The sequence below is a fragment of the Bos taurus genome, chromosome 6, assembly GCF_002263795.3.
Source record: "Bos taurus isolate L1 Dominette 01449 registration number 42190680 breed Hereford chromosome 6, ARS-UCD2.0, whole genome shotgun sequence".
Lineage (NCBI taxonomy): Eukaryota > Metazoa > Chordata > Mammalia > Artiodactyla > Bovidae > Bos > Bos taurus.
The window spans coordinates 25,318,122-25,390,210 of NC_037333.1; the positions used below are offsets into that span (position 1 = coordinate 25,318,122).

Here is a 72,089-nt window from a genome sequence, read left to right on the forward strand (position 1 = left end):
GAGACGGGGGGAAAATATATCACTAGTTTGTTTCCTCCTGCTGCTTAAGAGAGAGATAAAATATGTCTCACACTTGCAGCCTATTTTCTCCATTTGGAAACCCCTGGCCTTCCTGCCTGTTACCCTCTCATTAGTCATGTGGATAGAGAGAGAAACAAGGATGAAGTACAAATGGTGACTTCCCTAGTGGTCCAATAGTTAAGAATCCTCCTGCCAATGCATGGAACACGGGTTCAATTCCTGGTACTGGAAGATTCCACATGGTGAGGAGCAACTAAGTTTGTGAGCCACAAGTACTGAAGCCCACACACTCTAGAGTCCATGCTCTGAAATAAGAGAAGCCACCACAATGAGAAGCCTGAGCACTGCAACCAGAGAGTAGTTCCCGCTCATCACAACTAGAGAAATTGCAGAAGAAATGTAATTGTGGATGAAACACAATAAAGCCACTAAAAGTTAAGCTTTAGAAGAATACTTAAAAACATGGGAAGTAGTCATACCGTAATTTTAGATTTTTAAGATGCAGAACACAAATATATATATAAGCTTCCCTGATGATTCAGACAGTAAAAAGTCCACCTGCAATGCAGGAGACCTGGGTTTGATCACTGGGTCAGGAAGATCCCCTGGAGAAAGGAAAGGCAACCACTCCACTATTCTTGCCTGGAGAATTTCATGGACAGAGGAGCCTGGAGGGCTACAATATATGGGGCCACCCAGAGTTGGACACGACTGAGCGACTAGCACTTTCACTTTCATGTATGTGTATATATATATATATACATACACACACATACATATACATATGGAGAGAGAGTCAACTATAGGACTCCCCTGGTTGTACAAGATGTAAAGAACCTGCCTGCCAATGCAGGAGAGGTAGGAGACTCAGGTTCTATCCCTGGATTGGGAAGATCCCCTGGAGGAGGGCATGGCAACCCACTCCAATGTTCTTGCCTGGAGAATATCATGGACAGAGGAGACTGGTGGGCTACAATCCGTGGGGTTGCAGAGTCAAACATGACTGAAGCAATGTACCACACAGTCAACTATATATATAAGACAGTCAACTTTGAAAAAATAAAATTTATATATGTGTAGAAAAAGTTCTAAAATATTTATAGTGATTAATAATTGATGAGATTATAAGAATGTTATTTTTTCCTTTATGCTTTCTATACTTTATAAATATTCTAAAGTACACATATATCACTTATAATAAGAAAAAGTATTACTTTAATAAAGAAAAATAATAAACATCTTTTTTTAAGTTATTTACATACACAAAAGATAATGGTTTAGAAAGAGAAAGTATGAAAGAACAATCCCAAGGGAAACATTTCATTTCTAATCTCCTTAAGTTGAAGGGCAGACCATAGCTGAGATTCAGGTCTAAGACTTAGGAACAGAGGTACTGGAGCTCCAGAGAAGGATGAATTCTCCACCTTAGCAAGGCTGCTCTGCCAAGTCAGAAAACTCGATGATAACACTTAATGGCTAAGAAGAGAAGGATGAAACATTAAAAAAAAAAAAAATCAGAAAAGAGACAGCCAAATACGATAGAAAAAAATTAGGAGAGTGTTGAGGCAAGAATTCAAAGGAAGAGTTCCAAGGAGTGATCAGTCATACTGAACTGTCAGGATGACTGCTGCAAATGTTCATTGGCTTTATTAAAATGGGCAGCACTATTAAGATTAAATAATGGCTCTTTCAGGGGAGTGTTAGGGGTATAAAACACAAAGGCATGTTTGAAGGACTGAGAGGAAGGTGAGGAAAAAGAGACAATGAATGCAGAGGGTCTTTTTCTTAAACTGTGTCTTTTCTTAGACAATGTGACCCTGGTAGATTGCTGGCTGTAAAATATCTGCCTGACACCACTATAGAAATGCTCCAAAGCTTCAAAGTCCAAATTACAAAGTCAAATTATACATGGACATCGGCATCCTTTTATAAGTCAAATTCAAGTTATTCAAATTTAAAAGTCAATCCACTATTTAATCAGATTGAGAAGTTCCAATTACTTGACTACAATTGTTCTTTCTCATGGCCAGTCAACAGAAGCCCAGATTAGTAGTGCTTGGCATGGAATTCTTCACCCTCGCTTCAGACAGCCACATACACATCCATCTTGATTCCCAGTGGCATCTGGGAAGAGATTCTGGGCAATGAAGGTTTGTTTCTGCTTTCCTTTTCAGTGGTAGAGTGTGTTAAAAAGCTGACAAACCACATTGAGAGAAGACATCGATAACATCGCGCTTCGTAAGTGGAGACAGGCAACGAGGAAGGAGAATAGGATGAGTGCAGATGCAGACACATGACTAGCAACTGGCCTAAAGGGGGGTCCCCTCTGGTAACATCCACTTTAATTCACTTAATCAATACTAATGTATCAGGCTATGGGACAGCCCGGCGGCGTGGGCAGCGGGGTGGCTCTGCCTCCTGATGGTAAATGTCTTCATTTATTTGATCATGGAAGTCTCCAAAAGCAGTAGCCAAGAAACAAATGGAAAGGGGGAAGTAATAATACCTAAAGAAAGGTTCTGAAAGATAGCTGACCTTCCTCGGGCATATTGGAACAAGGAACAAGAAAAGCTGAACTGGAGGTTCAATCCCATTTTGAACACATTAGCCAACCAGACAGGAGAAGCATATGGATTCTCCAATATAAGCTATCTAAATTACTGTGAACCTGACCTGAGGGTCATGTCAGCAGTTTCAGGTTTCGACAGTTTACCAGACAGATTTAAAGACTTTCTGCTATATTTGAGATGTCGAAATTATTCACTGCTTATAGACCAACCAGATAAGTGTGCAAAGAAGCCCTTCTTATTGCTGGCGATTAAGTCCCTAACTTCACATTTCGATAGAAGGCAAGCGATTCGGGAATCTTGGGGCAAGGAAACCAATGTGGGGAACCAAACGGTGGTGCGAGTCTTCTTAATGGGCCAGACCCCCGCAGAGGACAACCATCCTGACCTTTCAGATATGCTGAAATTTGACAGTGAGAGGCACCAAGACATTCTTTTGTGGAACTACAGAGATACATTCTTCAACTTGTCTCTGAAAGAAGTACTCTTTCTCAGGTGGGTGAACACCTCCTGCCCAAAAGCCGAGTTCGTGTTCAAGGGCGATGATGATGTTTTTGTGAACACCCATCATCTCCTGAATTACTTGAATGGCTTATCTGGGAACAAAGCCAAAGATTTGTTTATTGGTGACGTAATTCATAATGCTGGACCTCATCGGGATAAGAAACTCAAGTACTACATCCCGGAAGTTGTTTACACTGGCATCTTATTCAGGAGGAGGCGGATTCCTCTAGTCTGGCCACCTGGCCCTGAGACTGTACAATGGGACTGACTTGAGTCCTTCTCTACCCCATCGATGATGTTTATACTGAAATGTGCCTTCAGAAACTTGGCCTCGCTCCAGAGAGACACAAAGGCTTCAGGACATTTGATATAGAAGAGAAAAGCAGGAGTAACATTTGTTCCTATGTAGATTTGATGTTGGTACATAGTAGAAAACTTTAAGAGATGATTGATATTTAGTCTCGGTTGCAGAGTGCTTATTTAAAATGCTGAATTATGTGAAAACTACATTTTACATAGAAATGTATCTCAAATAGTTCCCATGTGTGTTCTCTTCCATTAGAGGTCATTTCTATGTAAAACCATCAAAATTGCCTTTATAGGTCATGTCCATTTGATGGCCTCTGACCCTTCAGTTCAGATGGTAAAGTGTCTGCCTGCAATATGGAGACCTGGGTTCAATCCCTGGGTCGGGAAGATCCCCTGGAGAAGGAAATAGCAACCCACTTCAGTATTCTTGCTGGAGAATCCCATGGATGGAGGAGCCTGGGGGGCTACAGTCCATGAGGTCACAAAGAGTTGGACACAACTGAGCAACTTCAACACTCACTCAATGAATCAGGCACCATTCCAGATACTTGGAGTAGAGAAAAATAGCAAGAGATTCAAAGCCTCTGTTCTTCTAGGAACTGTAGGGATATAGACATTAAACACTAACAAATTAGAGAAATACATCAGAGACAGAGCTGGCAGAGCTTTTAGTAGATTGGGTATAAAGAGGGACAGGTTTTTGCTGGAAGCAACTGGGTGACTTTTCAGGATATTGTAAACTTTCTCACGAGCGAAATGGGGATGGAGGAAAATGGGCAGGGATGGGGGCGGTGACGGTCAGATGTTTGGTATGAGTATTGCAAGTGGGACAGTTATCTCAGGAAATTGGACAACAAGTTGGTTAGGGAAAAGCTGGATTGCCAAGCAATGCTGACATCTCATTTGTCTTGGTGATCATACTTCACAGTGGAACCAATCTGCCCTGTGATTTTCCCTGTTGATCCTCCCTGTTCACCCTCAGCTGCTCAGGAATGTCAGCAGGGCTGTGATCATAGCTACAGAATTCTTTTCCAACCTGCAACTCTGGCCAGTTTTCCTTGGTCTAGGAGTGAACACCCAACCCAAGCTAAGCAAAAAGAACCTTTCTTTCATTTTTGGACTTAAGAGAGAAATCTGAACTCTCTCATTGCAGTTGTTAGATTTCATAATCATGTGTGGCTTTTTTGTGGCGTATTCCCCAAAAGCAAGGCCGTGCTGAGAAAATGAAAAAATATCCTGGGAGACACTGTAATAATAATGGATAACACTTACAGGAAGGCAGTGCTATGTGCCCACCACAGTTCTAAACATTTGTCGCATGTTGACTCTCTCAATGTTTAAAGCAAACCTATGAAGTAGGAACTGCTATGATCATTTTCATTTTATTTATGGGGAAACTGAAGGACAGGGAAGTTGGATTTCTTACCGACATAAGGATGTAAGACATGGAACTAAGATTGGACTGCAAGTCTGTTAGTGTTAGTCCCCATGCTTTTAACCACCGCACTGTACTGCCTCACGGAACAGAGAGGGAAATCCTACTGAAGTTGAATTGATCCGAGTTTCTGCTCCCATTTGCAATCCTACCCTTGACCTTGTTTGGCTGTTTGCTTAGGGCTCAGAATATACACCCAATAAAGGTCTAGATTTAGGCAACAGGGTAGGAAACAAATGACTATTGTTTTGGTCTTTAGCAAGATCCTATAGGAGAGACAAGCCAAGCTGGACCTGCTGATCCATGCCAGACTTCATTTCAAGTCAGTCAGCCCAAGCACTGCTGAATAGGAATAATGTATACATTCTAAGAGTAGATGCATGGGTGCAGAAAGCTTAGAGATCAGGGTATTATTTAAAAAGAGAGAAATGAACAAGACTGAGTCCCTTCAATCCCATTCAGAGGCCTCCACTCTCATACCTTCTTGCCTATATGAGCGATAGCTCCCTAAATAAAGCATAGGCACTTGCAATGCCTCCTGAGAGCATTCTCCTGAGCTTGGAAGCCAGCCCTCTCTGCCCAGCCCAGTTTCTCACCCAAGTCTTGAAATTCGAGCTTCAATAATTACTAGGGAGAACAAGAGAGAAGCAGTATTAGGTCAAGGCCCTGAGAAAATTAGATAGCAGTTATGAAACCCTTACGAAAGAAAACAGAGAGTTATGAACACGTGATTAGGGGGTTAAGAGAGTTCTTTTGCTAGAAACGCTCCAAGCCTAGAGACATGTAATTATTGAATCTACTTTCAAACTATTCTCTCACACCTACTGACAGCTAAATTACTCACACCTCATGGCGTCTGCGAACTATAAAGGTTTTCATCAAAGAAGCTGTTTCACTGACTTCCTCGAGGGAAGCTTTGAATGACAGTGAATAAATCATGTCTAAGGGATGTGAATCAAGGGCTGCCAGAGTGACCAGCAAAGAACTCACATTCTTACTCTGCAAGTTAATAAACAGTGCCCTTGATGTTTTCTGATCTAATATTTGCCTTAGTATCTATCTCTGCTGCTGCTGCTGCTAAGTTGCTTCAGTCGTGTCCGACTCTGTGCGACCCCAGAGATGGCAGCCCACCAGGCTCCCCCGTCCCTGGGATTCTCCAGGCAAGAACACTGGAGTGGGTTGCCATTTCCTTCTCCAATGCATGAAAGTGAAAAGTGAAAGTGAAGTCGCTCAGTCGTGTCCGACTCTTCGGGACCCCATGGACTGTAGCCTACCAGGCTCCTCCGTCCATGGGATTTTCCAGGCAAGAGTACTGGAGTGGGGTGCCATTGCCTTCTCTGATCTATCTCTTGCAGAAGCCAACTATCAAGCCAAATATCATCCTTATTAACAGGAGCAGCGGCTTCGCCATCATCAGCAGCATTACTCCAAGCCCACATTACACAGTTTCACTTTACCTTGGTTGAGCTTAACCCCCTATTTGGAATATGTTACCTACTCTTTTATTTTACATAAATTCCTTCTTCAAAATGCAGCTAAAGTGAAAAAGTATTAGTGGCTCAGTCGAGTCCAACTCTGTGCAACCCCAGCAGGTTCCTCTGTCCATGGAATTCTCTAGACAAGAATACTGGAGTAGGGTACCATGCCCTTCTCCAGGGGATCTTCCCAACCCAGGTATCGAACCCAGGTCTCCTGCATTGCATGTGGACTGTTCACCATCTGAGCCACCAGGGAAGCCCCAAAGAGCCTGTTGCCTCCCCTCCAGAGAACCTCAGTCTCCCAGGTGACAGGCAGGATACTCACCACGATAGTAACAAGGACGGCAAGTCTCATCTGAATCTCATCTCTCATCATTCATAATGACCTCACATTGTCTTTGTCATCGTTTTTGTCATCTATTTGTCTTTGTCATGTCTTTGTCATCACTTATTTCTCAGCTTTTTAACAGTATTTTGTATTATTACTTGCGCTTTTCCATCTCTTCGACTCTTGGAGACCCAGTGTTATACTGGTATCACCTGCATCTGGCAATTCCTGGCATTACTTGATATTCCAGAAATTCTTATTAACTAATTATGAGCTGATCTTTCTCTTAGTTCATTCACCTTTTTTTATAATCACTTCATTGCCTTTTCACCTATTGCTTCTCTTCAAACTGCTTCTCCCCAATAGAGCATCCTTGTTGACACACTCCTGAATCATTCTCTCATATTCCTTGCTATCCTTCACTTTCACATATTTGCCAACCGTTCACCTCTCTGGTTTCCTGATGTTGTCGTGTCATTATGTAATTATTTTTAATTACTCTCAGCACATAAATAGTCCAGTTTCCCCAGGAGCAGATTCAAAGAAGTGATATTCTTTGGGACATTATAAGACATAGAGAAAAACAAGAGACTCCTCATGGACAGCTTGGGAAAGGTAAATGCTACTTTTCAAATAGGTCTATATCATCTTTATTAGTTATCCAAAAAGTGCACTTTGAAACAAAACTAAGATACTTTCTCCAGACAGCTTATCAAAGATTTCTGTGGATAATACTCAATGTTTTCCTCCCTATGGAAATTCATGCACCACTGTTAGGAAAGTAAACTGATAGAAACTTACTGGTTGATAGTTTGACAGTGTTGTACTAAATGCCTTAAATATGTGCCTATCATTTAACAAAGAAATTCATTCCAAGGAAATGATTGTGCTGTTTTTATTTATTTACTTATTCAGTTTCCTAGTACTAGACGTTATGTTCCTTCCAGAGTCATACTCTTAAAAACAATGCTTCATTTTGTCCACATCCTCAACAGCATTTATTGTTTGTAGATTTCTTAATGATGGCCATTCTGACCGGTGTGAGACGGGGTGGGAAATGTGAGGGAGGTTCAAGAGGGAAGGGACATATGTATACTTGTGGCTAATTCATGCTGATGTTTGACAGAAACCAGCACAATATTGTAAACCAATTATGCTCCAATAAAAATTTTTTAAAAATGTTTTAATTAATCTGTTTATAAAATCTTAAAAATGCTGATTGCTGGGTACTAGACTTGAAGTTTTCCCTCCTTTTCCCTTATCTGAGTTTTCCAAGTTTCTACCTTGAGTGTGTATCATTTCTGAAATAGAAGACATTTTCCATAAAGTATATAATTTTATTTTTTTATTTGAACTTCTTTTGTGGCATTTTCCCCTTTTCTTTGTGTTATAAGACATGTATTATCTCCTTGATTGATTTCTAAGTTTTTTGAAGACATAGTTTACTCAGCTCATAATGTCTTACAGTTACTAATGCAGTAAACTTGCAAATGAAACACCAGTAAAGTTATGAAGGGCTCTAGTACCACCAGGTATTAAAAAATATCAAAAAGTTATTTACTGAGGTGTCAGTGCAAGAATAGACAGTAAGACAAATTTATGTTTCCAAAAAGAAACTTGTAAATTGAAGAACTTCTATAGTAAAGGTGCTAATTTAAGAATAAATGAAAGAAAAATTCATCAAGAGTTCATGCTGAGACAATTCATTTAGATTCTATAAATTTATATTACACAAAATAATTTGAGGTAGATTTAAGAGTTAAATATTTTAAAATCAAACTATAAAAATCTAGAAAGAGGGTTCAGTTCAGTTACTCAGTCATGTCCGCCTCTTCACGACCCCATGAACTGCAGCACGCCAGGCCTCCCTATCCATCACCAACTCCTGGAGTTCACTCAAACTCACGTCCATCGAGTCGGTGATGCCATCCAGCCATCTCATCCTCTGTTGTCCCCTTCTCCTCCTGCCCCCAATCCCTCCCAGCATCAGAGTCTTTTCCAATGAGTCAACTCTTCGCATGAGGTGGCCAAAGTACTGGAGTTTCAGCTTTAGCATCATTCCTTCCAAAGAAATCCCAGGGCTGACCTCCTTCAGAATGGACTGGTTGGATCTCCTTGCAGTCCAAGGGACTCTCAAGAGTCTTCTCCAACACCACAGTTCAAAAGCATCAATTCTTCAGCACTCAGCCTTCTTCACAGTCCAACTCTCACATCCATACATGACCACAGGAAAAACCATAGCCTTGACTAGCAGGACCTTTGTTGGCAAAGTAATGTCTCTGCTTTTGAATATGCTATCCAGGTTGGACATAACTTTCCTTCCAAGGAGTAAGTGTCTTTTAGTTTCATGGCTGCAGTCACCATCTGCAGTGATTTTGGAGCCCACAAAAATAAAGTCTGACACTGTTTCCCCATCGATTTCCCATGAAGTGATGGGACCAGATGCCATGATCTTCCTTTTCTGAATATTGAGCTTTAAGCCAACTTTTTCACTCTCCACTTTCACTTTCATCAAGAGGCTTTTGAGTTCCTCTTCACTTTCTGCCATAAGGGTGGTGTCATCTGCACATCTGAGGTTATTGATATTTCTCCTGGCAATCTTGACTGCAGCTTGTGTTTCTTCAAGTCCAACGTTTCTCATGATGTACTCTGCATATGTTACATAAGCAGGGTGATAATATACAGCCTTTACGAACTCCTTTTCCTATTTAGAACCAGTGTTGTTCCATGTCCAGTTCTAACTGTTGCTTCCTGCCTGCATATAATTTTCTCAAGAGGCAGGTCAGGTGGTCTGGTATTCTCATCTCTTTCAGAATTTTCCACAGTTTATTGTGATCCATACAGTCAAAGTTTTTGGCATAGTCAATAAAGCAGAAATAGATGTTTTTCTGGAACTCTCTTGCTTTTTCCATGATCCAGAGGATGTTGGCAATTTGATCTCTGGTTCCTCTGCCTTTTCTAAAACCAGCTTGAACATCTGGAAGTTCACGGTTCACATATTGCTGAAGCCTGGCTTGGAGAATTTTGACCATTACTTTACTAGCTTGTGAGATGACTGCAATTGTGTGGTAGTTTGAGCATTCTTGGCATTGCCTTTCTTTGGGATTGGAATGAAAACTGACCTTTTCCAGTCCTGTGGCCACTGCTGAGTTTTCCAAATTTGCTGGCATATTGAGTGCAGCACTTTCATAGCATCATCTTTCAAGATTTGGAATAGCTCAACTGGAATTCCATCACCTCCACTAGCTTTGTTCCTTGTGATGCTTTCTAAGGCCCACTTGACTTCACATTCCAGGATGTCTGGCTCTAGGTCAGTGATCACACCATCGTGATTATCTGGGTCGTGAAGATCTTTTTTGTACAGTTCTTCTGTGTATTCTTGCCATCTCTTCTTAATATCTTCTGCTTTTGTTAGGTCCATACCATTTCTGTCCTTTATCGAGCTCATCTTTGCATGAAATGTTCCTTTGGTATCTCTGATTTTCTTGAAGAGATCCCTAGTCTTTCCCATTCTGTTGTTTTCCTCTATTTCTTTGCATTGATCGCTGAAGAAGGCTTTCTTATCTCTTCTTGCTATTCTTTGGAACTCTGCATTCAGATGCTTATATCATTCCTTTTCTCCTTTGCTTTTCACGTCTCTTCTTTTCACAGCTATTTGTAGGGCCTCCCCAGACAGCCATTTTGCTTTTTTGCATTTCTTTTCCATGGGGATGGTCTTGATGCCTGTCTCCTGTACAATGTCACGAACCTCATTCCATAGTTCATCAGGCACTCTATCTATCAGATCTCGGCCCTTAAATCTATTTCTCACTTCCACTGTATAATCATAAGGGATTTGATTTAGGTCAGAAAGAGGGTAACAAATATTTATTTGGTCTTTATATGGAGAGAAAGTGAAGGACAGGGAAGCCTGGTGCACTGTCGTTCAAATGGTCGCAAAGAGCCAGACACGACTGAGTGACTGAACAACATCAACAATGGAGAGAATTCTCAAACCATGGAAATGGACTAAATAATAAAGGAAAACATACTTTTATGAATCAAAATGTTAATGTGTGTTCAGTTCAGTTCAGTTGCTCAGTCGTGTATATGCACATATAGCTTCATAAAAAATTAAAGGTCGAAAATCAAGAAGGAAAAATCATGTATGACAAGATAGTGGACAACCAGTCACTCATTTAATGCACAAATAGGTCAAATGATAGTAAAAAAATACCAAGATGCCAGTGGATACTTACATAAAATATAGGACCAAACATTCCACAAAAAGAAGAAAATATGTATAACTCACATAAACATAAAAAGTTTCAACATTCTTAAAATTAAAAAATACTAATAAAAAGAAATAGCTTTTTCTGACAGTCACTTTGTTTTTAATGAGTACAGTCAATGCTAATGAGTGGGAAAAATGATGACAGATACTGTTTTACAGTTCTAGGAGTTGTGCAAAATCATTCAAATCTTCTGTAGAATTACTTAGAAATCAGTTTCACTCTAACCATGTCTCTATCCTTCCCCTAGTAATTCTTGCTTAAGGGAACCAGGCAAGTCAAAATTATAAACAATATATATTATAATAGTCAAAACAATGGAAATGATTTAGTTGCTGATTAAGAATATTTGGATATATTCAAATGATGAAATATAAAACAGCTATTTAAAATTATAAAGCATTTTGAAATCACAAGAAAACATTTTAGAACAAGCAAACAGTAAATGTTCAATATATGGTGGCTTTCACTGGCTAAAACAAAACAAACAAAAAACCCTAAAACACAAAACTGCTTATATGACATGATCTCTACTGTATAAAAATATTTTAAGAGACTCAAAAGAAATATGCTAAAATTTTACCAGCTTATGTCTGAAATTGCAATGATCTCTTTTCTTTTTGTGTGTGATTTTCTTATTGTTACAAATTATAGCAAGTAAGTGTCATTTGTATGATCAGAAGTTAAATGTTATCGCTAAATGATGTCATCTTATTGTCCTTGTATCAACAGACAATCACATGCCTGGCAGCCATTGCCTGGAAAACAAACTCTTCTCTTTCACTTGAGGAAGTGCAGGTTGAGCCACCAAAGGCTGGGGAAGTTCGTATTAAGGTAAATTTAAATCTTTGAACTTGTGAAGGCAAGTGTAAGGAAATCTTATTTCATGTATCAAAGCTGTTCCCAGTGTTCCCGCACTCCCACTACTGATACTGAAACAACTAGTCAGTATCCCTGCCTGTATGCTTTCTGGATGAATTCCTGGCAGAGGAGTAATACAGAGGCTATGGTACAGGAAATGTTTCACTTCTATGATCAATATAAGTGGATTGAGTCTATCCACAGACAAGAAAACTTAGGCTATTAACTGAGAAGGTTTAAAACTTCTCAATGCCAATTAAATTTTGCAACAGTTAAACACATTTTATATTATTAACTTAATGTTTTCAATATGCTAGTTTAAAATCTATTTTCCCAGAGGACTGGGAAAACATTCCACAATACAGGGTTTAAAATTTTGGGTTTCTCAATGGTGGTGCTATGGATACGTGGTCAAAAATCCTTCATTGGATAGAACAGACTCTCGTATTGCAAAACTAGTTGATGACATAAGGTGTACAGAGTAGATTTCAAAAAGCCTAGTTTATTTCCAGATCTGAACATGCACCATGAGAGTGGGTGAGTCATTTTAAGTCTTTGAGTCTTCCTTTCCACATCTTTAAATTAGGGGTAATTAGAAGGCAATGGCAACCCACTCCAGTACTCTTGCCTGGCAAATCCAATGGACAGAGGAGCCTGGTGGGCTGCAGTCTATGGGGTCGCACAGAGTCAGACACAACTGGGCGACTTCACTTCCACTTTTCACTTTCATGCATTGGAGAAGGAAACGGCAACCCACTCCAGTGTTCTTGCCTGGAGAATCCCAGGGACGGGGGAACCTGGTGGGCTGCCGTCTCTGGGGTCGCACAGAGTCGGACACGACTGAAGCGACTTAGCAGCAGACCTGCCCTGTGTTTCTCTGAATATTATTATAGGGATCAAATGAGGTCATTCATGTAAAAAAAATTATTCATAATAAGTCTCAGACAGAAGAAAAATTCCAAACTAATTTATCCTTGCCCCTTAATTCTTACCCAGATGATATCTACAGGGATCTGTGGTTCTGACGATCATGCTATAAAAGGAATAATCCCACTGAAGTATCCCTTCATCCCAGGCCATGAAGGAGCTGGACTTGTGGAGAGTATTGGCGAAGGAGTGAGCTCAGTGAAACCAGGTAGGAAATGGGCCACAAAAACCTCTGCACAAACAACCCACCACCAAAATGTATTGACATATTTACAGGAGAAATAAGTTGATTTGCCTCTAAATTGTTTTACCTAATCACATATTGTGGTAATAAATATATCCAGTGATTACAAGAGTCACACAGTTTTTCTGCTGCCAGTGCTAGCAATCCAGAGTAGCAGTGGCTGAGCTAAGCCACAGCCATAGGACCAGTGTACTTTTAAGTAGATTAAAATCTCCTTAGGAGCAGGGGCTGCTTCTTTATTTTTCAAATAGATAATAAAACTATATTATAAACATTAAACTTTCTAAGTAACTAGATTTTAATTGTTACTGAAACTAAAAGAAATTATAATTACATGACACAATAGAAGTGTTAGCTAATATGAAAATGGCAATCATATTGCAATATAAATGTATCAAATCAATATAAACTTACGATTTTGTTTGTCAAATATATGTCAGCGAAAACTTTTTTCTAATGAATTATTTGTCAGCAGAAAGGGAAATTTTATAATCTGGCAAGTTAATTTATTCTGACATAACTGCAGAAGAATTCACCGTTTCCTTTTTTATTGAAATACAGTTGACACACACACACAATACTATGCTAAAAGAATTCCTTAGCAGTCCAGTGGTTAGGACTCCATGCTGTCCTGCCAACAGCCTGGGTTCAATGCCTGATTGGGGAATTAAGATCCTATCAGTTCAGTTCAGTCGCTCAGTCGTGTCTAATATTTTGGGACTCCATGGCCTACAGCACTCCAGGCTTCCCTGTCCATCTCCAACTCCCAGAGCTTGCTCAAATTCATGTCCATCGAATTCATGCCATCCAACCATTTCATCCTCTGCCATCCAACCATGTCATCTTCTGATGTCCCCTTCTCCTCTTTCCTTCAATCTTTCCCATCATCAGGGGCTTATCCAATGAGTCAGTTCTTTGCATTAGGTGGCCAAAGTATTGGCCACAGCTTCAGCATCAGTTTTCCAATGAATATTTGGGACTGATTTCCTTTAGGATTGATTGGTTTGATCTCCTTGCAGTCCAAGGAACTCTCAAGAGTCTTCTCCAACACCACAGTTCAAAAGCATCAATTCTTTGGCACTCAACTTTCCTTATAGCCCAACTATCACATCCATATGTGACTACTGGAAAAACCATAGCCTTGACTAGATGGACCTTTGTTGACAAAGTAATGTCTCTGCTTTTTAATATGCTGTCGAGATGGGTCAGAGCGTTTCTTCCAAGGAGCAAGCATCTTTTAATTTCATGGCTGCAGTCACCATTTGCAGTGATTTTGGAGCCCAAGAAAATAAAGTCTGTCACTATTTCCATTGTTTCTCCACCTATTTGTCAAGAAATGATGGGACCAGATGCCATGATCTGAGTTTTGGAATTCTGAGCTTTAAGTCCGCTTTTTTCATTTTTCTCTTTCTCTGTCATTAAGAGGCTCTTTAGTTCCTCTTCACTTTCTGCCATAAGGGTGGAATCATCTGTGTATCTGAGGTTATTTATATTTCTCCCGGCATCTTGATTCCAGCTTGTGCTTCATCCAACCTGGCATTTCACATGATGTACTCTGCATTTAAATTAAATAAGCAGGGTGACAATATACAGCCTTGATGTACTTCTTTCCTGATTTGGAACCAGTCCGTTATTCCATGTCCAGTTCTAACTGTTGCTTCCTGACCTGCATACAGATTTCTCAGGAGGCAGGTAAGGTAGTTTGGTATTCCCATCTCTCTAAGAATTTCACACAGTTTCTTGTGATCTATACAGTCAAAGGTTTTGGCATAGTCAATAAAGCAGAAGTAGATGTTTTCCTGGAATTCTCTTGCTTTTTCTATAATCCAACAAATGTTGGCATTTTGATCTCTGGTTCCTCAGCCTTTTCTAAATCCAGCTTGAACATCTGGAAGTTCATGGTTCATGCACTATTGAAGCGTGGCTTGGAGAATTTTGAACATTACTTTGCTAGTGTGTGAGATGAGTACAATTGTACGGTAGTTTGAACATTCTTTGTGTGTGTGTGTGTGTGTATGCATATAATGCTAGTTTCAGGTGTGTTGCAGAGTGGTTAGATATTTGCAGACATTATGAAATGATTGCCATGATAAGTCTAGTAATCATCTACCCCCAAAAAAGTTATTTCAGTATTACTGGTCATATTGCTTATACTGGTATATTACAGCCCCACAGCTTATTTATTTCATAACTTGAGATCTGTACTTCTTAATCCCCATCACCTCTTTTGTCCTCTCATTCCCTCCCCTCTGGCAACCTCTCTGCATCTATGAATCTGTTTTCATCTTGTTTTGTTTTGTGTTTTAGATTGCACATATATGTGAGATGACATGGTATTTGCTTTTCTCTGTCAGACTTCTTTCACTTAGCCTGCCTGTGTGTGCTCATTCACTCAGTAGTATCTGACTCTTTGTGACCCTGTGGACTGTAGCCTGCCAGACTCCTCTGTCCATGGAGTTTTCCAGGCAAGAATACTGGAGCAGGTTGCCATTTCCTCCTCCAGAGAATCTTCCCGACCCAGGGATCAAACCTGTGTCTCTTGTACCTCTTAAATCAGTAGGCACATTCTTTACCGTTGCATCACCTGGGACAACAGCATTTAGCATAACACCCTCTAAATTTATCCATGTTATTACACAAGACAAGATTTCATTTTTTATAGCTGAATAATATTCCCCTGGGTGTATGTATATATATGTGTGTGTATATATATATATATACACGCACACATATGCATAGTATATATACACTCCACATCTTTATCTATTTGTCAATCAGTGGGCACTTAAGTTGCTTTGATACCTTGGCTATTACAAATAATGCTACAGTAAGTCTTGGTGTTCATGTATCTTTTTGAATTAATTGTTTTCTTTGAGTAAATACCCAAGAGTGAAATTGCTGGATCACATGGAAATTCTATTTTTAATTTTTTGAGGAACCTCCACATTGTTTTCCATAGTTTCTGCACCAATTTACATTCCTACTAACAGTGCATGAGGGCTCCCTTTTCTCCACATCCTCACCAACACTTATTTGTTGTCTTTTTGATAGTAGTCATTCTGACAGGTGTGAGGTGGTATCTCACTGTGGTTTTAATTTGCTTTTCCCTGATGAGTGGTAACGTTCAGCACTTTTTCGTGTGTCTGTTGGCCATCTGTATATGCCTTCTCTGGGAAAATGTCTCTTCAGGTTCTCTGTCCATTTTTTAAATCAGGTCACTTGTTTTCCTGATGTTAAGTTCATTGTTGTATAAGCTTATTGAATATATTGCGTGTGTGTGTTATTACGTTGTCATGTCCAACTCTTTTCAACCCCTTGGACAATAGCCCTCCAGGCTCCTCTGTCCATGGAATTCTCCAGGCAAGAATACTGGAGTGGATAACCATTCTCTTCTTCAGGGGATCTTCCCAACCCAGGGATGGAACTTGGTTCTCCTGCATTGCAGGCAGATTCTTTACCATCTGAGCCATCAGGGAAGCCCAAATATTGTATATAAGCCCCTTATCAGAGAGTGAAGTCATTCAGTCGTGTCTGACTCTTTGTGACCCTGTGGACTGTAGCCCACCAGGCTCCTCTGTCCATGGGATTTTCCAGGCAAGAGTACTGGAGTGAGTTGCCACTTCCTTCTCCAGAGGATCGGATATTCTCGACCCAGGGATCGAACCCAGGTCTCCCGCACTGTAGGCAGATGCTTTATCATCTTGGCCACCAGGAAAGTCCCTTATCAGATATATTGCTTGCAAATATCTTCTCCCATTCAGTAGGCATGCCTTTTCATTTTGTTTATATAGTTTCCTTAGCCGTGCCTGAGTCTTTTAGTCCAATGTAGTTCCACTGGCTTGTTTTTTGAGGGACAGCTCTCTCTCTCTCTCTCTCTCTCTCTCTCTCTCTATATATATATATATATAGTGTCCCCCACATACTTAGCATAGTGCCTGTTCAGGTTTGGAATGCATTGAATGTTTGACGAATGAATGTTCTGATCAAGTAGAATGTATTAATAGAACTTTGTTGACAGGATGATAATGATATTTCAAAGAATCAAATAAGTAAACACTCTTCCCCAGGCATATCGCAAGGGACCTTGACACAGCCATTCTTGGCACATCTGAAATGGTCAGAGTAAATAAGAGGAATCACACATGTGAAGAGTCCACAGAACCTCACAGCTTGGAACCAGGCACACAATGAGATTTAAGAAAGGGCATGTGGTCAGGACATTGACAAAGCTATCGTCAGGGTATTCATTTTGCAAACAATGATGGAGTACCTGCCATGCATTGACACTAGGCCTAGGAGGAGGGACAGAAGTAAAAAGACACAGTCTTCTCCACATCGCCAAGAAGATAATGCCAATAGTTAGTGAGCTAACTCCTCTTTAACTAAACAAATCCCAGTGAAAGTTTTGTGGAAAATGATGAATATTTGAGGGACAGGATAAGGCAGCAGAATTTGAGCTTCTCCTGAATTTGAGATCCAGTATCTTTGGAATTTTTTAGGGCCAGTGAAGTTAAGATGTTCCTTATCTAAACTTACAAGAGACTTTTTAAAATAATTATTTATCTGGCTGCACCGGGTCTTAGCTGTGGCATGGAGGATTTTTAGTTGTGGCGTGGGGGATCTAGTTCCCTGACCAGGGATCAAATCTGACCACGACTGTCTGCATTGAAAGTGTGGAGTCTTAGCCACTGGACCACCAGGGAAGTCTCATAAACTCAAAGAGATTTTTAAAAGATTACAAATACATGTAAGAACCATACACATGTTTAGGGACAAGGTAGTAGACCTTTGACAAGGCTTTGTACAGTTTTATAAGTCTGTGATGACTGTGTTCATTAATTCTCTTCACCTTCCCAGCCTGTAACCCTAGGTCCCAGGAGGGTTAAATTTTGGACCCACACATAATCAGTATGCACTCTAAAACTGTGCAACCTAAAAACCACCCTCTGTAGTAAGCGCTCCAGAAGCAGCCTCTCTCTGCAGAAAGAAACCTATTCATTTTACTCTTAGAACTGAGAATATCCTGAACCACAGTCCCCTGAAGAAAACATGTCACAGACCTGCTGTGGGTCCCTGTGCCATCGTGGGGCAAGCAGGCTCCATAGAAAGGTTTCTGCTGCTATCCAGCTTCAGGCAGGTAACAACCGCTGCAGACTTAAATCTCTCAAAGGAAAACCAAAAGGTTAGAGTAGATGACATCTCTAAGGGTCATTCCCAGTTTTATTTATTTCCAGAGTAAAAGCAGACCTACAATTATCTATCCAGCAAGGAATATCCCCATATTTCCATCATTTGCCCAAAATAATAATGGAATTTCTGAAACCAGGTTATAGGATTTTTCCTCCAAAATAGCTATGGGGTATGTTATACTTGTCATAATCTGTCCACAGCAAGTTATCAAATCATTCAATAAAATTTTTATCACTGCACTGTTGTGTTTCAATAATATTTTAAACTAATGTTTTTGTTTTGTTTTTTTCCTATATATAGGAGATAAAGTCCTCACACTCATTGTTCCACAGTGTAGAGAATGCAGTGCCTGCTTGAATCCCAAGGGAAACTTCTGTGAGAAGCAAGAGTTAGTAGATTTCTCCATCTTTTGTTTATCTTGTCACTTTTTATTAAATCGCTTATATTGTGCAAGCACTGACCTGGAGCTAAAGGTGTTCATTTCTCTCTTTACAACTCTGTGTGTCTGGGTCGATGCTGTGCCTGTCTGTGTCACTGCTGAACAGCATTCTACCCTCTTCCGGATTAATGCTGGATGGCACAAGCAGGTTCACCTGCAAAGGAGAAAAGATCTATCATTCTTTCCGCACAAGTACATTCTCCGAATATACTGTTGTGCCTGAGATTTCGGTGGTAAAAATTGATGCTGCTGCTCCCATGGATAAGATTTGTGTCATAAGCTGTGAGGTGCCTACAGGATATGGGGCTGCTGTTCACTCGGCCAAGGTGAGGAAAACAGCTGTATTAGTATGTTATAGTGATCTGCCGAGAAAACATAAAAACAAGACCAAAACAGTCCAAATGTTTCAACTGGGGTCAGTAGTTCCAAAAGCCTCAATGGTGGTTTTTGTTTGTTTTCTTAATTATACAAGTGTCCAGATTTGATTCCTAACACACACATGACTTGTGAATTTGTAGGTCACTCCTGGTTCTACCTGTGTGGTCTTTGGACTTGGAGGAATCGGCTCAGCTATTGTCATGGGCTGTAAAGCTTCTGGTGCTTCTAGAATCATTGGAGTTGATATCAATGAGGAAAAATTTCCTCGGGCACGAGCATTAGGGGTCACAGATTGTCTCAACCCTTCAAATCTCAAGAAGCCCGTCCAGGAGGCAGTCAAGGAAATGACAGGCACCGGTGTTGACTTTGCCTTTGAGGCCATCGGACTCGCAGAAACCATGGTGTGTGGGTGTGGGTCACAGTGAGTAGAAGCAGACCAGCACAATTAAGTGAATATTGTAATAAAGTTAGTCAAGTAATTTTTTGGTTTTCCACCACATATAAAAATTACACTTATACTATACTGTAGTCTATTAGTATGCAATAGCATTTTGTCTAAGAAAAAACAATGTACACACCTTAATTTTAAAATACTTAATTGCTAAAATATGCTAATCATCTGAGCCTTCAGTGAGAGTCATTGTCTTTTTGTTTTTTTAATCTGTTTTATTTATTTATTGTTTTACTTTACAATATATCTTTTTGTAATAGTAAGAGAGATCACTGATTACATATCACAATAAGAAATATAATAATAGTGAAAATGTTTGAGATACTGTGAGAATTACCAAATGTGACACAGACAAAAAGGAAGCAAATGCTGTTGGAAAAAATGTGCTGATAGACTTACTCAACACAGGGTTGCCACAAACCTTCAATCTGTAAAAAACATAATATCTGAAAAATGCAAAGCACAGTAAAACGAATTGTGTCTATAGATGCTTGCTTAGCGAGTGGGGACACACTAAGTATAAAACTCCCCTGAACATATGTTTTGGACCTGTGGACCCGAGACCTAAAAATGGAATGTATAGTCACTGTAAAATATCCATCTTAAAAATAAAAGCAATATATACTTTAAAGATATGACACTATAATATATGAAGTTTAAACAAGCACTGTTTCCTTTCCTGTAGTCCTAGCTCTTTGTCCACGAACATGTTTTTATATTTAAGTATCAACATTATGTAATTCACATATGATATTCATGTGTGTTCTGTATCAGAACCATTCATTATTTGAAAAATGAGCCTATGCACCAGTATGTTAAGTTCAGGGAGAATAAGGTAGACCCTAGACTCAGAACTGACAGGGTAGAGGAAAGAAGTAGGCATTTGATTCACTTCAGCGTGTATCTAATGTACATGGTTAAAGGGTGAAGGAAGTAGATGCAGTGATGTAACAGGAAAGAGACATAGGCAAAATGCAGGAAGGGGCGAGATAGAAGGTTAAGAACCAGAAAAGGAAGCAAAATAGATTGACGTGAAGTATACTCCACACCCTTAAAAAACTGGGTTTTTTTAAATGAAGCTTCACACACACATATGTATATATATTTGTTTTTATTAAATATAACTGAACTGAACAGAGTTATACAAGTGAGAAGGTCAGGCAAAGAATAATAGTATGTGTGGTCTTTGAGGTGGCGGGTAATTTTATTAAATAAACACACAGTACTTTGTGCCAGATAACGTTCTAAATGTTTTAATCTTAAGCCTTGTAACTTAAAACTTAAGCCTTGTAACAAATCTATGACATAGTTGGTATTCTTCTTCTTTTTACAAATAAACAGACATAGGGAGGTTAAGTAACTTGCCCAAAGTCACACTGCGGCAGGGTCTGTGCTCTTTACCACTAAACTCTGCTGCTGCTGCTGCTGCTAAGTCGCTTCAGTTGTGTCTGACTCTGTGCGACCCCATAGACGGCAGCCCACCAGGCTCCCCCGTCCCTGGGATTCTCCAGGCAAGAACACTGGAGTGGGTTGCCATTTCCTTCTCCAATACATGAAAGTGAAAAGTGAAAGTGAACTCGCTCAGTCGTGTCTGACTCTGTGCGACCCCATAGACAGCAGCCTACCTGGCTCCTCCGTCCACGGGATTTTCCAGGCAAGAGTACTGGAGTGGGGTGCCATTGCCTTCTCCACCACTAAACTCTACTGGTTCTCTAATGAGATTCCCTCACTGGCAGCGTTGAAGCTGAGCTCAAAGTAAGTAGCATCTGCCTAGGAAGAGGTCTGAAATCTAGGAACTCCACAATTCCTTCCAACACTGCAGATAGTTGTTCCTTATGTGTGGGCATCTACTCATGGTCATTATTTTCATTATCAGGTTGCTGCTTGGGACTCCTGCCATGTGAGCCATGGTGTCTGCATAATCACTGGAGTGTCTCCACCAAATTCAAAGTTTTCCCTTTCTGCTCAAACAGTTTCCACTGGTCGGACACTGAAGGGTGTGTGTTTAGGAGGTAAGTCAGTTGTTTTTGCTTTCACAAAATCTCTTTCAACTTTGTAGAAACGTAATTCAAAAATTTTCTCCTTTGGGAAACAGCCCTATAATGGTATAAGTTTTCAAAGACTTCTCCAATGAATTGGTATACTTTGCAGATTAGTTAATTTAATTAAATAGGTTTTTGTTTTTTGTTTTTTTTTACATTTAAATAAAAAATTTTAAATAGTTTCTGGGTTTTCCTACAAAATAGTTTCTGGGTTTCCCCAGTGTTTGGAATAATCCAGCTAAGTTCAGTTCTGCACTGGTGGACTCAAAGTTTGTTGTGCTATTTTAACAGCGAGGCTTTCTGGATAATTACAGGCACCAACTTGGTATTTGGCACTGATATTTGTCTTTCCATAGGAGCCCTTATTTCTGAGCAGTACTGACCAATAGCTTTACTTAATTAATATTCCCATCTCCATCCATTGCTCTGATCAAAAGTTCCCATGCCATCTCAATGTGTGTGAATAGAGAGATGAGGAAATCATTGTATAATGTTAAACCCCGGAGGTGGGCTGGAGACTCTACTTTATTTTTAATTAGTTTTTAACCCAATAACATGTGAATATCAACCCAATTTTTTTTCCAAAGGTGTTCTAGGTAACAGAACTGTCTGGAGCAGCCACACTTAGCAACAAAAGCCAACAACTTCTGATGTACAAATGAATTCATCAATGGCAAATTTTCAGAATACTTTACCCATCTCCACAACTTACTTATTTTTCTTTTGGTTAGTTTGATATTTCTCAAATCTTATTACAATAGCCTTTTTATTTTGCAGATTATAAAACTAAAGACTGTTTTCCCCAACTAGTGACTGCTTACCTACAAAATAAAATTAATATAGATCCATTAATAACCCATCAGTTGCCTTTTGACCAGCTCCACAAAGCTTTCAAGTTGTATCATGCTGGAAAAACGTGAGTGTTTTCTTTGATGAACTTCTTTACCCTGAACTCACAGAAAAAATGACTTTTCAAACATTCCTAAGTGGTTTTGTGAAAAAAAGATGGCTACTTGAAGACCTTCTTTCATATACTGTATCCTATTTCCTGTTGTCACAAGGATAAGAAAAGGTTTTATCTGCAAGTTCCTCTTTGGGAAAGACCTGTATTAACCTATCTCAAAGAAATGTTTGAGAAGTCGGTATAACACTAAGCACCAGTCTACTCCACAGTGGTCAATTATGCAATAGTTTTCTGGTTAGAGAAATGATCTAGAATAAATGAGTTGACATTACTGGCATGATAAAATCTTACAAGGATCTTCGAGGCAAAGGTTCAGACTCTACCCAGGGCACAAAGCCTTTCTACATCATTTCTTGACAAATGTCAATCTGCTCCAGCTAGCATACCTTTAGGGATGAAGTGTTTATTCAGTGTGTTCATTTATATACTCAATGCATATTGAGTGATGGTACACTCTTTGCCAGGACTGTCCTGAGTGCTGGAGACAGTGGAGAGCAAGTAACAAGGAGTAAATGAGGAATTACTTCTGTGATGAATTCTTTGACTTTCTAATTCTGGTTCTTAAGAACATCTCTCTTTCCTAGTCTCCCCCCACTTCTCTACCTATACCGTTTGCTTGTTTTATGATTTCTTTTTATTTTAAGATAGGCATTTAAATTTTAGCCTGCTATATACCTTGTTGGTTTAGACCTAGCATGTCAGCCCATTTACATCAAGAATGAAGAGTCAAGAAAACTCATCTAAAATTATAGAAACAAATAATAGAGGAGGGGAATGGATCTAGCAGGTAGTAGACACACTACAAACAGAAAGGAACTAAGGAACCCATTTATTCTTCCCTAATTAGACATGGGATTAGATTCTAGGATTGATGGAAGCTGATCAGAAGCTGTAGCAGAGGGTTTGGATGTCTTTGTGATTATGTAGCCAGAAGGAATGGTGCTCAAAGCTGGGGTCTTCCTGTTATAGCTGAGTTCGAGTCCTGTTTTCACCCCATCCTATATTTCTTATAGGTAAACTAGATGAAGGTGGAGTGGGGTGGGGATAGGCAACTCAGTTTTTCAATACAGTATGTAATTGCTTTGCTGACATCACTGTTTCTCAAGGAATTTAATGGCTTTATTATTACACTTCTATGTTTCAGGATCCGCTGTGTTCTGCTGTTCTGAGATCCCAAATAATGAAAAGTGCAAGGATATCCTTGGGGAGTTTATTCCTTTCCTGTTTCACCTCCCTGATTGTTCCAGTGCAGTGAAAAGAGCCGCAAAAATATGGAAATGCAGTGTGATTGTAAAAATGAAACAAGTGCACCTTGAATTTAATTCTAATAAAATAGCCTCTTAGAGAACAGATGTTATATAATTCATTTTGTGACATTAAAAAAAGGGATGGTGGGATTTGATTGATAACATTTGTGATATGTCCATCAACCCAACTAATCTCTGTCATCAGTGCATGAAAGTTGTCCCTGAGTTATCTCTTATTCCTGTTCTCAATATACAGATTTCTCTGTATCTTTCACACCACTCCAGGGTTTACATGATGATTTTGCTGTTTCTACAACACATGGGATCTCATACATTCTTGAAAGGCTCTCTCAGGACACAGTGAGCCATTTTCCATCCTGGGGTCTTCATACCATCCTATGCCTACAACGCCCATGACACGCTGAGGCACAGTTCCCATCTGTGTTTTCAAACATAAAAGCATAGCTGGGAAATCTTGCCACCTGCACCCCGAGGAAGCATGTATAGGACTCTTTAAGAGAAACTCACCTACGACCTCATAACTTCCTTTTCAAGTCTTTTTCTCTTCACAAAACAAATATAATTATTTCCTCACTAAGGCTGGGAGATTGGGAGAAGGATAAAAACAGCTGCTTTTATCTAGTTTTGTCCTTATGCTTTTCATCTGTTCTTGAGTCATTTACATTCGCCTTAAACTTTTGCTGTTGAAACAAAGAAATCACAAGGAAATTTTCTTTTATAATCTTGTTTCATTTGTAATATCGCTTCCTGAGATTTGAGCTCAAAATGTCCAGCTGACTTCATGAGGGAAGGTCCAAGAATTTTAAAAAAACACATGAAAATTTTTCTTAAGTCAATACTTTAAATATAATCCTGCCAGTCTATCTCTGCCACCTTAACAAGCCCTTCCCTCTCTGAGTATCAACTGCCACACTGTCAAGTGGGAAAATAAGAGTAATGTTATAAGATGATTTTTAAGACTGGACATCACTTGTATAAATGAAATAAAATGAAAACGTATAAAAATTTAAATAATAGGAAAATTGAGATCTAAGGAAAGGGAAAAGATAAGGCCAAGAAATTAAGAAATTTTAAACTTAAGAACTTAAGAATAAAAATTATAGAATTCAAACATTCTAAAGAATAGAAAGACAAGGCTAGGAGAAACTGAGTTTCAAAAGAATAAAATAACTATTTTGTTACATAGATAAAAGCTATCAATGTGACCTAAAATCATGAAAAAAATTAGTAACAGAATGTATTCTTAACAAAACACAACTGGAAAAATAAAAGAGCTGATACCAGAGTTGTATCAGAAGCTTGGGGTTGGAAATACCCAGCTACCAAGAACTGTCCCCCAAGCTGGAACACTTCTACACTTCAACAGAAGCTTGGAAAGAAAGACAAAAAACAAAAAAAAACCATGAAACACACAGCAGGGCCAGGAGAAAGATGCACTTAGATGGAAAGCTTTTTCCTGAACCTCACTGTCCCCAGACACAATTCGGTTCAGTTCAATTCAGTCGCTCAGTTGTGTCCAACTCTTTGTGACCCCATGAATCGCAGCACACCAAGCCTCCCTGTCCATCACCAACTCCCAGAGTTCACTCAGACTCACATCCATCAAGTCCGTGATGCCATCTCATCCTCTGTCGTCCCCTTCTCCTCCTGCCCCCAATCCCTCCCAGCATCAGAGTCTTTTCCAATGAGTCAACTCTTCACATGAGGTGGCCAAAGTACTGGAGTTTCAGCTTTAGCATCATTAGGGCATATCATATCTTTATCCCCTGTATCTAGTACAAAGTAAGTGTTCAATGAATTTTTTTGAGAGGATAAATCACAAAAACTCGATGAAAAGTTAAGAAATTTTGCTCAATGCTTAGGCTAAAACAATGATTATTTTCAGAAATAAGGAAGCAGGAAAAAGGAAAATAATTCTCTGAGAACCTCCAATTCAGAAAGCATAAGAATAATAAAGATGTAGGAAGAAGAGATGATAGAACAAAGCTAAAATGGATGAGAATTTGTGTCCACTGTTATGTTTAAAGGTAAAGATTAACAGCTGCCTGTCTGATGATTTCAATTTTTATCCACTATATATAATAGATGCTGGAAGTTTAAAGAGTTATATAAACTTCCTAAATAAGCCACCAGAGTATAATGGAGTACTTACTAAATACCAGCCACTGTGCTAAGTACTTCATAATCATCATATAATCCTCATCTTAGCCCTATGTGTTCAGGAATATTATCTCCACTTCACAGATGAAATAACTAAGATATAGAGAGACTGATTAATTCACTCACTATAAAATAGCTATGTGACAAAACAAAGACTGAAATCTAAGCAATATAAAGGCTGTGCTCTAAATCATTTTTCTTTATTACCATTTAGCAAGGAGTTCATAAACAATGCGGAGAAGGCAATGGCACCCCACTACAGTACTCTTGCCTGGAAAATCCCATGGATGGAGAAGCCTGGAAGGCTGCAGTCCATGGGGTCGCTGAGGGTCGGACACGACTGAGCGACTTCAATTTCACTTTTCACTTTCATGCATTGGAGGAGGAAATGGCAACCCACTCCAGTGTTCTTGTTTGGAGAATCCCATAAACAATAAGCATACTTAATATTTATTATTGTGAAAGTAAAAGTGTTTGTCACTCAGTCGTGTCCAACTCTTTGTGACCCCATGGACTGTAGCCCACCAGGTCCTCTGTCCATGGGATTTTTCAGGCAAGAATACTGGAGTGGGTTGCCATTCCCTTCTCCAGGAGATCTTCCTGACCCAAGGACTGAACCCGGGTGTTCTGCATTACAAACAGATTCTTTACCATCTGAGCCTCCAGGGAAGCTCAATCATTTATAATTATTATTCCTGTATTTGTGGTATAATAAATTGCTATGAGAAAAGCACAATGGATATGATCTTGTGACACAAAAGCTCCAAAAACTGGGTAGAGTGAAAAGACAGACTGAATCCATTTCAGATTGTGAAGGAAATGGGACAGTAGGGAATGGAAGGAACAGGCAGTCAGGGATTCTTTTCATGCCACGAGTTTAAGAAAAGGAAAGAACTGAGGCTTGATGTTTCAGCAGCTCTGCTTTTAAAATGCAACCTAAGTACATATGGATATGGACATAGGTACAGATATGTATATGGATATGGGACTCCTGACTGCCCAGGTGTTCTTCCCAAGCTCACAGGGCAGAAAACCATAAGCTAGACCCAGCTAGCTAACTTTCATTGCTTACTTCTCACAATTGATATCATAGAGATTGAATAGAGGGGGAAAGAAAACAGCACATATGACTTTAATCAGATTTGCCTCCTCTCTCCTTGTCAATATATTCCATGACTGTAATAAACCCGTGAAGTACTATTAATTCTTGGTGTTTTCAGCTGCACCATAAACTGGCTGTCTAATATCTCTATGTGTGTGCTCAGTCATGTCCAACTCAGCCCACCAGGTTCCTCTGTCCATGGGATTTCCCAGGTAAGAATACTGGAGTGGGCTGCCATTTTCTTCTCCAGGGATCTTTCCAAAACAAGGATCAAACCCATGTCTTCTGAGTTTCCTGCACTGGCAGGCAGACTTTTAAACACTAGCACCTCTTGGGAAGCCCCCAGCTAGCTAATATCTAACAAAACTACTTTTCATTCCTCTAATCTTGGTTATAAGATGAAGATCTTTTACCTTTCACTTTACTTCTTATGTACTAACATGAAATTTTAGTATAAACATGCATAACTGAAATATACAGAAGTGATGTAAAAACAAACGCTGAGTACATGGATTTTCAAAATATATATGGCCTTGAATTCTAAATCCTAAAAGATGATGCTGTGAAAGTGCTGTACTGAATATGCCAGCAAATTTGGAAAACTCAACAGTGGCCACAGGACTGGAAAAGTCCATTTTCATTCCAATCCCAAAGAAAGGCAATGCTAAAGAATGGTCACACTACCTCACAATTGCACTCATCTCACATACTAGCAAAGTAAAGCTCAAAATTCTCCAAGCCAGGCTTCAACACTACATCAACCGTGAACTTACAGATGTTCAAGCTGGATTTAGAAAAGGCTGAGGAACAAACAATCAAATTGCCAACATCCATTGCATCATAGAAAAAGCAAGAGAGTTCCAGAAAAACATCTATTTCTGTTTTATTGACTATGCCAAAGTCTTTGACTGTGTGGATCACAACAAACTGTGGGAAAGTCTTCAAGAGATGGGAATACCAGACCACCTGACCTGCCTCCTGAGAAATCTGTATGTAGGTCAGGAAGCAACAGTTAGAACTGGACATGGAACAACAGACTGGTTCCAAATTGGGAAAGGAGTATGTCAAGGCTGTATATTGTCACCCTGTTTATTTAACTTCTATGCAGAGTACATCATTCAAAATGCCGGGCTGAATGAAACACAAGCTGGAATTGAGATTGCCGGGAGAAATATCAATAACCTCAGACATGCAGATGACACCACCCTGATGGCAGAAAGTGAAGAGGAACTAAAGAGCCTCTTGATGACAGAAAAAGAGAAAAGTGAAAAAAGCGGACTTAAAGCTCAGCATTCCAAAACCCAGATCATGGCATCTGGTCCCATCATTTCATGAAAAATAGGTGGAGAAACAATGGAAATAGTGACAGACTTTATTTTCTTGGGCTCCAAAATCACTGCAGTTGGTGACTGCAGCCATGAAATTAAAAGATGCTTGCTCCTTGGAAGAAAGCTATGACCAACCTAGACAGCATTTTAAAAAGCAGAGACATTACTTTGCCAACAAAGGTCTGTCTAGTCAAGGCTATTGTTTTTCCAGTAGTCATGTACGGATGTGAGATTTGGACTATAAAGAAAGCTGAGCACTGAAAGAATTGATGCTTTTGAACTGTGGTGTTGGCAAAGACTCTTGAGAGTCCCTTGGACTGCAAGGTGATCCAGCCAGTCCATTCTAAAGGAAATCAGTCCTGAATATTCATTGGAAGAACTGATGCTGAAGCTGAAACCTCAATACTTTGGCCACCTCGTGTGAAAGACTGACTCATTGGAAAAGACCCTGGTGCTGGGGAAGATTGAAGGCTGAAGGAGAAGGAGACAGCAGAGGATGAGATGGATGGATGGCATCAGTGACTCTATGGACATAAGTTTGAGTAAACTCCGGGAGTTGGTGATAGACCAGGAACTCTGGAATGCTGCAGTTCATGGGGTGGCAAAGAGTCATACACGACCAAGCACCTGAACTGAACTGGCCTTAAATCACAACTAAATAATATCTTTAGGGAATGAGACTCTGCTAAATATAACGTTGACTTTTGAAAGTTTCAGACAGGAAGCGGTCCTAAGATGGTGGAGGAATAGGACGGGGAGACCACTTTCTCCCCCACAACTTCATCAAAAGAACATTTAAATGCTGAGTAAAATCCACAAAACAACTTCTGAATGACGGCAGAGGACATCAGGCCCCCAGAAAAGCAGCCCGTTATCTTCAAAAGGAGGTAGGAAAAATACAAAAGACAAAAAAAGAGACAAAAGTGGTAGGGACGGACCTTCATCTCTGGAACGGAGTCTTAAAAAGAGAGAAGTTTCCAAACACCAGGAAACACTCTCACTGCTGAGTCTGTGCCGAGCCTTGGAAGCACAGAGGGAAACATAATAGGGAGGAAAAATAAGTAAATAATTAAAACCCACAGATTACGAGCCCAATGGTAACTCCCCCAGTGGAGAAGAAGCGCAGACTCCTGTGCCCACCACTAGCAAGTGGGGGCTGGGCAGGGAGGCACGGGCTGCATTGATTAGAGTAAGGATCGGGCCTGAATGCCCCCGAAGGTAATCAGAGCGAACTAATTTGGGCTAGCAAACCAGACTGTGGGATAGCTACCACGCGAAAAGCCCTAAGACACCGCCAGCCCGCACACAGAACAAAGGGCGGAACAGAACTAGCCAGCTGCAGACCATCCCCCTCCAGTGACAGGCAGCCAGAGCCCTAAGTGGGCAATCACAGCCCCAGAGAGACATTATCTACCAAACTGCAAGCAGGCTTCTTTGCTAACTAAGATTTCTTGGGGTTCTGGACAGTCATCTGCCTGAGAAGGTGGGCTGGTTGTACACCCAGAAAACCGAGCGGCAGGGACAGGAAAGGCGATAAGTCACAGTGACCGCACTCACCAAACACCTCATCACCTGAGCTGCTCGGAGCTGGGAAGGGTACAAAACGCAGGCCCAACAGAGTCTGCGCCTCTGAGTACTACCCGAGTGCCTGAACCTGAGTGGCTTAGACCTGGGAGGTGCATGCAGCCCAGGGCCGGCCTTGGACGGTTCCCGGCGGAGCAACCTAGAGCCTGAGCTGTGTGGGCAGGGAGGGTGCACGCGCCATGAGCAGGGGCAGGCCCAGTGTGGCTGAGACACTACGAGCACACGCCAGTGTTATTTGTTTGCAGTGTCCCTCCCTCCTCACAGTGCAACTGAACAAGTGAGCCTAAAAAAAAAAAGTGTCCACCACCGCCCCCTTGTGTCAGGGCGGAAATCAGACACTGAAGATACCAGCAAACAGAAGAAGCTAAAACAGAGGGAACCACCTTGGGAGTCACAGGTGCAATAGATTAAAACCCTGTAGTTAGTACCAAATACATAGGAAGGGGTCTATAGATCTTGAGAAATATAAGCCGGACCAAGAAACTATCTGAAAATGAACTGACCCCACACTACCCACAACACCACCAGAGAAAGTCCTAGATATATTTTCACTATTTTTATGATCATTCTTTTTTTTTCTTTTTCTTTTCTTTTTTTATGTAACTTTAAAAAAAATTTTAAGTCCTCTATTACTCCTTTAACTTTCATTTTTATAACCTACTATTACTTTTTCTTAAAAAAAAACCTATTTTTAAAGCGAACTTCATACATATATGTATTTAAATAACTTTTGTGACTTTGTTTTTTTTTTTCTTTTTCTTCTTTGCTTTAATATTGTATTTTTGAAAATCCAACCTCTACTCTAGAATTTTAATCTTTGCTTTTTGGTATTTGTTATCAATTTTATACCCTTAAGAACCCAGTCTTCAGTACCTATTTTTACTTGGCAGCGAGATTACTAGCTTGACTGCTCTCTCCCCCTTTGGACTCTCCTTTCTCTCCACTAGGTCGCCTCTGTCTCCTCCCTCCACCTTCTCTTCTCTACCCAATTCTCTGAATCTCTGTGTATTCCAGACAGTGGAGGACACTTAGGGAACTGATTACTGGCTGGATCTGTCTCCCTCCTTTTCATTCTCCCCTTTTATCCTCCTGGCCAGGTCTGTCTCCTTCCTCCCTCTTCTCTTCTCTGTATAACTCCATGAACATCTCTGAGTGGTCCAGACTGTGGAGTGCACATAAGGAAGTGATTACTGGCTAGCTTGCTCTCTCCTCTTTTGATTCCACTTCATCTCATTCAGGTCACCTCTAACTCCCTCCTCCCTCTTCTCTTCTCCAGGTAACTCTGTGAACCTCTCTGGGTGTCCCTCACTGTGGAGAAACATTTCATCTTTAACCTAGATGTTTTATCAATGGTGCTTTATAGAAGGAGAAGTCTTGAGACTACTGTAAAAATAAGACTGAAAACCACAAGCAGGAGGCTTAAGTCCAAATCCTGAGAACATCATAGAACACCTGACTCCAGGGAACATTAAGCGACAGGAGTTCATCAAACGCCTCCATACCTACACTGAAACCAAGCACCACCCAAGGGCCAACAAGTTCCACAGCAAGACATACCACGCAAATTCTCCAGCAACACAGGAACACAGCTCTGAGCTTCAATATACAGGCTGCCCAAAGTTACTCCAAAACCATTGACATCTCATAACTCGTTACTAGACACTTCATTGCACTCCAGAGAGAAGAAATCCAGCTACACCCACCAGAACACCGACACAAGCTTCCCTAACCAAAAAACCTTGACAAGCCACCGATACAACCCTACCCACAGCGATGAAACTCCATCATAAAGAGAACTCCACAAACTGCCAGAATACAGAAAGGACACCCCAAACTTAGCAATTTAAACAAGATAAAGAGACAGAGGAATACCCAACAGGTAGAGGAACAGGATAAATGCCCACCAAACCAAACAAAAGAGGAAGAGATAGGGAATCTACCTGATAAAGAATTCCAAATAATGATAGTGAAAATGATCCAAAATCTTGAAATAAAACTGGAATCACAGATAAATAGCCTGGAGGCAAGGATTAAGAAAATGCAAGAAAGGTTTAACAAGGACCTAAAAGAAATAAAAAAGAGTCAATATATAGTGAATAATGCAATAAATGAGATCAAAAACATTCTGGAGGCAACAAATAGTAGAATAAAGGAGGCAGAAGATAGGATTAATGAAATAGAAGATAGACTGGTAGAAATAAATCAATCAGAGAGGAAAAAAGAAAAACAAATTAAAAGAAAAAACAATTAAAAGAAATGAGGACAATCTCAGAGACCTCCAGGACAATATTAAATGCTACAACATTCGAATCATAGGAGTCCCAGAAGAAGAAGACAAAAAGAAAGACCATGAGAAAATACTTGAGGAGATAATAGTTGAAAACTTCCCTAAAATGGGGAAGGAAATAATCACCCAAGTCCAAGAAACCCAGAGAGTCCCAAACAGGATAAACCCAAGGCAAAACACCCCAAGACACATATTAATCAAATTAACAAAGAACAAATATTAAAAGCAGCAAGGAAAAAACAACAAGTAACACATAAGGGGATTCCCATAAGGATAACAGCCGATCTTTCAATAGAAACTCTTCAGGCCAGGAGGGAATGGCAAGACATATTTAAAGTGATGAAAGAAAATAACCTACAGCCCAGATTACTGTACCCAGCAAAGATCTCATTCAAATATGAAGGAGAAATCAAAAGCTTTACAGACAAGCAAAAGCTGAGAGAATTCAGCACCACCAAACCAGCTCTCCAACAAATGCTAAAGGATATTCTCTAGACAAGAGACACAAAAACGGTGTATAAACTCGAACCCAAAACAATAAAGCAAATGGCAATGGGATCATACTTATCAATAATTACCTTAAACCTAAATGGGTTGAATGCCTCAACCAAAAGACAAAGACTGGCTGAATGGATACAAAAACTAGACCGCTACATATGCTGTCTACAAGAGACCCACCTCAAAACAGGGGACACATACAGACTGAAATTGAAGGCCTGGAAAAAGATTTTCCATGCAAATAGAGATCAAAAGAAAGCAGGAGTAGCAATACTCATATCAGATAAAATAGACTTTAAAACAAAGGCTGTGAAAAGAGACAAAGATGGTCACTACATAATGATCAAAGGATAAATCCAAGAAGACGATATAACAATTATAAATATATATGCACCCAACATAGGAGCACCACAATATGTAAGACAAATGTTAACAAGTATGAAAGGGGAAATTAACAATAACACAATAATAGTGGGAGACTTTAATACCCCATTCACAACTATGGATAGATAAACTAAACAGAAAATTAACAAAGAAACACAAACTTTAAATGATACAATAGACCAGTTAGACCTAATTGATATCTATAGGACATTTCATCCCCAAACAATGAATTTCACCTTTTTCTCAAGCGCACATGGAACCTTCTCCAGGATAGATCACATCCTGGGCCATAAATCGAGCCTTGGTAAATTCAAAAAAATTGAAATCATTCCAAGCATCTTTTCTGACCACAATGCAGTAAGATTAGATCTCAATTACAGGAGAAAAAACTATTAAAAATTCCAACATGTGGAGGCTGAACAACACGCTGCTGAATAACCAACAAATCACAGAAGAAATCAAAAAAGAAATCAAAATTTGCATAAAAACGAATGAAAATGAAAGCACAACAACCCAAAACCTATGGGACACTGTAAAAGCAGTGCTAAGGGGAAAGTTCACAGCAATACAGGCATACCTCAAGAAACAAGAAAAAAGTCAAATAAATAACCTAACTCTACACCTAAAGCACCTAGAAAAGGAGAAATGAAGAACCCCAGGGTTAGTAGAAGGAAAGAAATCTTAAAAATTAGGGCAGAAATAAATGCAAAAGAAACAAAAGAGACCATAGCAAAAATCAACAAAGCCAAAAGCTGGTTCTTTGAAAGGATAAATAAAATTGACAAACCATTAGCCAGACTCATCAAGAAACAAAGGGAGAAAAATCAAATCAATAAAATTAGAAATGAAAATGGAGAGATCACAAGAGACAACACAGAAATACAAAGGATCATAAGAGACTACTATCCATAATTATATGGCAATAAAATGGACAACGTGGAAGAAATGGACAAATTCTTAGAAAAGTACAACTTTCCAAAACTGAACCAGGAAGAAATAGATAATCTTAATAGACCCATCACAAGCACAGAAATTGAAACTGTAATCAGAAATCTTCCAGCAAACAAAAGCCCAGGTCCAGACGGCTTCACAGCTGAATTCTACCAAAAGTTTAGAGAAGAGCTAACACCTATCCTACTCAAACTCTTCAAGAAAATTGCAGAGAAAGGTAAACTTCCAAACTCATTCTATGAGGCCCCCATCACCCTAATACCAACACCTGACAAAGATGCCACAAAAAAAGAAAACTATAGGCCAATATCACTGATGAACATAGGTGCAAAAATCCTTAACAAAATTCTAGCAATCAGAATCCAACAACATATTAAAAAGATCATACACCATGGCCAAGTGGACTTTATCCCAGGGATGCAAGGATTCTTCAATATCCACAAATCAATCAATGTAATACACCACATTAACAAATTAAAAAATAAAAGCCATATGATTATCTCAATAGATGCAGAGAAAGCCTTTGAGAAAATTCAACATCCATTTATGATAAGAACTCTCCAGAAAGCAGGAATAGAAGGAACATACCTCAACATAATAAAAGCTATATATGACAAACCCACAGCAAACATTATCCTCAATGGTGAAAAATAGAAAGCATTTCCCCTAAAGTCAGGAACAAGACAAGGGTGCCCACTCTCACCACTACTATTCAACATAGTTTTGGAAGTTTTGGCCACAGCAATCAGAGCAGAAAAAGAAATAAAAGGAATCCAAATTGGAAAAGAAGTAAAACTCACTGTTTGCAGCTGACATGATCCTCTACATAGAAAACCTAAAGACTCCACAAGAAAATTACTAGAGCAAATCAATGAATATAGTAAAGTTGCAGGATACAAAATCAACACACAGAAATCCCTTGCATTCCTATACACTAATAATGAGAAAATAGAGAAATTAAGGATAGAATTCCATTCACCATTGCAACGAAAAGAATAAAATGCTTAGGAATATATCTACCTAAAGAAACTAAAGACCTATATATAGAAAACTATAAAACACTGATGAAAGAAATCAAAGAGGACACTAATAGATGGAGAAATACACCATGTTCATGGATCGGAAGAATCAATATAGTGAAAATGAGTATACTACCCATAGCAATCTATAGATTCAATGCAATCCCTATCAAGCTACCAACAGTATTTTTCACAGAGCTAGAACAAATAATTTCACAATTTGCATGGAAATACAAAAAACCTCGAATAACCAAAGCAATCTTGAGAAAGAAGAATGGAACTAGAGGTATCAACCTGCCTGACTTCAGGCTCTACTACAAAGCCACAGTCATCAAGACAGTATGATACTGGCACAGACAGAAATATAGATCAATGGAACAAAATAGAAAGCCCAGAGGTAAACCCACGCACCTATGGACACCTTATCTTTGACAAAGGAGGCAAGAATATACAATGGAGAAAAAACAATCTCTTTAACAAGTGGTTCTGGGAAAACTGGTCAACCACTTGTAAAAGAATGAAACTAGAACACTTTCTAACACCATACACAAAAATAAACTCAAAATGGATTAAAGATCTAAACATAAGACCAGAAACTATACAACTCCTAGAGGAGAACATAGGCAAAACACTCTCCGACATACATCACAGCAGAATCCTCTATGACCCACCTCCCAGAATATTGGAAATAAAAGAAAAATAAACAAATGGGACCTAATTAAAATTAAAAGCTTCTGCACAACAAAGGAAACTATAAGCACGGTGAAAAGACAGCCTTCAGAATGGGAGAAAATAACAGCAAATGAAGCAACTGACAAACAACTAATCTCAAAAATATACACGCAACTCCTGCAGCTCAATTCCAGAAAAATAAATGACCCAATCAAAAAATGGGCCAAAGAACTAAACAGACATTTCTCCAAAGGAGACATACAGATGGCTAACAAACACATGAAAAGATGCTCAACATCACTCATTATCAGAGAAATGCAAATCAAAACCACAATGAGGTGCCATTTCACGCCAGTCAGAATGGCTGCAATCCAAAAGTCTACAAGCAATAAATGCTGGAAAGGGTGTGGAGAAAAGGGAACCCTCTTACACTGTTGGTGGGAATGCAAACTAGTACAGCCACTATGGAGAACACTGTGGAGATTCCTTAAAAAATTGGAAATAGAACCGCCATATGACCCAGCAATCCCACTGCTGGGCATACACACTGAGGAAACCAGAAGGGAAAGAGACACGTGTACCCCAATGTTCATCGCAGCACTGTTTATAATAGCCAGGACATGGAAGCAACCTAGATGTCCATCAGCAGATGAATGGATAAGAAAGCAGTGGTACATATACACAATGGAGTATTACTCAGCCATTAAAAAGAATACATTTGAATCAGTTCTAATGAGGTGGATGAAACTGGAGCATATTATACAGAGTGTAGTAAGCCAGAAAGAAAAATACCAATACAGTATACTAACACATATATATGGAATTTAGAAAGATGGTAATGACAACCCTGTATGCGAGACAGCAAAAGAGACACAGATGTATAGAACAGTCTTTTGGACTCTGTGCGAGGGAGGGAGGATGATTTGGGAGCATGGCATTACAACATGTATAACATCATATAAGAAACGAATCACCAGTCCAGGTTCAATGTAGGATACAGGAAGCTTGGGGTTGGTGCACTGGGATGACCCAGAGGGATGGTATGGGGAGGGAGGTGGGAGGGGGGTTCAGGATGGGGAACACGTGTACACCCGTGGCAGATGCATGTTGATGTATGGCAAAACCAATACAATATTGTAAAGTAAAAAAAAATAATAATAAAAAAAGAGAAAAAAATAAAAATAATGTAAGGCTTTAAGAAGAAAACCTTTCAAAAAAAAAAAAAAGGAAGACAAAAATACCTGCAGAAATTTTAACAGGAAAAAAAGCTAGGAGGAGAAAAACATAATATCAGACATACAAGTACTTGAAATTTAAACAGAGAAGAAGCAAAAAGGAAATGATGAAAGAAATAGAAAAATTTTCAAGATCTGAAAATATAGAATACTTCTCTTTGCACACTAAAAAAAAAACCCTCATCAAGTACCAAAAACAATTAATGAAAAAATACTCACAAATGAATTATTATGACATTTCAGAACATCAAAGCAGAAAGATTTTCTTAAAAAATCTTTCAGAAAAAAGCACATCATGACAATAAATTAATAAGTAAATAAATAAAAATTTTAAATCAGAATGACTTCATACCTCTTATCAGCTTCATTAGTGATATGAAAATATTAACAATGACTTCAAATTATAATGGAAACTATTCTGAACCTATTTTCTAAATCCAGCTATATCAAGATTGGAGAGGGCATAGAAGTCTGGGAGAGGTCTAGAGCTCCAGGAAGTGGATTCTGTGCTAAAGAACCTATTGCTGAAGGTTCAGGCACTACAAATGTCCACAGCATGTACCTAATGTTTAACTTCTGGTTTTTGCTTTTGAAGTTAAATTTAGAAATTATCAGGGAAACCTGGCATGCTACAGTCTATGGAGTCACAAAGAGTCAGACATGAGTTACCAACTGAACATCAACACCACAGCAATTATCAAATTTTACTTCACTACTTGTCATATTAGCAGATATTAATTAGAGTACAAGTGTTGCAGATGTTTGAAGTTTGAGCCAACCTGGGATCTACTTGCCATTCAAATTGGCAAAAGCACCAGTTGGTCTTTATTTTTTAAATAATCTTTATTGGAGTAGTTTTTACAATGTTGTGCTAGCTTCTACTATACAGAAAAGTTAATCAGGTATACATACACATATATCCACTCTTTTAGATTGAATCAGATATACATATATGTATACCCACTGTTTTAGATTCTTTTCCCATATAAGTCATCACTGAGTATTGAGTAGTTCCCTCTGCTACACAGTAGGTTCTTGTAATCTATTTTATATATAGTGAAAGTGAAGTTGCTCAGTTGTGTCCAACTCTTTGCAACCCCATGGACTGTAGCCTACCAGGGTCCTCAGTCCATGGAATTTTCCAGGCAAGAGTACTGGAGTGGGTTGCCATTTCCTTCTCCAGGGGATCTTCCTGACCCAGGGATTGAACCTGAGTCTCCCGCATTGCAGGCAGATGCTTTACCATCTGAGCCATCGGGGAAGCCCCTATTTATAGTAGTGTGTCAATTTATGCCCTTATCCCTTTTCCTCCTTGGTAACCGTAAGTTTGTTTTCTACATGTTTCTACAAGTTTCTTTTTCTGTTTTATAAATAAACTCATTTGTACCATTTTTTTAGATTCTCCATATGAAGGATATCATACAATATTTGTCTTTGTCTGACTCACTTCACTCTGTATGATAATCTCTAAGTCCATCCATGTCACTGCAAATCCCATTATTTCATTCTTTTTTATGGCTGGGTAACAATCCATTGTCGGTATGAGCCACATCTTCTTTATCCATTCATCTGTCAGTGGACATCTGAACTAACATATTCCTCTCCATATGGTATGAATCAGATATACATATATGTATACCCACTGTTTTAGATTCTTTTCCACTCTTTTAGATCCTTTTTCATGCCAGTCTGATTTCTGGCATGAGCCAGGCTCCTGAGACTCTGTTGAAGGAGTTCCACTGGAGCTCTGAGACAGAGCTCCGCTATTTCTGCCAGGGTTGCTAAGTTGGTAGAACACTTCTGAGCAGCTCCAGGAAGGAAAAACAACTGAGCTAAGAATGAAATGAATGCACAGGAAAGGCAATACAAGAGATGCAGAGAGGTTGCATCCTCATCACATTGCTTTTACTTACCAGTCTACATACTGGGCCTAGCACATGCCTGGTACAGCAAGCTACAAGAAAGGTCTGACTGAATTACTGACAAATCTATTTACACTTACTATAATTACTGATACACCTGATTTTATTTCTTCCTCATTTTTATGCTTTCTTTCTATGTTGTGTTCTCTATGCTATTCCCTTTCTTCTTTTTGAGTACTTCACACCATTTCCTTTTGTCTAATAGTTTAGAAGTTATACTAAACATTTTAATATAAGTACTTATCAACTATCTTTACTATTCTCTGAACAAGAGAGGGAACTTATAACAGTAACTCGAATCATCCTTCTTCCCCATCTCCAATCCGTATGATTAGGAAGTCTTTTCTCTATGGAAAAATATAATAAATTTCTAAGTCCCTAGAAGCATGTACTATCTACAGAAGAGCTTCATTCAATATTTATAGTAGCTTCCATGTATTGGATGCTTTGAGGTTTCAGACAGTATGCTAAGTGCTTTATAGGCCCCTCCAGTTATCCTGACAAAAGACTTACGATGTAAGTTTTCTTTATTCTACATGTGAACAAACAGAAGCTCTGGAAAATTAAATACTGTTCAAGGTCAGCAATTAGTTAACAGCAGAAATGGGTTGCAAACGCAGGTCTTTCCATTTCCCAAGTCTGTGCTTCTAGCACTAAACTAGATTACCAATAGAAAACATCACTACAGCATACATTCATTTATTCAGCATATGAATTTAGCACCTTTTATGTGCTAAATACCCTCTCCAGTATTCTTGTCTGGAAAATCCCGTGGACAGAGAAGCCTGGTGTGTGAGAGTCCATAGGGTCACAAAGAGATGGACATGACTGAGAAACTGAGCGTGCATGCACATGTGCTCACATAGCTGTTTTTTATATGTGTGTGTGTGTATGTGTGTGTGGTGTGTGTACACACACTCAAATAGATATAGAGGATACAGCAAACAAAACATAATTGGTGCCTATCCGACGCCTTGGATATTGGTGTCACTCTTGGGTATAGTTTTCCATGATCTTCAAGAAGAAAATTTACATAAAGATCAAGTTTTTAATAATTACAAATTTTATTTCTACTGAAATCTATTTGCCAAGGTTAACTTTAAAATAGCAGAGATGGCTGTGTGATCATGGGCCACTATAATCTTAAAAGCTAATGGATAGATTCACTATATGGAATTGTGGTATTTAAATAATTTTATTAATCTTATGAATCAATTCAAACTTATAATCACCTTTCATTTCCTCTTCTTGCTCAGCTAACAATATTCTCATGTTTCCTCTTTGATGGTACAGAGAGTATACCTTCTTTTTAGGTATGTTACTGTATGCTTACATGTTATTGCAGAAAAATAAATTCCCTTTTGGTAAATGGATTGGATGGAAGTAGTTGATTTATTTTCAGAGGAAGATTCTTAACATTTTTGTGGCACAAGAATGTTCACAGTATGTATTACTTGACAGGAAAGTACAGGTATAAAAATGGTGAATTATCCACACACTGCAGAGCTATTGTTGGGCATGCCTGAGGGTTTCAGAGACATTCTCTATACAATGAACTAACAATGCCAGATCAGTCAAAGTGGTGGTGGTTTTGCTGATGATACAGGTTCATCCAGCAAAACAATTTGAACAATGTAACTTCTGAGTGCTTGGGTCACATGTTCCACATGTACACCAGTGAACATGGGGGAATGTGCCCAGCCAACATCTTCAAGTTCAGAGCATTTGCTTCCACTGGGCTCATCAGCACCTGAAATGAAGGAGGAGAAAGTTTCCCAGGAGAAGGATTGGCCCGAGTCTCTGAACTTCAAAATGCTCACCCATCGGAGGTTGGTGGAAATGATTGGTTTGGGCACTGGTTTTGCATTTCAGGCAACCAAACTATTCAATGTTACTGATTATTGGTTTTAGAAACAGAGAAAGGGTATCAATATCAAGTGTGACTATACATTGAATTAATCTTATGTAGCTGTATATTTTTAAATTATGAATGCTCTTTTGAGCACTACTTACAAGAACTTTATCAAGTGCTTCTTATAATGTCTCCTATGTAACCATCTAAACAGCAAAAATTGAGTTTTATACATTAAAAAATAGTATTTTTAAATCACTAACACATTTTCCATAACATCTCAGATATTACCTGTGTAAAAGTATCTTACTAGACACCAAGGCAAAATCTGAAGACCATTCTACCTAATTACATATTACCTGCAACATAAAACTGAAAATAAACCCTGGGATTACTGATGAAAAACTAATCCCAGAGAGTAAAAGCAGCAAGATGGCTGAATAGGAAGTCCTAGTCCTCCTTTCCCTGCAGAAACACCACTTTAGTAATGATATAACCCAGTAGCTGAGATGGTAACAAATCTGCCTGCAATGCAGGAGACCTGGGTTTAGTTCCTGGGTTGGGAAGATCCCTTGGAGAAAGGAATGGCAACTCACTCCAGTATTATTGCCTGGAGAATTCAATGGATAGAAGAGCCTGGTGGGCTGCAGTCCATGGGGTCAGACTCGACTAACACTTGCACTTTCACATAAACCCAAACATCTTTATGTGAATTCAAGATTCCACTGAAGAAGTTGCCATACCACAAGCAAACACAAAACCAAGAACAGCTACACTGAAAAGGGTAAGAAAAGCAGCATCGCTTTGCCTGTATCAGCTCCACCCCCAAGCTAACATAGCTCAGTGTCAAGGGAGAAAGGCCCCAACCTGCAACCTTTTGGTAGAAAAGAGAGAGTGAACCCTTCTTTTCAGAGTCAACACCACATTTTCAGAGCCCTGATTTTTGTCTTACCCCACTTTTCACTGTTGGCAGAACCACCGTAGGCTGGAGGCTCAGAGGCAGCTGAGCACAATAGAAAACTGGAAGGCCTAGTTGGCACAGTTTTGCCTATCTGGGATAAACAGCTCACCCTGAGACTTCTCTGGGAGGGAGGGAAAGAAATGAGAGGAACATGCCACCTACATTTTTTATTTTCTGAGAGCTGCCTGAAGGACTAATTTCTGTCTCTCCTCACCCCTCAATAAGGGGGTGATGAATCAGCACAATGTGTCGATCTGGGGGTCTGCAGAGACACTGGAAAAGTGGCAGGCAGCTGAAAGTGCCAACACAACTTTGCTCAGGCTTCCCTGGTGGCTTAGATGGTAAAGAATCTGCCTTCAATGCAGGAGACCCAGGTTCAGGCCCTGGGTTGGGAAGATCCCCTGGAGAAGGGAATGGCAACCCACTCCAGTATTCTTGCCTGGAGAATTCAATGGACAGAAGAGGCTGGCAGGCTACAGTCCATGGGGTCACAAAGAGTCAGACACAATTGAGTGACAAACACTTTGACTTCACAACTTTGCTCAATGGGGAGAAGGTGCACAACCAGAAAAGTCTCCCTCAGGAGGAAGGGAAAGGAGTGGAGTGTGCACCATCATACCAACTTTCTGAGAGTAGCCTGCCAGATGGACCAATTTTTGTCTCATCTCACTCAGAGTGAGAGAGAAGGTGAGGAACAGAGTGTGCATCCAGGAGTAGGCATTTCAGAGGAGGGTCCAAGACTGCAATCTCTCTGGCCTGATTCAGGGCCCTGATAGGGGAGCTGCCTAGTGGACCAGGGAGAACAGAGTGGCTTGCTACTGCAGAATCAGAGAACCTGCACAGCTACATAGACTACAGAGGAAACAAGATACAACAAGCTCCTGAAAAAAGAAACTGGCAAATCCCTCTAATTAGCACTTTACATACACAAGTTCGAAGAAAAGACATCCACAGAAAAGGCTGGAAGGAAAATAAAAACTTTCTCAGATAAACAAAAAACTGATGGAATTTATTGCCAGGACACCTGCCTTGCAAGACATGCTAAAAGAAGTTCTTTTGAAATAAGGAAAATTATATAGGTCTAGCAATGGCACCCCACTCCAGTACTCTTGCCTGGAAAATCCCATGGATGGAGGAGCCTGGTGGGCTGCAGTCCATGGGATTGCTAAGAGTCAGACATGACTGAGCGACTTCACTTTCACTTTCACTTTCCTGCTTTGGAGAAGGAAATGGCAACCCACTCCAGTATTCGTGCCTGGAGAATCCCAGGGATGGGGGAGCCTGGTGGGCTGCCATGTATGGGGTCGCACAGAGTCGGACACGACTGAAGCGACTTAGCAGCAGCAGCAGCAGCAGCAGCAGCAGCTCAGATCTGTGTAAAGAAAACAGCATCAGAGAATGAAGAAGTAAAGGAAAAGTAAAATCTTTCATTTTACTTTTTCTAAAATGAAATAGGAGACAATAGTTTGTTCAAAACAATAGTAGCAAAAATGTATTCAATTATGTGTGTTTGTATATATACATTATATGCTTGTGTATAAAAGAAATAAATGACAGCACTGATACAAGGGAAACAAGGGAAGAATTAGGATCATTTGGTTATTACAAGGTACTCACTACCCATGAATCAGTATACTGTTATTTTAACATGGACTTGTATTAGCTGTAAATGTATATTGCAAACCCTAGGACAACTACTAAAAAAATAAGTAGGACTGTTAAGCTCAGAAAAGAGATTTGTCTGGGAGTGACATCAATTAGATGGCAGAATGTTAATGCTAATGCTAAGTCGCTTCAGTCGTGTCCGACTCTATGCGACCCCATAGTCGGCAGCCCACCAGGCTTCCTGTCCCTGGGATTCTCCAGGCAAGAATACTGGAGTGGGTTGCCATTTCCTTCTCCAATGCATGAAAGAGAAAAGTGAAAGTGAAGTCGCTTAGTCGTGTCCGACTCTTAACTACCCCATGGACTGCAGCCTACCAGGCTCCTCTGTCCATGGATTTTCCAGGCAAGAGTACTAGAGTGGGTTGCCATTGCCTAGAACATTTTAACCATCATCCTCCCACAGAACACTGATTTTGGTAGCCACGCAGGGTTGAGACTACCTTTGTGGGAGTCTGAGTCCAGCAAAGAAATTCCAGCACATTTTTAGATCAAAAAATCCTAAGAACAGACACACTGAAGAGGGGAAATAGAACATTTCCCTTTGTCTGCATTACTCTTCCCTTGAGGCAGCACGGTTTGGTGCTAGGAAAGACCCTGTGACAGACAATTTCTCCCAAAGGGAAAAGTGAGAGCTTGGGAGTGAGTGTCCAGTTTCCCCAACATGTGAGACAGTTCCCAAGAGGCCCAGTTCTTTCTCACCTAACCCAGATTACTGATGTAGTCTGCAGATGAAAGGACTGGGAGAGGCTGGAATATAGCAGCCAGGGCTGAGGTCATCAAAGAAACTCTACTAAACACTTCACTGTTCTTTCTACTAACCGTTTCATAGACTCCGTCAGGAATTCTACTGATGAGCCACTGGGGTGCCTCATCTATGAACCCCAGCTGACCGACTGTCATCCCCAACACTCCAAATTCCTCCCTGATGCCCTTTACCCTCTCTGTCCATCCGTGGCCAGAAAGAGCAAGCCTCTGCAGACAGCTAATGAGCAAGTGCAGAAAGCTGCCCTAACTCTGCAAGATGGACTGAAGGCTCACAAACATGAGCAGTTTGGGGCACTGTCCTTGGGAAACAAATGAGGGGCCCTCCACACCTGGTCTGCTTTTGCAGGACTGAGAGAAGGGATACAATCTTAAGAATGCCCCTCTCCCAAGAGGGAACAAAAACTGCGTAGCAGGTGCATCAATAGAGACGTCTGAGAAAGCCTCAGAATCCCTAGCTGGACTAACAGGTGAATCCAAAGCCTGCTGGTAAAGAGTGGGGGAAGTTACTGCTTTTTCGAAGGGGAAAACAACAATACAAGACTTTGAAGAACATGAAAAACCAAGAAAACATGACATTACCAAAGGAACACAATAATTTTTCAGTAGAGAACCTCAAAGAAAGGGAGATATGCAAATATCCTGACAAAAAAATTATTTGAAGGAAGCTCAGCAAGCTATAAGGGAATGCAGATAGAGATAATTCAATCCAACTCAAAGGAGTGAAGAAAGCTTATGTGAATTATGGGACAACATCAGGAAAAATAGTATTTCATTATGATATTATCATAAAGAGAACAGAGAAAAAGAGGAAGAAAGTATAATTAAAGAAATAATGGTTAAAAAATTCCCAAATCTGAAGAGAGATATGGACATCCATAGAGCTGAAGGTCCCCAAACAAATTCAATCAGAAGAGAATTTCATTTGGACTTCGCTGGAGGTCCAGTGGTTAAGACTCTGTGCTTCCAATGCAGGGAGCATGGTCAGGGAAAGATCCCACATGTTTTTCAGTGTGGCCAAAATATATCAACAAAAATTTTGTTTCTCCTTTATTACATTTTCCCCTCTACTATACAAGATCTGAAATTTTATTTAAGTGCAGAATTTTTCTTTTTATCATCAGTAATCAGTCATATGGGGCTTCCCTTGTGGCTCAGTGGTAAAGAATCTGCCTGCCAATACTGGAGATGCAGGTTTGATCTCTGGGTCAGGAAGATCTCCTGCATAAGGAAATGACAGCCCACTCCAGTATTCTTGCCCATAGACAGAGGATCCAGGTAGGCTACAGTCCATGGGTTTGCAGAACAGCCAGATATGACTTAGCAGCTAAACAACAACAACAATCAGTCATATAAAATGTAAGGGAAAAAAAACATTAATCCCCTCCCCATTGTTACACTGGAATGTTTGAAATAAAGAAACCTGGTATATGCATTCAATGGTATACTAAGAAACCTTATAAAGGAAGGAAATCTTGCCATATGTGATAACTTGGATAAACCTGAAGGACATTATTCTAAGTTGAAATAAGTCAGTCACAGACAACTGCATGATTCCCCTTTTATGAGGTATCTAAGGTCACTAAGAGTTGGATAGGACTGAGTGACTTCACTTTCACTTTTCACTTTCATGCATTGGAGAAGGAAATGGCAACCCACTCCAGTGTTCTTGCCTGGAGAATCCCAGGGAAGGGGGAGCCTGGTGGGCTGCCCTCTATGGGGCTGCACAGAGTCGGACACGACTGAAGCGACTTAGCAGCAGCAGCAGCAAGGTAGTCAAACTCATAGAAGAAGAAAATGGAATAGCAGTTGCCAGAGACTATGGGAAGGGGAAACAGGGAGTTGGTGTTCAATGTGTATAAAGTTTCAGTTACAAAAGATGAAAAGGGTCTAGAAGTCTGTACAATATTGTGCCTACAGTTAACAACAATGTGTGGTACACTTCAACAATTACTAAGAGGACAGATCTTAAGTCATTTTTTCCCCTATATTAAAAAAATAATCATTTGGAAAAAGTATGAATTAATCCCAGACTTTCACTCCAGTCAAGAATGAGTAACTGAGATGAGATTTACCTTCCCATCTGAAAAAAAAAAAAACTGAAAAAAAAAAAGTATGTATAATATTTGTATATAAAATATAAATTGTATAATATATACATATACATGTATTATATATATATAACATATATATCTTTCACATCTGTATATGACAATGGTTTTAAGACAGAACATTAGGCAATGAAAGAGTATTTGGAGTGAAAGGAAGAGGAATTGAGCCCTACAATTAATTGCCCTAGTTTATTATCTATGATTCATACATTTGTGATAAATTGATTTTTGACAAGGGTGCCAGGACCATTCAGTTGGCAAAGAATTTGTTTTCAACAAATAATGCTGACATGATGATACTCACATGCAAAAAAATAAAGTTAGATCCCTATCTCCTCCCATATGATCCATTTTGAATCAAAATGGGTCAAGGAACTAAATGTAAGAGCTGTAACTATAAAAACTCTTTGCAGAAAATAATAATTCATTTCAATAATATTGGTGTAGGGGCCTCAATGGGGATTCTCTAATGGCTCAGATGGTAAGGAACCTGCCTGCAGGGCAGAGGTCTGATCCCTGGGTCAGTATTCCAGTATCCCCATTCCAGTATTCTTGCCTGGAGAATTCCATGGAAAGAGGAGCCTGGCAGGCTACAGTCTACGGGGTCCCAAAGAGTTGGACAAGATTGAGTGACTAATACTTTCACTTTCAGGGTCCTTACCAGTATGCCCACAACATTAAAGCTGTGGTGGTCCATCATAAGGAGCCAATCATTCCTCTCAGATTTGAGAACAGGCCAAATTGGGCTGTTAAATGGAGAGAGAGTGGAGATAACCATCCCTTCTTTAATTAGGTCTTGAATAATGGGTTTCAATCCTTAAAATCCCTATTTTATGTTATGCTGTATCAACTATTTTAACTGGGGTGAGGGGTTATTTTTGAAAGCCAATTTTAAGTGCCAGCGATTTGTTTTATTACTTGTTGGGCCAGAATGTGCATAACCACTAGGAGATATTTTAGGACAAGGATGCTATATGACCATGGGAAATTTAAATAAGGCAATAGTTCTGATCATTAAGATAGGGAATACCTAATTTTCCTCTGTTTTATATTTGGTCACTCCCCTAAGAGTATAGAGAGCCTTTTACTTAAATTTAGTCAAATCTCTTGGTTTAAATGTAGAAGGATCCCCAATTATAACTATACCCTAATATTAAGTTCATGAAAATTTGTCAATTGTTGTATCTCAGCAGATATTAATTTAGAACCTATATTATAGAAACACAAAAACTTCTGTTGTTTGTTTTTCTATTTTATAAAGTTTTCAGTAGTTTTGTATTTACAGCTGGGTCAAATAGTTGTATTTTTAGGGTAGTTACCAGCCACACTTGGAGGAAATCCTCTCTATTTATATTTAGTTTCTTCCTCCAGAGAGTCTCATATCAGCATTGCCAGGGTTTAGGGCCTCCTCTACAGCAATGCTGGCTCTATAGTGCTAACCCCTGGCTTAATGTGCCATAGGTATTTTTCCCTAAACCTGAGAAACAGGATCTTTGTTGGTGACAGAGCCATAGGCAGCATCAGGAGCAAAGAATTTTGTAAAGTCCTAAAAGTCCTAGTGAGCAATCTGTTTTTAGGAATGTGGATCTCTCACTTAAAATCTGTTCAAATGTGCACTGATGATGTCACATATGTCACTGATCACGTCACATGTCACCGATGAGGCCAATAGGGTATGAAAAGGTTTATTACTAACATCAGGAGGCTTTCTGGAAGGAGGAGCTAAGATGGCGGAGGAGTAAGACGGGGAGAACACTTTCTCCCCCACAAATTCATCAAAAGAACATTTAAACGCTGAGTACATTCCACAAAACAACTTCTGAATGCCGGCAGAGGACATCAGGCACCCAGAAAAGCAACCCAAGTCTTCAAAAGGAGGTAGGAAAAAATATAAAAGACAAAAAAAGAAACAAAAGAGGGAGGGAAGGAAGGGAGTCTTAAAAAGAGAGAAGTTTCCAAACACCAGGAAACCTTCTCACTGCCGAATCTGTGCTGAGCCTTGGAAGCCCAGAGGGCAACATAACAGGGAGGAAAAATAAATAAACAATTAAAACCTGCAGATTGCGAGCCCTACGTTAACTCCCCCAGCGGAGAAGCAGCGCAGATGCCTGCACACGCCACTAGCAAGTGGGGGCTGGGCAGGGAGGCACGGCGCAGGCTGCATAGCTTAGAGTAAGGATCTGGCCTGAATAACCTGAGTGCTATCTGAGCAAAATAATTTGGGCTAGCAAACCAGACTGTGGGATATCTACTACGCAAAAAGCCAGCCCTAGCCTAAGACACTGCCAGGCCCGCACACGGAACAAAGGACTGAACAGAGATAGCCGGCTGCAGACCTTCCCCCTCCGGTGACAGGCAGCCAGAACCGGAAGGGAGCAATCGCAGCCCCAGAGAGACATTATCTAAAAAACTGTAAGCAGGCTTTTTTTGCTAACTAAAACTTCTTGGGGGTCTGGACGGTCAACATCCGCCTGAGAAGGTGCGCCGGTTGTACACCTAGATAACTGAGTGGCGGGGAGGCGATAAGTCGCAGCAATCGCGCTCACCAAACACCTCATCACCTGAGCTGCTTGGACCTGGGAAGGGCACAAAACGCAGGCCCAACCGAGTCTGCGCCTCTGAGGACTACCCGAGTGCCTGAACCTGAGCAGCTTGGACCCGGGAGGTGCAAGCAGCCCAGGGCCGGCCACGGATGGTTCCCAGCGGAGCAACCTAGAGCCTGAGTAGTGTGGGCAGGGAGGCTACATGCGCCGTGAGCAGGGGCAGACCCAGTGTGGCTGAGGCACTGCGAGCACAAGCCAGTGTTATTTGTTTGCAGCGTCCCCCCCTCCCCACAGCGTGACTGAACACGTGAGCCTAAAAAAAAAAGTGTCCACCACCGTCCCCTTTGTGTCAGGGTGGAAACCAGACACTGAAGAGACCAGCAAACAGAAGAAGCTATAACAGAGGGAACCGCCTTGGAAGCTACAGGCAATAGATTAAAACCCTGTGGTTAGTATCAACTATATAGGAAGGGGCCTATAGATCTTGAGAAATGTAAGTCAGACCAAAGAACTAGCTGAAAATGAACTGACCCCACAATACTCACAACAAAAGCAGAGAAAGTCCTAGATATATTTTTACTATTTTTACAATCATTCTTTCTTTCTTTTTTTCTTTTTAATTTTTAAAAAAATTTTAAATCCTCTATTATTCCTTTAATTTTCACTTTTATAACCTACTATTACTTTGCAAAAAAAAAAAGGACCCTATTTTTTAAAGCAAACTTCATATATATATTTTTTATAATTTTTGTGACCTTGTTTTTTGTTTTTTGTTTTTTTCTTCTTTTCTTTAACATTGTAGTTTTGAAATTCCTATCTCTACTCTAGATTTTTAATTTTAGCTTTTTGGTATTTGTTATCAATTTTGTACCTTTTTTTTTAATAATTTTTGTGACTTTTTTTTTTCTCTCTTTCTTTCTCTTCTTCTTTTATATAACATTGTATATCTGAAATTCCAAACTCTACTCTGGATTTTTAATTTATGCTTTTTGGTATTTGTTATCAATTTTGTACCTATATTTTCTTTATAATTTTTGGAACTTTGTTTGTTTTTGTTTGTTTTTTTCTCTCTTTCTTTTTCTTCTTCTTTTCTTTAACATTGTATTTTTGAAATTCCAAACTCTATTCTAGATGTTTAACTTTTGCTTTTTGGTATTTGTTATCAATTTTGTACCTATATTTTCTTTATAATTTTTGCAACTTTGTTTGTTTTTGTTTTTGTTTGCTCTCTTTCCTTTCCTTCTTCTTTTCTTTAACATTGTATTTTTAAAATTCCAAACTCTACTCTAGATTTTTAATTTTTGCTTTTATGTATTTGTTACCAATTTTATACCTAAGACCCCAATCTTGAATACCCATTTTTCACTAGGGAGCGAGATTACTGGCTTGACTGCTCTCTCTCCCTTTGGACTCTCCTTTTTCTGCACCGGGTCGCCTGTGTCTCCTCCCTAACCCCTCTCTACTCTACCCAAATCTGAATTTCTGTGTGTTCCAGATGGTGGAGAACACTTAGGGAACTGATTACTGGCTGGATCTGTCTCCCTCCTTTCATTTCCCCCTTTTATCCTCCTGGCCACCTCTGTCTCCTTCCTCCTTCTTCTCTTCTCTGTATAACTCCGTGAACATCTCTGAGCGGTCCAGTTGTGGAGTGCACATAAGGAAGTGATTACTGGCTAACCCACTCTCTCCTCTATTGATTCCACCTCATCTCATTCAGGTCACCTCTAACTCCCCCCTCCCTCTTCTCTTCTCCATGTAATGCTATGAACCTCTCTGAGTAACTCACACGGTGGAGAAACTTTTCATCTTCAACGTAGATGTTTTATTAATGGTGCTATATAGAAGGAGAAGTTTTGAAACTACTGTAAAAATAAGACTGATAACTGGAAGCAGGAGGCTTAAGTCCAAACCCTGACTCCAGGGAACTCCTGACTCCAGGGATCATTAATTGACAGGAGCTCATCAAACGCCTCCATACATACACTGAAACCAAGCACCACACAAGAGTCAACAAGTTCCAGGGCAAGATATACCAAGCAAATTCTCCAGCAACACAGGAACACAGCCCTGAGCTCCAAGATACAGGCTGCCCAAAGTCACCCCAAAACCATAGACATCTCATAACTCATTACTGGACACTTCATTGCACTCCAGAGAGAAGAAATCCAGCTACACCCACCAGAGCACTGACACAAGCTTCCCTAACCAAGAAACCTTGACAAGCCACCTGTACAAACTCACACAGTGAGGAAACGCCACAATAAAGAGAACTCCACAAACTGCCAGAATACAGAAAGGACACCCCAAACTCAGCAATTTAAACAAGATGAAGAGACAGAGGAATACCTAGCAGATAAAGGAATAGGATAAATGCCCACCAAACTAAGCAAAAGAGGAAGAGATAGGTAATCTACCTGATAAAGAATTCCGAATAATGATAGTGAAATTGATCCAAAATCTTGAAATCAAAATGGAATCACAGATAAATAGCCTGGAGACAAGGATTGAGAAGATGCAAGAAAGGTTTAACAAGGACCTAGAAGAAATAAAAAAGAGTCAATATATAATGAATAATGCAATAAATGAGATCAAAAACACTCTGGAGGCAAAAAATAGTAGAATAACAGAGGCAGAAGATAGGATTCATGAATTAGAAGATAGAATGGTAGAAATAAATGAATCAGAGAGGATAAAAGAAAAATGAATTAAAAGAAATGAGGACAATCTCAGAGACCTCCAGGACAATATTAAACGCTACAACATTTGAATTATAGGAGTCCCAGAAGAAGAAGACAAAAAGAAAGACCATGAGAAAATACTTGAGGAGATAATAGTTGAAAACTTCCCTAAAATGGGGAAGGAAATAATCACTCAAGTCCAAGAAATGCAGAGAGTCCCAAACAGGATAAACCCAAAGTGAAACACCCCAAGACACATATTAATCAAATTAACAAAGATCAAACACAAAGAACAAATATTAAAAGCAGCAAGGGAAAAACAACAAATAACACACAAGGGAATTCCCATAAGGATAACAGCTGATCTTTCAACAGAAACTCTTCAAGCCAGGAGGGAATGGCAAGACATACTTAAAGTGATGAAAGAAAATAAACTACAACCCAGATTATTGTACCCAGCAAGGATCTCATTCAAATATGAAGGAGAAATCAAAAGCTTCTCAGACAAGCAAAAGCTGAGAGAATTCAGCACCACCAAACCAGCTCTCCAACAAATACTAAAGGATATTCTCTAGACAGGAAACACAAAAACGGTGTATAAATTCAAACCCAAAACAATAAAGCAAATGGCAACGGGATCATACTTATCAATAGTTACCTTAAACGTAAATGGGTTGAATGCCCCAACCAAAAGACAAAGACTGGCTGAATGGATACAAAAACAAGACCCCTACATATGCTGTCTACAAGAGACCCACCTCAAAACAGGGGACACATACAGACTGAAAGTGAAGGGCTGGAAAAAGATTTTCCATGCAAATAGGGACCAAAAGAAAGCAGGAGTAGCAATACTCTTATCAGATAAAATAGACTTTAAAACAAAGGCTGTAAAAGAGACAAAGACAGTCACTACATAATGATCAAAGGATCAATCCAAGAAGAAGATATAACAATTATAAATATATATGCCCCAACACGGGAGCACCACAATATGTAAGGCAAATGCTAACAAGTATGAAAGGAGAAATTAACAATAACACAATAGTAGTGGGAGACTTTAATACCCCACTCACACCTATGGATAGATCAACTAAACAGAAAATTAACAAGGAAACACAAACTTTAAACTATACAATAGACCAATTAGACCTAATTGATATCTAGAGGACATTTCATCCCCAAACAATGAATTTCACCTTTTTCTCAAGCGCACATGGAATCTTCTCCAGGAGAGATCACATCCTGGGCCATAAATCTAGCCTTGGTAAATTCAAAAAAATTGAAATCATTCCAAGCATCTTTTCTGACCACAATGCAGTAAGATTAGATCTCAATTACAGGAGAAAAACTATTAAAAATTCCAACATGTGGAGGCTGAACAACACGCTGCTGAATAACCAACAAATCACAGAAGAAATCAAAAAAGAAATCAAAATTTGCATAGAAATGAATGAAAATGAAAACACAACAACCCAAAATCTATGGGACACTGTAAAAGGGGTTCTGAGGGGAAAGTTCATAGCAATACAGGCATACCTCAAGAAACAAGAAAAAAGTCAAATAAATAACCTAACTCTACACCTAAAGCACCTAGAAAAGGAAGAAATGAAGAACCCCAGGGTTAGTAGAAGGAAAGAAATCTTAAAAATTAGGGCAGAAATAAATGCAAAAGAAACAAAAGAGACCATAGCAAAAATCAACAAAGCCAAAAGCTGGTTCTTTGAAAGGATAAATAAAATTGACAAACCATTAGCCAGACTCATCAAGAAACAAAGGGAGAAAAATCAAATCAATAAAATTAGAAATGAAAATGGAGAGATCACAAGAGACAACACAGAAATACAAAGGATCATAAGAGACTACTATCAACAATTATATGCCAATAAAATGGACAACGTGGAAGAAATGGACAAATTCTTAGAAAAGTACAACTTTCTAAAACTGAACCAGGAAGAAATAGAAAATCTTAACAGACCCATCACAAGCACAGAAATTGAAACTGTAATCAAAAATCTTCCAGCAAACAAAAGCCCAGGTCCAGACGGCTTCACAGCTGAATTCTACCAAAAGTTTAGAGAAGAGCTAACACCTATCCTACTCAAACTCTTCCAGAAAATTGCAGAGGAAGGTAAACTTCCAAACTCATTCTATGAGGCCCCCATCACCCTAATAGCAAAACCTGACAAAGATGCCACAAAAAAAGAAAACTACAGGCCAATATCACTGATAAACATAGATGCAAAAATCCTTAACAAAATTCTAGCAATCAGAATCCAACAACACATTAAAAAGATCATACACCATGACCAAGTGGGCTTTATCCCAGGGATGCAAGGATTTTCTAATATCCGCAAATCAATCAATGTAATATACCACATTAACAAATTGAAAAATAAAAGCCATATGATTATCTCAATAGATACAGAGAAAGCCTTTGAGAAAATTCAACATCTATTTATGATAAAAACTCTCCAGAAAGCAGGAATAGAAGGAACATACCTCAACATAATAAAAGCTATATATGACAAACCCATAGCAAACATTATCCTCAATGGTGAAAAATTGAAAGCATTTCTTCTAAAGTCAGGAACAAGACAAGGGTGCCCACTCTCACCACTACTATTCAACATAGTTTTGGAAGTTTTGGCCACAGCAATCAGAGCAGAAAAAGAAATAAAAGAAATCCAAATTGGAAAAGAAGAAGTAAAACTCTCACTGTTTGCAGCTGACATGATCCTCTACATAGAAAACCTAAAGACTCCACCAGAAAATTACTAGAACTAATCAATGATTATAGTGAAGTTTCAGGATATAAAATCAACACACAGAAATCCCTTGCATTCCTATACACTAATAATGAGAAAACAGAAAGAGAAATTAAGGAAACAATTCCATTCACCATTGCAACAGAAAGAATAAAATACTTAGGAATATATCTACCTAAAGAAACTAAAGACCTATATAGAGAAAACTATAAAACCCTGGTGAAAGAAATCAAAGAGAACACTAATAGATGGAGAAATATACCATGTTCATGGATTGGAAGAATCAATATAGTGAAAATGAGTATACTACCCAAAGCAATTTATAGATTCAGTACAATCCCTATCAAGCTACCAAGGGTATTCTTCACAGAGCGAGAACAAATAATTTCACAATTTGTATGGAAATACAAAAAACCTGTAATAGCCAAAGCTATCTTGAGAAAGAAGAATGGAACTAGAGGAATCAACCTACCTGACTTCAGGCACTACTACAAAGCCACAGCCATCAAGATAGTATGGTACTGGCACAAAGACAGAAATATAGATCAATGGGACAAAATAGAAAGCCCAGAGATAAATCCACGCACATATGGACACCTTATCTTTGACAAAGGAGGCAAGAATATACAATGGAATAAAGACAATCTCTTTAACAAGTGGTGCTGGGAAAACTGGTCAACCACTTGTAAAAGAATGAAACTAGAACACTTTCTAACACCATACACAAAAATAAACTCAAAATGGATTAAAGATCTAAACGTAAGACCAGAAACTATAAAACTCCTAAAGGAGAACATAGGCAAAACACTCTCCGACATACATCACAGCAGGATCCTCTGTGACCCACCTCCCAGAATATTGGAAATAAAAGCAAAAATAAACAAATGGGATCTAATTAAACTTAAAAGCTTCTGCACAACAAAGGAAACTATAAGCACGGTGAAAAGACAGCCTTCAGAATGGGAGAAAATAACAGCAAATGAAGCAACTGACAAACAACTAATCTCAAAAATATACAAGCAACTCCTACAGCTCAACTCCAGAAAAATAAATGGCCCAATCAAAAAATGGGCCAAAGAACTAAATAGACATTTCTCCAAAGGAGACATACATATGGCTAACAAACACATGAAAAGATGCTCAACATCACTCATTATCAGAGAAATGCAAATCAAAACCACTATGAGGTACCATTTCACACCAGTCAGAAGGGCTGCTATCCAAGAGTCTACAAGCAATAAATGCTGGAGAGGGTGTGGAGAAAAGGGAACCCTCTTACACTGTTGGTGGGAATGCAAACTAGTCCAGCCACTATGGAGAACAGTGTGGAGATTCCTTAAAAAACTGGAAATAGAACTGCCATATGACCCAGCAATCCCACTGCTGGGCATACATACTGAGGAAACCAGAATTGAAAGAGACACGTGTACCCCAGTGTTCATCACAGCACTGTTTATAATAGCCAGGACATGGAAGCAACCTAGATGCCCATCAACAGATGAATGGATGAGAAAGCAGTGGTACATATACACAATGGAGTATCACTCAGCCATTAAAAAGAATACATTTGAATCAGTTCTAATGAGGTGGATGAAACTGGAGCCTATTATACAGAGTGAAATAAGTCAGAAAGAAAAACACCAATACAGTATACTAACGCATATATATGGAATTTAGAAAGATGGTAACAATAACCCAGTATATGAGACAGCAAAAGAGACAATCATGTATAGAACAGTCTTTTGGACTCTGTGGGAGAGGGAGAGGGTGGGATGATGTGGGAAAATGGCATGAAATACATATAATATCATATATGGAACGAGTCACCAGTCCAGGTTCGATGCACAATACTGGATGCTTGGGGCTGGTACACTGGGACGACCCAGAGGGATGGTATGGGGAGGGAGGAAGGAGGAGGGTTTAGGATGGGGAACACATGTATACCTGTGGCGGATTCATTTCACTATTTGGCAAAACCAATACAATATTGTAAATTTTAAAAATAAAATAAAATTTAAAAAAAAAAAAAAAGGAGGCTTTCTGAAGAAAGCAGACATGCTTTCAAGCAGGTTCATAATGGCTTGAGGAATCATAGCATTCCTGAGCTATGGTTGCTGCATGTTACAACTGGACAATAGAATATTGGGAGATACTCAAGTGGATCACAGAAGTGCCATACATACTCCTCCCTACCTGCGTGGTATACAATTAGCCTACGTAATAACATAGAAGAAACTGGCAAGATCTAGGTTGAGATAAGGAAAGGGCACTCACACAAATTACCAGGCCAGAGCCTCAGGCCTAACTGTATGGAATATCCACAGAGAATCCATGTAAAGATTTCAAGCCAGTTTGCTCTTTCTAGATTGTCGAAAAGCAGTTTTCACCAGGGCCTATACCACCCTCAGTGACCTTGAGCAAAGCAAATTCAAGAAAAAGAGAGAAAACAAAAATACACACATACAGGATTAGGAGTAAGAAAGAAAACTAACCAAAGATAGACATTTTCTTTTCATTACAAGAAAATGCAATGTAAATTTTTTATGCAAACATGTTTGAAACACTTGCTGATTAATGATTTACTGAGAAAAAATAAATTAGAAGCATGCTTCAGAAATATTGCAGGTCTGGTTCCTGAGAATACTAATAAAGTAAATCACAGAAATTTTTTGGTTTCCCAGTACATATAAAAGTTATGTTTACATTATATTTTAGTCTATTAAATATATAATAGCCTATGGCTAAAAAATATACAATACCTTTTTTAAAAAATACTTTATTGCTAAAAAATGGAAATCATCATCTGAGCCTTCAGCAAGTCTTAATATTTTTGCAATAATAACATCAAAGATCATTGATCACAGATTATCATAACAATTGTAATAATGATGAAAAACTTTGACATATTGCAAGAATTACCAAAATGTGACAGAGATATAAAGTAAGCAAATGCTGGAAAAATGTCACTGATAATATAACTCAGCTACAAGATTGCCACAAACCTTCAATCTGTGAAAAATGCAATATCTGCAAAGCTCAATAAAGCAAAGTGCAATGAAACGAGATATGTTGTTCCTGTTGTTCAGTCATTAAGTTGTGTCTGACTTTTTGCAACCCCATGGACTGCAGCACGCCAGGCTTCCCTGTCCTTCACTGTCTGCCAGAGTTTGCTCAAACTCATGTCCATTTAGTCAGTGATGCTATCTAACCATCTCATCCTCTGCTGCCCTCTTCTTTTGCCTTCAATTTTTCCCAGCACCAGGGTCTTTTCCAATGAGTTGGCTCTTCACATCAGGTGGCCAAAATATAGGCGCTTCAGCTTCAGCATCAGAACTTCCAATGAATATTCAGGGTTGATTTCCTTTAGGATTGACTGGTTTGATCTCCTTGAAGCTGAAGGGACTCTCAGAGTCTTCTCCAGTACCACAATTTGAAAGCATCAATTCTTCAGCCCTCAGTCTTCTTTATGGTCCAACTACCCCATCCATACATGACTACTGGAAAGATCATAGCTTTGACTGTACGGACCTTTGTCGGCAAAGTGATGTCTCTGCTTTTTAAAACATTGTCTAAGTTTGTCATAACTTCAGTTCATTTCTTAATCCAACTAACAGATATATGATGGTTCAGTTCATTGCATTAGTCTTTATGGATACCCTTGGAGATATACTGGATATTGTATCTTTTTAAAGAGAAAGTGAAAAACAGACTGAATAAATAAATGCATTCAATGGGAATCACTTGAAAGACTTTTCCCCTTTTTATGTCAGAATGTTGTTGGAAGCAGGGCTTAGAAGGCTCATGGTAGAAGGATATAAGTGAATGCATGTCTTTAGAAAATTAAACTGGCAACAGAGAGAAAGATGATCGGAATGAGAAGTGGCCAATAACACAAGACACATTGTTAATCTATTATAGTAGTCTGAGGGAGAAATAATTAAATAGAGTACCTATACTGGAGTGGACACAAGAGGATGGAAGCAGAAATCATTGAAAAAATAGAAAAAGCAGCCTGGAAATAAATGAAATTACATGAAAAGCAGCAGAAAGGGAGGAGTTTGAAATGACACTAAGGTACTGAGCCTGCCTGACTAAAAATGAGAAAAAACAGAAAATAAAAGAAATAGAAAATGAATAGGTTAATAAGTGAAAGGCTATATGAAAGTATAAACAAAATGTCTGCTGTCTTACTGAGAAAAAATAAAATACATATCTAGAGTGGTTTTGTTCTGGTCCCATCTTCTTAATTCCCCAAATAGCTTCAATTTGTTAAAATGTGCTTTTTACTTCCAATGTTAGTTAATTTTCTAATTATCTCTCCTGAAGTTTCCAATGTTAAAATTAAAGCTGACAAGGAAAGCTATCTGGGAAAAAGTCTTCACTTCTCAGCTGTGGCAGTCAGTTGTAAGAGGACTATTCTATTAATGTGGCAAAGTCAATTTAGGGAATCAATTGGGAATTTTCATAAAATAAAATTTCACTATTAACTCCATGACTAAATAATTTCCCTTGCTGCTAATTAATACACTCTTGCTTTGATAGAAAGCAAGATCCTACTCTTCAAGGATCTAATATAAGTGAAAGCCGACTCAAGCAGCTTTAAACAGATTTAAAAATAAACCTAGAGTAAAAGGCATCACTATTAACAACCCTAGGGATAGAAACTCCCTGTTCAGGCCTAGAGGATTTTTCTTTAAAGTGTGGTATTTCTATTAAATGCCTGTGGTCAGTGAATAGAAATGGTAATTCTCTGCCCTGTGATCTCATTTTTCTCAGCACTTTTTGTAATATTATTAAAACATCTAGAGAATAAAACTTGGTCAGATTTGACTGTGGACTGCTGTGCTGCTGCTGCTGCTAAGTCACTTCAGTCGTGTGCGACTGTGTGACTCCAGAGATGGCAGCCCACGAGGCTCCCCTGTCCCTGGGATTCTCCAGGCAAGAACACTGGAGTGGGTTGCCATTTCCTTCTCCAATGCATGAAAGTGAAAAGTGAAAGTGAAATTGCTCAGTCATGTCCGACTCCTAGCCACCCCATGGACTGCAGCCCACCAGGCTCCTCCGTCCATGGGATTTTCCAGGCAAGAGTACTGGAGTGGGGTGCCATTGCCTTCTCCGTGGACTGCTAATGATATACAAATAATTTATAGTATTTTTTAACACCATTCCTTTCTGTGTCTAAGTCCCTGATCCTATGATTTCAGCTATCTTAATTATCTAAGACTGGCTCAGATGGTAAAGACTGCCTGCAGTGTAGGAGACCCAGGTTCAAAACCTGGGTCAAGAAGATCTCCTGGAGAAGTAAATGGCAATCCACACCAGTATCCTTACCTGGAAAATTCCATGGACAGAGGAGCCTGGCAGGCTACAGTCCATGGAATTGCAGAGTCAGACACAACTATGTGGCTTTTTCTTTCTTTCTTTTTCTTCCTTCCTTCCTTCTTTCTTCCTTTCTTTCCATGAAACATAATTCACAAGTTATATGTTGTGATCCACATAGTCAAAGGCTTTAGAGTAGTCAATGAAGCAGAAGTAGATATTTTTCTGGAGTTCCCTTGCTTTTTCTATGATCCAACAGATATTGGTAATCTGATCTTTGGTTCTTTTTCCTTTTCTAAATCTAGCTTGTACATCTGGAAGTTCTCAGTTCACATACTGTTGAAGCCTAGTTTGAAGGATTTTGAGCATTATCTTCCTAGCATGTGCAATGAGTGCAATTGTGCGGTAATTTGAACATTCTTTGGCATTGCCTTTCTTTGGGATTGGAATGAAAACTGACCTTTTCCAGTCCTGTGGCCACTGCTGAGTTTTTCAAATTTGCTGGCATATTGAGTGCAGCACTTTCACAGCATCATCTTTTAGGATTTGGAATAGTTTAGCTTGAATTCCATCACCTCCACTAGCCTTGTTTGTAGTGATCCTTCCTAAGCCTCACTGGATTTCACACTCCAGGAAATGTGACTCTAGATGAGTGACCACACCATCGTGGTTATCCCGATCATTAAGACCTTTTTATATAGCTCTTGTATTCTTGCCACCTCTTCCTAATATCTTCTGCTTCTATTAGGTCCATACCATTTATGTCCTTTATTGTGCCCATCTTTGCATGAAATGTTCTCTTGGTATCTCTAATTTTCTTGAAGAGATCTCTAGTCTTTTCCATTATATTGCTTTCCTCTATTTCTTTGCATTGATCACTGAGGAAGTCTTTCTTAACTCTCCTTGCTACTCTTTGGAACTCTGCATTCAGAAGGGTATAACTTTCCTTTTCTCCTTTGCCTTTCACTTCTCTTCTCTTCTCTGCTATTTGTAAGGCCTCTTCAGACAACCATTTTGTCTTTATTTTTCTTGGGTATGGTTTTGGTAACCGCTTCCTGTACCGAGTTTTGAACCTCCTTCCATAGTTCTTCTGGCACTTTGTCTATCAGAACTAATCCCTTCAATCTATTTGTCACTTTTACTGTATAATCATAAGGGATTTGATTTAGGTCATACCTGAATGGTCTACGAGTTTTCCCTGCTTTTTTCAATTTAAGTCTGAATTTTGCAATAAGGGGTTCATCTGAGCCACAGTCAGCTTCCGGTCTTGTTTTTGCTGACTGTATAGAGCTTCTCCATCTTCAGCTGCAAAGAATATAATCAATCTGATTTCAGTATTGACCATCTGGGATGTCCATGTGTAGAGTTGTCTCTTGTATTGTTGGAAGAGACTGCTTGCTATGACCAGTGTTCTCCTGGCAAAACTCTGTTAGCCTTTGCCCTGCTTCATTTTGTACTCCAAGGCCAAACTTGCCTGTTACTCTAGGTATCTCTTGACTTCCTACTTTTTCATTCCAGTCCTCTATGATGAAAAGGACATCTTTTTTTTTTTTTTGTATTAGTTCTAGACGGTCTTATAGGTCTTCATAGAACTGTTCAGCTTCTTCAGCATTAGTGGTTGGGGCACAGACTTGGATTACTGTGACATTGAATGGTTTGCTTTGGAAATGAACCAAGATCGTTTTGTCATTTTTGAGATTGCGCTCAACTAGTGTGATAGAAGTAATAAAATCTAAACTGTACTGTCCTTATTGGTAGGATTTCACACATCCATATCTGAAGACAGGATTGTGCTAAGTGCCCCGAGCAAGGAAACAAGCAGCAAGACAGAAACCACTCCTGACCCTTTTGGTCCCTTCTTCTTGTACCTGATCTACCTATTACTTCCCCAATCTTTTCTGTCATGTCTTTTCATTTTTCATTCCTATTATTGCTGTTTCTTGAAAAATATGACATCCTATCTTAGAATATGAATTTTAATATGAGAGAACTAAATACTAATTATCTTACTTCCACCATTTCAATTTAAAATTACAAATGTAACCAATAGAACTATGAATAATAATGTTTTAAGGAAGAAAAAGAAAGGTAGAGTTGGCTGTTACTTATGCAATGTATTAATATATTTTGTTTAAAATTGATAAATAAAGCATAGGCATATAACTTCATTCCATGGAGTAACTACCAAAAGATCTAAAAACAGGAAATTTTAAGTGTGTATACCTCTGTTTAATGAAGTTAGGAATGAAAAATTGCTTTATCATTATAGGTCCTTATATTTCATTTTTGTTATGCATTTACATTACTTAATCAAAAATGGAAAATAAGGTAAAAATGGGAAGTCAAACTATCTAAAACCCCAGACAGGGGGGTTCTATTCATTAGCTCATAGGCAGATCCCAGTAACTCTGGGTGGTTTGATGCTGGTGATCTTGCCAAACTACATTTTGAAAAACACTGATTTATGTAAAATCTCATTTGCGTAAGGCTATATAACCTTTTTTATAAATAATGTGTAGATAGATTCCACACACAGATAATGGAATGGAACAGAAAAGGATAGAAAAGAAAGTGTTCTGAAAGGATGTTTACTCAAAAGTTAATAGTGTCTATGCTGACATTGTGAAGTTTCAGCTAATTCTTACCTTCATTATTATACTATTATGTAATGTTTTTAAGCAATCAGTTCAGTTCAGTTCAGTCACTCAGTCATGTCCGACTCTTTGTGACCCCATGAATCGCAGCATGCCAGGCCTCCCTGTCCTTCACCAAATCCCGGAGTTTACCCAAACTCATGTCCATCGAGTCGATGATGCCATCCAGCCATCTCGTCCTCTGTCGTCCCCTTCTCCTCCTGCCCCCAATCCCTCCCAGCATCAGAGTCTTTTCCAATGAGTCAACACTTCGCATGAGGTGGCCAAAGTACTGGAGTTTCAGCTTTAGCATCATTCCTTCCAAAGAAATCCCAGGGCTAATCTCCTTCAGAATGGACTGGTTGGATCTCCTTGCAGTCCAAGGGACTCTCAAGAGTCTTCTCCAACACCACAGTTCAAAATCATCAATTCTTCAGCACTCAGCCTTCTTCACAGTCCAACTCTCACATCCATACATGACCACAGGAAAAACCATAGCCTTGACTAGACAGACCTTTGTTGGCAAAGTAATGTCTCTGCTTTTGAATATGCTATCTAGGTTGGTCATAACTTTCCTTCCAAGGAGTAAGCGTCTTTTAATTTCATGGCTGCAGTCACCATCTGAAGTGATTTTGGAGCCCAAAAGATAAAGTCTGACACTGTTGCCACTGTTTCCCCATCTATTTCCCATGAAGTGATGGGACCGGATGCCATGATCTTCATTTTCTGAATGTTGAGCTTTAAGCCAACTTTTTCACTCTCCACTTTCACTTTCATCAAGAGGCTTTTGAGTTCCTCTTCACTTTCTGCCATAAGGGTGGTGTCATCTGCATATCTGAAGTTACTGATATTTCTCCTGGCAATCTTGATTCCAGTTTGTGTTTCTTCCAGTCCAGCGTTTCTCATGATGTACTCTGCATATAAGTTAAATAAGCAGGGTGACAATATACAGCCTTGACGTACTCCTTTTCCTATTTGGAACCAGTCTGTTGTTCCATGTCCAGTTCTAACTGTTGCTTCCTGACCTGCATACAGATTTCTCAAGAGGTAGGTCAGGTGGTCTGGTATTCCCATCTCTTGAAGAATTTCCCGCAGTTTATTGTGATCCACACAGTGAAAGGCTCTGCAGAAATAGATGTTTTTCTGGAACTCTCTTGCTTTTTCCATGATCCAGCGGATGTTGGCAATTTGATCTCTGGTTCCTCTGCCTTTTCTAAAACCAGCTTGAACATCAGGAAGTTCATGGTTCATGTATTGCTGAAGCCTGGCTTGGAGAATTTTCAGCATTACTTTACTAGTGTGTGAGATGAGTGCAATTGTGCAGTAGTTTGAGCATTCTTTGGCATTGCCTTTCTATGGGATTGGAATGAAAACTGACCTTTTCCAGTCCTGTGGCCACTGCTGATTTTCCAAATTTGCAGGCATATTGAGTGCAGCACTTATGCATAATTTTCCAAAAACTAATGACATAATATTTAATTGTTTAAAATTATTCCTTGAAAAGAGTAAGCTTAAACAAAAAGAACAGATTGAAAATTTTAAATGAAAGTATGGAAGCAGAAATATAAAATGGTAAATTTAAAAATGAGATAAGATAAATGAGTTCTAAAATAAAGGCAGGTCTCCATCAGAAATGGAGAGACACTGTCTTATTTATAACATTTTTACTTATCATTGTTTCCATCAACACAGAAAGTACCTGAGGAACAGCAGGCAACCAGTAAATACCTATTACAGACTGACTGGAAAGGTTGAGAAAGCTTGCTCTAGATACTTCTGTTTCTAAAACCAGATGACATGTATTATTTAGCTACCTGAGCCACTGAATACCCATTTTGCAGTTTGACTTAGGTTTCTGTCCTAATACAATTCTTTTCTAAATTTTTGTTCCTTCTTTTATGTTCTTTCCAGCTACCTTCACCAATCTTTATTATTCTTGCTAAACTTTTCTCTTGTCTCAGCATTTCTTACATTATTATTCATTATGTGAACCAGATCATGGCATCTGGTCCCATCACTCCATGGCAAAGGGATGGAGAAACGATTAAAACAGTGACAGGCTTTATTTTCTTGAGCTCCAAAATCAATGCAAATGGTGACTATAGCCATGAAGTTAAAAGACGCTTGTTCCTTGGATGAAAAGCTATGATCAAACCATTCAGCATACTAAAAAGCAGAGACATTACTTTGCCAACAAAGGTCCATCTAATCAAAGCTATGGCTTTTCCAGTAGTCACATATGGATGTGAGAATTGGAGTATAAAGAAAGCTGAGCGCTGAAGAATTGATGCTTTTGAACTGTGGTGTAGGAGAAGACTATTGAGATTTCCTGGACTGCTAAGAGATCAAACGAGTCAATCCTAAAGGAAATCAGTCCTGAATATTCATTGGAAGACTGATGCTGAAGCCAAAACTAATACTTTGGCCACCTGATGCAAAAAAGTGACTCATTGGAAAAGACCCTGATGCTGGAAAGTTTGAAGGCAGGAGGAGAAAGGGATGACAGAGAATGTTATGGTTGGATGGCATCACCAACTCAATGGACGTGAGTTTGAGCAAGCTCCGGGAGCTGGTGATGGACAGGGAAGCCTGGCATGTTGCAGTCCATGGGGTCCCAAAGAGGTGGACACAACTGAGCAACTGAACTGAACTGATACACACACACACACACACACACACACATGTATTTTTATAGGCCACACTATGCAGCTTGTAAGATCTTAGTTCCCCAGTCAGGCTTTGAACCCAACCTGTTGGCAGGACAGCATGGAGTCCTAACCACTGGACTGCTAGGGAATTCTTGTAGCATAGTATTGTGTGTGTGTGTTAACTGTATTTCAATAAAAAAGGAAACTAAATTCTTCTGCAGCTATGTCAGAATAAATTAACTTGCCAGATTATAAAATTTCCCTTTCTGCTGACAAATAATTCATTAGAAAAAAAGTTTTTACTGACATATATTTGATAAACAAAATTGTGTGTAAATTTATATTGACTTGATACATTTATATTGCAATATGATTGTCATTTTCATATTAGCTAACACTTCTATTGTGTCATGTAATTATAATTGCTTTTAGTTTGAGTAACAATTAAAATCTCGTCACTCAGCAAGTTTAATGTTTGTAATAGAGTTGTATTGTCTGTTTGGAAAGAAAAGAAGCAGCCCCTGTTCCTAAGGAGATTTTAATCTATTTAGAAGTACACTGATCCTATCTCAACTAGTCACTTGGCTCAGCCACTGCCACTCTGGATTGCTAGCACTGACAGCAGTGAAACTGTGTGACCCTTGGAATCACTGGATATATTTACTACCATGATATATGATTAGGTAAAACAATTTAGAGGCAAACCAACTTATTTCTCCTGTAAATGTGCTAATGCATTTTGGTGGTGGGCTGTTTGTGCAAAGATTTTTGTGGTCCATTTCCACCTGGTTCCACTGAGCTCACTCTGTCGCCAATACTCTCCACAGTTCCAGCTCCTTCATGGCCTGGGGTGAAGGGATACTTCAGTGGCATTACTCCTTTTATAGCATGATCATCAGAACCCCAGATCCCTATAGATATCATCTGGGTAGGAATTAAGTGGCCAAGGATAAATTAGTTTGGAATTTTTCTTTTGTCTGAGACTTATTTGAATAATTTTTTACATGAATGACCTCATTTGATCCCTATAATAATATTCAGAGAAACACAGGGCACGTCTAATTACCCTTAATTTAAAGATGTGGAAAGGGAGACTCAAAGACTTAAAATGACTCACCCACTCTCATGGTGCTTGTTCAACCCTGGAAATAAACTAGCGCTATTGAAATCTATTAGGTACACCCTAGGTCATCAACTAGTTTCTTGCTCAAACTCATGTCCCTTGAGTCGGTGATGACATCCAACCATCTCATACTCTGCTGTCCCCTTCTCCTCCCACCTTGAATCTTTCCCAGCATCAGAGTCTTTTCATGAGACATTCAGTTCTTCACATCAGGTGGCCAAAGTATTGGAATTTCAGATTCAGCATCAGCACTTCCAGTGAATATTCAGGACTGATTTCCTTTAGGATTGACTGGTTGGATCTCCTTGCAGTCCAAGGGACTCTCAAGAGTGTTCCTCAACACCACAGTTCAAAAGCATCAGTTCTTCAGTGCTCAGCTTTCTTTATAGTCCAACTCTCACATCCACACATGACTACTGGAAAAACAATAGCTTTGACTAGACAGAACTTTGTTGGCAAAGTAATGTCTCTGCTGTTTAATATGCTGTCTAGATTGGTCATAACTTTTGTTCCAAGGAGCAACCATCTTTTAATTTCATGGCTGCAGTCACCATCGGCAGTGATTTGGCACTTTTTAATAAAGATGATATAGACCTATTTCAAAAGTAGCACTTACCTTGCCCAAGGTGTCCATGATGAGTTTTGTTTTCCTCGGTGTCTTATAATGCCTAAAAGAATATCATTTATTTGACTCTGCTCCTGGGGAAACTAAATTATCTATGTGCTGAGAGTAATTAAAAATAATCACATAATCACACATCAACATGGGGAAACTAGAGAGGTGAATGGTTGGCAAATATGTGAAAGTGAAGGACAGCAAGGAATATGAGAGAATGATTCAGGAGGGTGCCAACAACAAGGATGCTGTATTAGGGGGGAGAGAGTTTGAAGGGAAGCAATAGGTGAAAAGGCAATGGAGTGATTATAAAAAAAAGTGAATAAACTAAGAGAAAGATCAGCTCGTAATTAGTTAAGAATTTCCAGAGTATCAGTCAAAGCCAGGAATTGCTAGATGCAGGTGATACCAGTATAACACTGGGTCTCCAAGAGTCGAAGAGATGGAAAAGCACAAGTAATAATACAAAATACTGTTAAAAAGCTGAGAAATAAGTGATGACAAAGACATGACAAAGACAAATAAATGCCAAAAAATGATGACAAAGACAATGTGAGGTCATTATGAATGATGAGAGATGAGATTCAGATGAGACTTGCCGTCCTTGTTACTATCATGGTGAGTATCCTGCCTGTCACTTGGGAGACTGAGGTTCCCTGGAGGGGAGGGGAGGGGAGGCAACAGGCTCTTTGGGGCTTCCCCGGTGGCTCAGATGGTAAAGAGTCCACATGCAATGCAGGAGACCTGGGTTCGATACCTGGGTTGGGAAGATCCCCTGGAGAAGGGCATGGTACCCCACTCCAGTATTCTTGTTTAGAGAATTACATGGACAGAGGAACCTGCTGGGGTCGCACAGAGTTGGATACAACTGAGCCACTAATACTTTTTCACTTTAGCTGCATTTTGAAGAAGGAATTTATGTAAAATAAAAGAGTAGGTAACATATTCCAAATAGGGGGTTAAGCTCAATCAAGGTAAAGTGAAACTGTGTAATGTGGGCTTGGAGTAATGCTGCTGATGATGGCGAAGCCACTGCTCCTGTTAATAAGGATGATATTTGGTTTGATAGTGAAAGGTTGTTGTTGAATCACGCGAATACACCGGGATTCTTGGCCCCCGGAGGAGAAGAATTCAATCCGGGGCCAGAGACGAGGCTTGATCGCTCAGAGCTTTTGTGTAATAAAGTTTTATTGAAGTATAAAGGAGATAGAGAAAGCTTCTGACATAGGCATCAGAAGGGGGCAGAAAGAGTACCCGCCTGCTAGTCTTCAGCTGGATGTTATATAGTCATTAGCAGTCTGTTAATGAAAGAAAGGAATGTCTTAAAATTCAGAATGGCACCAGGCCCCTCACCCATAAGATGCATTTTGGGATAGTCTTGGCGCCAAATGGTTTATCCTGGGCCATAAAATGATTAACTTGAATCTTGAAGAAGGGCAGATCACCATACAAATAGTTTCATTTACATAGATTAGGGGAACAATATCCATACTGGTTTGTCAAGTAGGTTCTGGGCCAAGAGGCTGAACCGACTTGGAAACAGAGTTTGGGGTAAAGGCATGGTACATTAGCATAGCTTAAGACAAACATTTCCATAAGAAAAAGGCATTGGTCATCTCTAGGCTCAAGAATAGCTAACTTCAGGCGAAACCAGGTGTCATTATGGCAACACAGTATTTTAAGAGAAACCTCCCTTTAAATTTGTATAGAGAAGGAAAAAAATATTGCTAGTTTGTTTCCTCCTGCCGCTTAAGAGAGATAAAAATGTCTGACACTTGCAGGCTATTTCCTCCATTTGGAGAACCCTGGCCTTCCTGCCTCTTACCCTCTCAATAGTTGGCTTCTGCTAGAGATAGATACTAAGGCAAATATTAGATCAGAAAACACCGAGGGCACTGTTTACTAACTTGCAGAGTAAGAATGTGAGTTCTTGGCTGGTCACTCTGGCAGCTGTTGATTCACATCCCTTCAGTTCAGTTCAGTCGCTCAGTCGTGTCCGACTCTTTGCGACCCCATGAATCGCAGCATCCCTTAGACATGATTTATTCACTGTCCTTCAAAGCTTCCCTCGAGGAAGTCAGTGAAACAGCTTCTTTGATGAAAACCTTTATAGTTCACAGACACCATGAGGTGTGAGTAATTTAGCTATGAGTAGGTGTGAGAGAATAGTTTGAAACTAGATTCAATAATTACATGTCTCTAGGCTTGGAGCGTTTCCAGCAAAAGAACTCTCTTAACCCCCTAATCACGTGTTCATAACTCTTTGTTTTCTTTCGTAAGGGTTTCATAACTGCTATCTAATTTTCTCAGGGTCTTGCCCTAATACTGCTTCTCTCTTGTTCTCCCTAGTAATTATTGAAGCTCGAATCTCAAGACTTGGGTGAGAAACTGGGCTGGGCAGAGAAGGCTGGCTTACAAGCTCAGGAGAATGCTCTTAGGAGGCATTGCAAGTGCCTATGCTTTATTTAGGGAGCTATCATTCATATAAGTAAGAAGGTATGAGAGTGGAGGTGTCTGAACAGGATTGAAGGGACACAGTCTTGTTCATTTCTCTCTTTTTAAATAATACCCTGATCTCTAAGCTTTCTGCACCCATGCATCTACTCTTAGAATGTATACATTATTCCTATTCAGCAGTGCTTGGGCTGACTGACTTGAAATGAAGTCCGGCATGGATCAGAAGGTCCAGCTTGGGCTTGTCTCTCCCATAGCAATCTTGCTAAAGACCAAAACAATAGTCATTTGTTTCCTACCCTGTTGCCTAAATCTAGACCTTTATTGGGTGTATATTCTGAGCCCTAAGCAAACAGCCAAACAAGGTCAAGGGTAGGACTGCAATTGGGAGCAGAAACTCGGATCAATTCAACTTCAGTAGGATTTCCCTCTCTTTTCCGTGAGACAGTACAGTGCAGTGGTTAAAAGCATGGGGACTAACACTAACAGACTTGCAGTCCAATCTTAGTTCCATGTCTTACATCCTTATGTCGGTAAGAAATCCAACTTCCCTGTCCTTCAGTTTCCCCATAAATAAAATGAAAATGATCATAGCAGTTCCTACTTCATAGGTTTGCTTTAAACATTGAGAGAGTCAACATGCGACAAATGTTTAGAACTGTGGTGGGCACATAGCACTGCCTTTCTGTAAGTGTTATCCATTATTATTACAGTGTCTCCCAGGATATTTTTTCATTTTCTCAGCACGGCCTTGCTTTTGGGGAATATGCCACAAAAAAACCACACGTGATTATGAAATCTAACAACTGCAATGAGAGAGTTCAGGTTTCTCTCTTAAGTCCAAAAATGAAAGAAAGGTTCTTTTTGCTTAGCTTGGGTTGGGTGTTCACTCCTAGACCAAGGAAAACTGGCCAGAGTTGTAGGTTGGAAAAGAATTTGGTAGCTATGACCACAGCCATGCTGACATTCCTGAGCAGCTGAGGGTGAACAGGGAGGATCAACAGGGAAAATCACAGGGCAGATTGGTTCCACTGTGAAGTATGATCACCAAGACAAATGAGATGTCAGCATTGCTTGGCAATCCAGCTTTTCCCTAACCAACTTGTTGTCCAGTTTCCTGAGATAACTGTCCCACTTGCAATACTCGTACCAAACATCTGACCGTCACCCCCCATCCCTGCCCATTTTCCTCCATCCCCATTTCACTCTTGAGAAAGCTTACAATATCCTGAAAAGTCACCCAGTTGCTTCAGGCAAAAACCTTTCCCTCTTTATACCCAATCTACTAAAAGCTCTGCCAGCTCTGTCTCTTTTTGGGGGGCTCCAAAATCACTGCAGATGGTGATAGTAGCCATGAAATTAAAAGACGCTTACTCCTTGGAAGGAAAGTTATGACCAACCTAGATAGCATATTCAAAAGCAGAGACATTACTTTGCCAACAAAGGTTCATCTAGTCAAGGCTATGGTTTTTCCTGTGGTCATGTATGGATGTGAGAGTTGGACTGTGAAGAAGGCTGAGCGCTGAAGAATTGATGCTTTTGAACTATGGTGTTGGAGAAGACTCTTGAGAGTCCCTTGGACTGCAAGGAGATCCAACCAGTCCATTCTGAAGGAGGTCAGCCCTGGGATTTCTTTGGAAGGAATGATGCTAAAGCTGAAACTCCAGTACTTTGGCCACCTCATGCGAAGTGTTGACTCATTGGAAAAGACTCTGATGCTGGGAGGGATTGAGGGCAGAAGAGGATGACAGAGGATGAGATGGCTGGATGGCATCACTGACTAGATGGACGTGAGTCTGGGTGAACTCCAGGAGTTGGTGATGGACAGGGAGGCCTGGCATGCTGCAATTCATGGGGTCGCAAAGAGTCGGACACGACTCAGCGACTGAACTGAACTGAATGTCTGTATCCCTACAGTTCCTAGAAGAACAGAAGCTTTGAATCTCTTGCTATTTTTCTCTACTCCAAGTATCTGGAATGGTGCCTGATACATTAGTATTGATAGTGAATTAAAGTGGATGTTACCAGAGGGGACCCCCCTTTAGGCCTGTTGCTCGTCATGTGTCTGCATCTGCACTCATCCTATTCTCCTTCCTCATTGCCTGTCTCCACTTACCAAGTGCAATGTTACCGATGTCTTCTCTTGATGTGGTTTGTCAGCTTTTTAACACACTCTACCACTGCAAAGGAAAGCAGAAACAAACCTTCATTGCCCAGAATCTCTTTCCAGCTGCCACTGGGAATCAAGATGGAAGTGTATGTGGCTGTCTGAAGTGAGGGTGAAGAATTCCATACCAAGCACTACTAATCTCGGCTTCTTTTGACTGGCCATGAGAAAGAACAATTGTAGTCAAGTAATTGGAACTTCTCAATCTGACTAAATAGTGGGTTGACTTTTAAATTTGAATAACTTGAATTTTACTTATAAAAGGATGCCCATGTGTAACTTGACTTTGTAATTTGGACTTTGCAGCTTTGGGGAGTTTCTATAGTGGTGTCAGGCAGTTACTTTACAGCCAGCAATATACCGGGGTCATATTGTCTAAGAAAAGACACAATTTAAGAAAAAGACCCTTTGCATTCATTTTCTCTTTTTCCTCACCTTCCTCTCAGTCCTTCAAACATGCCTCTGTGTTTTATATCCCTAACACTCCCCTGAAAGAGCCATTATTTAATCTTATTAGTGCTGTCCATTTTAATAAAGCCAATGAACATTTTCAGCAGTCATCTTGACAGTTCAATACAAGTGATCACTCCCTGAAACTCTTCCTTTCACTTCTTGCCTCAACACTCTCCTGATTTTTTTCTATCATATTTGACTGTCTCTTTTCTAACTATTTTTAATGTTTCATCCTTCTCTTCTTGGCCATTAAGTGTTCCCATCAGGGTTCCTGACTTGGCAGATCAGCCTTGCTAAGCTTGAGAATTCACCCTTCTCTGGAGCTCCAGTACCTCTGTTCCTGAGTCTTAGACCTGAATCTCAGCTATGGTCTGCCTTCCAGCTTAAGGAGATTAGAAATGAAATATTTCCCTTGGGATTGTTCTTTCTCTTTCTAAACCACTATCTTTTGTGTACGTAAATCACTTTTAAACAAGATGCTTATTATTTTTCTTTATTAAAGTAATACTTTTTCTATTAT

General features: G+C 39.5%; 1 protein-coding gene and 1 pseudogene across 2 annotated transcripts; both read left to right on the top strand.

Annotated features, from left to right (window-relative positions):
- The first annotated feature begins 1,445 nt into the window (after window positions 1-1,445).
- On the top strand, window positions 1,446-3,741 carry LOC781689 (N-acetyllactosaminide beta-1,3-N-acetylglucosaminyltransferase 2-like; annotated as a pseudogene).
- A 3,455-nt stretch (window positions 3,742-7,196) lies between these two features.
- Window positions 7,197-23,757, top strand: LOC523510 (alcohol dehydrogenase 6 (class V)). Of its 2 annotated transcripts, none has more exon segments than NM_001075843.1 (9): window positions 7,197-7,257; window positions 11,646-11,747; window positions 12,771-12,909; window positions 18,436-18,523; window positions 18,681-18,900; window positions 19,093-19,353; window positions 21,280-21,415; window positions 22,223-22,361; window positions 23,554-23,757. In NM_001075843.1, coding segments are annotated over 9 exon segments (1,128 nt in total). In that variant the 5' UTR covers window positions 7,197-7,239; the 3' UTR covers window positions 23,579-23,757.
- The last annotated feature ends 48,332 nt before the right edge of the window (window positions 23,758-72,089 follow it).

Excerpts from the sequence above, each read along its gene's own strand:
- LOC523510 (XM_059887523.1), top strand. Across the intron at positions 18,901-19,092 it reads CTGCTGTTCACTCGGCCAAG|GTCACTCCTGGTTCTACCTG; the intron begins GTGAGGAAAACA and ends GTGAATTTGTAG. Across the intron at positions 22,362-23,553 it reads TTGTATCATGCTGGAAAAAC|GATCCGCTGTGTTCTGCTGT; the intron begins GTGAGTGTTTTC and ends TCTATGTTTCAG.